The 72,089-nt window shown below is 38.1% G+C and overlaps 3 protein-coding genes across 4 annotated transcripts in view; 2 read left to right on the top strand and 1 right to left on the bottom strand.

Annotated features, from left to right (window-relative positions):
- Window positions 1-13,894, bottom strand: part of axl (AXL receptor tyrosine kinase) — a 56,307-nt gene extending 42,413 nt beyond the window's left edge. Inside the window, exons 1-4 of the mRNA XM_065281772.2 lie at window positions 13,330-13,894; window positions 8,001-8,223; window positions 7,106-7,206; window positions 4,860-5,042 (exon numbers count right to left, since the gene is read on the bottom strand). Coding sequence (XP_065137844.1) covers window positions 4,860-5,042; window positions 7,106-7,206; window positions 8,001-8,223; window positions 13,330-13,477 — 655 coding nt within the window. The 5' untranslated portion in view covers window positions 13,478-13,894. The remainder of the gene's footprint in view (window positions 1-4,859; window positions 5,043-7,105; window positions 7,207-8,000; window positions 8,224-13,329) is intronic.
- A 15,731-nt stretch (window positions 13,895-29,625) lies between these two features.
- Window positions 29,626-39,801, top strand: LOC135770547 (uncharacterized). The gene is made up of 5 exons (XM_065280207.1): window positions 29,626-29,916; window positions 33,984-34,242; window positions 34,355-34,388; window positions 34,826-34,997; window positions 38,017-39,801. Exons 1-5 carry the CDS (start codon window positions 29,874-29,876, stop codon window positions 38,370-38,372), a joined length of 864 nt encoding a protein of 287 aa, XP_065136279.1. The 5' UTR covers window positions 29,626-29,873; the 3' UTR covers window positions 38,373-39,801.
- Window positions 39,802-45,202: 5,401 nt separating this feature from the next.
- Window positions 45,203-61,792, top strand: LOC135771501 (cytochrome P450 2C20-like). Of its 2 annotated transcripts, none has more exons than XR_010542945.2 (9): window positions 45,203-45,495; window positions 45,904-46,066; window positions 46,152-46,301; window positions 46,384-46,544; window positions 47,548-47,724; window positions 47,823-47,964; window positions 52,530-52,717; window positions 59,531-59,688; window positions 60,646-60,784. XR_010542945.2 is itself a non-coding variant. In XM_065281771.2 (9 exons), the coding sequence occupies exons 1-9, from the start codon at window positions 45,325-45,327 to the stop codon at window positions 60,825-60,827; spliced, it is 1,476 nt and encodes a 491-aa protein (XP_065137843.1). In that variant the 5' UTR covers window positions 45,205-45,324; the 3' UTR covers window positions 60,828-61,792. The 2 variants fall into 2 exon arrangements, 1 of the variants encoding a protein (XP_065137843.1); XM_065281771.2 differs by having other exon boundaries at window positions 45,205-45,495; window positions 59,547-59,688; window positions 60,646-61,792.
- Window positions 61,793-72,089: the final 10,297 nt, after the last annotated feature.

Below are 72,089 nucleotides of genomic sequence, written 5' to 3'. Positions count from 1 at the left end.
AACATGAAGTGAATGAACCACATACAAGGTTTTATCCTTTACAACTCTTTGTATTTAATTGTATTTCATTATCAAACTATAAGACTACTACATCATTTCCAACATGATCTCACAAAGTTCAGTGGTATAGTCACAGAATTTTTTGCTCATTTATCCGTGTCATTGTCACGGATCTCCGCATTTTTCCCTGTCTGTCCCACGGACTTTCTTTTACGTGTCAGTTTCACGTATTGATTACTCAATTGTTTTTCCCATTTTTAAACAATTTTCGCGTGGGTCTGGGGTTAGATTTGGGCTTTGGGTTAGGATGACACTTTAACTATTGGTTTATACAATTTTTTCCATACTTTTAAACAATTGTCGCCTGACGTTAGGGTTAGGAGTTGGGTTTGGATGTCATTTTATGTTACAGAAAGTCGTTCTAACCCCAAACCCACGGGAAAATGGTAAGAAAATAGGAAAAACAATTGAGTAACCAATACGTGAAACTGACACGGAAAAGAAAGTCTGTGGTACAGACACAGAAAAATGCAGAGATCCGTGACAATGAATTTTAGTATGCAACATGCTACTCAAAATTGTAAAACCTCGAACTTAACTTAAATTTCAAGCTCTATCAAGCCTCTCACAGGAAGCCGATGCAGTTGTATTAGACATTTTTCACACTGTAAGTCCAAATCCGATTTTGGTGCATATCCAATAGGAATCCAATCACATTTAGAATGGTGAACGGCTAAAAACCACATGAAATCTGTTTTTCTAATCCGTTTCAGGCTACATCCAGAGGTGGTTTGAAATCCATTTCAGTCTTACCGTCCTGATCGCATTTGTGTAGCTTTTCGGTTAAGTCATGCTGTCATGTCACATAAAACACGTCAGACGTCGAGTCAGATTGTCATGCCAGCGCGACGTCATTGCCATAGAAACAGTGCAAATAATCCAGAAAACGGCTACAGGATGCACAGATCGGATCTGAACAGTTGTGAAACACAGTGTGGACAGTGAGTTTGTCAAATTAGATATGCACCAAAATTTGGACTGACAGTGTGAACAAGGTATTAGTCTTGATAGAGAGGCTGTTAACAGCAGGAAACGTTCAATTGGTTTGACAAAGCAAGCAAAAATAGATCTCTAAAATAGAAGTACTTTTTGACTGTAAATAAAATTGTAAGGAGTAAAAAGTACTTTTTTTCTTTAAAAAATGTAATTAAGTAAAAGTAAAAGTACTGATTTTTAATTGTACTCAAGTAAAGTAAAAATCCCCCAAAATAATACTTAAGTATAGTAATCAAGTAAAATTACTCAAGTACTTTACACCTCTGGACTTGACCCTGGGACAACATTTCAATCAACCAATCAGATTTCAGAAATACATTTCAAGTTTGTTTCAACTTTAAGCTTACAAACAGGATTAGCTGCTTCAAGACCATTGTGTTACCCTGAGAACATCTCTCACTTGGCAAAATAAGGTACTAAAACTATGTGTTTAGTAGGGGTGTCACAATTAATCGATTGTGCGATGCATCGCGATGCGGGGGTGGACGATTCTGCATCGATGCAGTAATAACCCATAATCGATTATAGCCTGCTTACATCATTCGTCGCGTACAGGTATGTGGCGGTAGAAAAAATGGCAGAGGGTTGTGAGAAACGAGTGATAAAAAATGCACCGGGTATTTTAAAAGCCGATGTCCGGGCTCATTTCGGCTTCTATGAACATGCTGGTAAGCACGAACTGGACAAGACACACGCCCGAAATGACCGGAGCCCGACATAATGCAGCCCGAATCCGAACGTACATTTAGATTGACAGCTTTTTAAAAGCCCGAACCCGTTTACAGCACGACATTATTTAAATGTGCGCGGACACACAGCTTTTGTAAAGAATGAGAAATTTACACAGGTTTTAACATTATTTATTCATTACTAATTATCTACACGCAAAGTTGAAGTTGAAACAAAGAAATAAAATAAGTCATCTGTAACATTGTAACATCTCATTCTAAATATGCCTATGCAATACACTATAAATAGGCCAATAAAAAGATTATTTCTTAACGAATTAAATTAAGATAATACATTCTGAATTAAGATGGGTATTTGGCAATAACGAAATTAAGAGAAAGGCTCCGTGGGATTTGCGTCGGCACTTCTCTCCATTACTGCCAACATTAGTCTATATCCTTTGTCTAAATTATGTATTTAAGACTCAATTAATATTTAGTTATACATTGAAAAACCTTTACTCACCAAGATTAGACTACATGTTTTTGATTAGGAAAATTATTAAATAAATGGCTTCAGCGCGGTCCTGCGCTACTGAACTTGACTGCTCATTTACCTCACAAAGCCGGAGCGGAAGCCCGAGCCCGCCCCGAGCCCGTGTAAAATGTTAGAAATAAAGCCGGGTTCCGTCGGGTTCGGGCAAAGATCTTCAGCTCTAGTGTAAAGCCTGCCATGCACAAATAAAATATGTAGGCAATACCACTAATCTAAGAAACCACGTTAACCGTTTTCACCCCGAGCTGCTAAAGAATGCAAGTGTTGATAATGCTTTAATTGACAGTAGTATTATGCACTTTTAGTTTTTCCTAATGTTTTAGTTTTAAATGCTGCTGTTGTTTGCTGTTTACAGAACAAGTTTGTCTTGTTTCCTATTAAGTAGTATACTTTAGTATACTTCTTGAAGAAAACAAAATACAAAGGAGTTCAAATACTGTATCTGACTTCTTACATTCATCAAAATAAATGTAGCAATGTGCAGTAATTAAAAAAAAGGATGCAATGCATCGTGATGCATCATGATGCATCGTAACATCGAATTGAATCGAATCGTTAACTTAATAATCGGAATCGAATTGAATCGAGGAACCAGTGAAGATTCACACCTCTAGTGTTTAGTCAAACAAAAGATATATACAAGAAGGTCATAAGTAAATGCCCTTATCAGGGTGAACTGTCCCTTTAAGCGGAAATGTCTGTGGTTTTTAACAGCTTGAAAGAAATGAACACCGAATTTAGAGATTCAAGTGTGTGGAGTTATAAAAAGAGCTGATTTGAAAAGTGCTGCTTCTGCTTTCAGGAAAAAAACATCCTGCACATGCTGACGTTCACAGAAGCTTGTCAACTAAATCCTCTCTCACATAAACACACACACATCATTCTTCACACTTTTAGTGAAAATCACGTTTATGTGTGTCATGAGGGATTACTGGGACTTCATTGTTGAAAGGCCACAGGAGTTCAATATCAAGGGTCAACAGATCAAATTCTGATGGACAAAGACTAAGTGCTCTCTCTCTCTCTCGCTCTCTGTGTGTGTGTTCAACATGAGCCACATTTAGTTTCATCTTGTTCTTTTTCCTTCCCTAAAAAACACAGTCTTTCTTCATCAGCACAGATTCACCAAAAACATCAAAGCAGACAGTGGGAAAGTAAAAACTCATGTATGGCTCAATAACAACACTTCTGCCAATCTAATATAAGATTGAAAGAGGGTCATTGTATCGTAATACACTTTCTCACAATGAAAATCACAGTAAGTCAAGAAATGTAGTCAATGAAGGAAGCCGTTTCTGTATTAAGTATTAATCTTCCCTGCATAATTAGTTCCATTCACGCTATGGACATAAATTATCATGCGGTTTGTTAAGAGATATTTTGTCGCAGTAAAGCCCATTTCACACAGATTACGGAAAATGCGTCTGTGATTTGTCCAGCATCGTTAGATTTTTTGTTCATTCACACTGCCAATGATTTTCCAGAATCTGTGCGTGCATTCACAAACATACAGTAAAGATCCTATAAAGACAAGTGACTTAAAGTCCTGCACTTGGTAGGTTTTTTCCACAGCGTCTGAAGTATGCTAATTATCTTTTGAGAAACCATGCGCAAGCATTTTAGTTTATGATAAGATGATAAAGAGTGTGTGATGCGCTGCTCTGTCATGCTGGTGAATAAACTCCATGTGCTACAATTACACGGGACACGTTAGCAACAACACTGTGATGCCCTACTAACCACTTAATAACAACAAATTAATTATCATACAAGTAAGTTTTGCATGGCAAACACCTTTCTATTGGAAATATGAAAATGTAGTTTTGCTGTGTTGCACACAATGAAAATAGCTATATATAATGATTGCAAATAAAATATGCATACTTTTATTAGGCACCTGCACACTGTGATGACTGCAGTGTGTGTGTAAGGCTGCTTAACAGAGGGAATGTTATATAAGAGCTGCCATTTTGTCTTATGAACTTCTTGAATGAGTGAGTGAATGAGTGTGAGTCAGTGTGTGTAAGCAGAAGTTGTCTCATTCCAAAGATGTGAGTGCACCACTAATGGCGAGTTATCCATGATGAGTCAAAGCCTCTGTATCTCTCTCTCTCTCTCTCTCTCTCTCTCTCTCTCTCTCTCTCTCTCTCTCTCTCTCTCTCCTCAGCTCAGTGCAGCTGGAGCAACAACACAGGCTGTATGTGGCAGGTTTTCAAAGGCCTCCAGCTCCTCCTCCTTGTTTTTTCTTCCTCTATTTCTTCCTGTCCAGTTTTGTTCTTTTCTCCTTCTCCTCTTTCAGCAGCGAGTAAAGGCCAGCATTTCGATGGATGATTCCTGCTTGAAAATCAGCCAGACAGTCTGCCTGCTGCCGAGAGCCCTGCGTGTGTGTGTCTGTGTGTATGCCGGCTGACTTTGTGTTTGTGTGTATATGAATGTGTCTAAACAGCTGCTGTGAAAACACAAAGTGGCATCCTTTGACGTAAGCCTTCATCGTTCGATTATGGCTGTTTGCAAAGCATTAGTACGGTTTCCTGAGTGCTTGAGTATATAAAGTATTGTAAGCAGCAGAGTTTCAGTACCTGCGAGGTTGAGTGTTGAAGGTGAGAGAGATATTGGGTCATTCAGGTTATTTAAAGGAGCTCCGTCCTGCAGCCAGATGACCCGGACAGGTTCAGGGGGCCCGTGAGCCACACAGTGCAAACTCAGTCCAACGTTTGCAACAACTGATATGTGCTGAGGCTCCACTGAGAAATGGGGGAGACCTGGTGGCATTGGCACAGACAGAAAGAGTGTATTACTTTATGTCAGTAGTTTATGCTCAAGTCTAAACCCAACATGGTGCCATCCTTGTAAAATACAACAGGGGATGTTAGGCAGTATGACCAAAATGTACTTATGAGCATTGCTTAAGAAACGACAAAAAGAACCACTGATGTAATATACAGCCGCAGAAACAATTAAGAGACCATTTCAATGGTCCCTTTCAGTTTTTCTAGATTTACTATTAGGTATGTGTTTAAGTAAAATTATATTTTTTGTTTCTGAACATTTCTGCCAAATTCTTACTAAATTATTAGTAATAATAAGTACTAAATATTATTTACTGAAAATTGAAATAAAAATCTACAGTGTTTTCCGACCCATACTGTAAAAACAATTCTGGCAAAAAATATTTTAAATATATGCCAAATACATTTTGTAGCAAGTAATGCTCAATTGAAAATCTTTTTGAATTTGGAGACAGTTTTAACCTTCATATATCAACATATATTTCAAAATGTATTTCAAGGGCAATCAAATAGATTTCTAATTTTGAATCCCATATGGCAAGTTTTTTTTGCCAATATATATATATTTAAAGTGCACCTATTTCAATGTTAAAAACAACATTATTATATGTATTTGGTATAAAGCAATGTTTCTGTGAGGTTTATGTTTAAAAAACACATTATTTTCCACATACTGTACATTTTTGTAACTCCAGATTTTTGTTTTGTTTCCTCAAACGCACTGATTTTGTACAAAAGCTCTGTGTCCCTGATTGGCCAGCTAATCGTTATGTTATGATTATACCTCTGACGTCAGCCTGAAATATGGCGCTCCTTACCATGTTTGAAAGATTCCCCCACAATGCTAACAGGAGTTAATTTACAGGCTGTGAGTCAGAAGCGGGAGGAATTATGATAATGTCAGTCTTGTCTACATCACCAATCCCAGGAAGTAAACTGTTGCCTACAATCCGTGTGTTTGTTGTAATCCAATAAAGATATTTACGTGGAGACGATAACTCGTGTCATTGTTTACTTTGGGGTTTGCACCTTTTGCATAGCGTTAAGATGTACTAATACACACTTGCATACCAAAAGAAAATGTAAAATCGTGACTCATAGTTGCTCTTTAAAATATATGCTTAATACAAGATAATTTTATAAACTATATTTTTGAAGCTGAAAATATATTTAATTTGAACCTTTTTAAAACTGTTATCTTTACAGGTTTGATGCATAAACAATGTTCTTTTTCCAATGCAACGTGAATATATTTCCTTGGATTAAAATATATGGAGGGCTTAATATTTTTTAATGCTTTAATTTTTAAAAAAATATATATATAAAAATGGCCAAAAAATATATCTGTGAAAAATATGTTTTGTAAACATATTCCAAAATATATTAAGCAAATATATTTTTTGGCCAGTTTTGTATATTTTGAAATATATTTAAAAATATGTATATAAAAATGCCGTATGTTGGGGATGTTCAATACTGCAGAGAAAACATGTTAAAATACATTTTTGAACAACACAATACTAATGTTTTTACGTGTATTAGGAAAAAAAAATTTTTTATTTTGGAAAAGCCTGATTTTTAGTCACATCTTCTGATGTGTCTTTTGCATTTGCTGTTTGGTGACTTTATTTCGTGTTAAAATTCAACAGAAACTGGACTGAAATGGTCTCAGTACATCTAGAAAAAATGATTAAAGTAAAAACTGGAGTGGTCTATTAATTTTTTCCACAGCTGTATAAGCAGTCCACTACTGCTAGCAGGTGCACAAGTGCTTGCATCAAACCTAGGCCACTAGCATCAGCTATACTGTTTTAGCTCCAGAAAAACTTATTATATGACTATATCATACAGTATGCCCAGTAAAGGACCATAAAAATTGTATAGTGTGCAGCCATCTTAATATCTACTTGTGGGTTTAATAAAAGAAAGAAAATATGGCGTTTGAAACAATACGGGTGAGTAAATGATTGTATTTCTGCTTATGGGATTATGAATAGAAGGATAACATATTAGACCACATGAAAAGTGAACCATACCTTCCAGCTGGATATGTCCTTCAATAGATAATACCTCATCTGAACCATAATAAACACCACATTGATAGGCACCCATGTCTGAAAGCTGTACCTCCTGAATCCTGTAGGCAGAACACAGATATTAATCTGTAATAATCTTTTAATAAAAAAGGGTGTTGTGGTCCAATCTGTGATCCGATCATCAGGAGAAAAGTACGCATGTAAACACGTGAATCATAGTATTTTCTCAATCAGATGCAAAAATATCTTGTGCACATGCGCTGAAGAATTGTGCTTAAGTTTACATCTTATGTTTACTATCACATAATTTCATCACAGAAACATGCAAGAGCAAGGCAATTGCATTATTAAGGTAATGGGGTAATAAAATAGATTTGTAATTTCGAAAAGTGTGTTTCTATATCTGAAAACTTCTTAAGAACAACCTTCTCTAACTCAACTTTGACTTTGTACATTTATCCAGACATAAAGCGTGAAGGTCAGATTTGGGGTACTTATACAATGTTTCTTTATTATTTTGTTTATCAGTTATTGGCATTCGGGCTGTGAATAGTCATTGGGATGCTTTTGGGCTAGTTTTGAATGCCCATTGGGCTGGTTTTTATATGCAAATTTGGCAACGCTGGCTATGCACTTGTGCAGACGTTTGGTTTGGATTATAAAGAATGTACATGTAAACCAATAATTTAATCAGATTGCAATGTTTAGGGTACATGGAAACTGTACTTTTGTAACCTGCAATCAGATTTAATTCAGTCAGAGTGACAAAATTTTGTGCATGTAAACATAGCCAATGAAACTGTCTTGGACAGAGCAAGCAGAGAATCTACATTTTGGTGTCAATATCCAAACAGACAATAGACAGAAATACATATAGAGAGAAACAGTTTCCTACTTGAGGTTACTGATAACCAGCCAATTGTTGTCTACATCAAGCATCTGCATCTGGTTGGTGTCGGCAAAATCCAGCTGCTCTCCATCCCTCAGCCACAACACATCCGGAGGAGATTCTTGGGGAGGATCTTGGTCAATGCCGTCCCACTGCAGGGTACACTGAAGTACCACTGGTTTACCAAGGGAGGAAGTCACATTCACTGGGCTCTTCGCAAAGTGTAGTCCTGCACAGAAAATTCATGGAAAAGTCATTAACTGTAAAGTCAAATCTTTCCATTCAGCTTCCCCTTACACATATTTATTTTACTTTTTATAACAACGCTGTATGGTAATGTTTTTTTTGCACATAGCACCGCTGCTGCTAAACATGTTTTTTATATTTCTGTCCACACAATTGAACACGTTGAAAACAACGGCAAGTATTGCATTTCATCACGATTGGCAAAAGACATAAATGATGCATAAATGGCACACACCGTCCAAAAATGTTTTATTTGCCAAAAATGGCAAGACTAGAGATTGAGTGTTGAGTCCGAGTCCACATTCAGTTTTATCTGAACTCAGACTTCATACTCGATCTCTGCTCTTGGTCTTGACTCAGACTCAACCACAACATCAACTTTAATATTTACATTTTTCAACTACTTTAAGAATCACTGTACAACAGCTTATAGAAACGTTTTGCCCATTTTCGCCAGTAATTTACAAAGAGGACAGAAAAAAAGGTGGAGAGAGAGGAACAAGACTAGTAAAGGATACTGAAACAGGACTCGAACTTGGGTCACCGAAAGTGCATCTGTGCTACATGTTGGAGCACTGCCCACTATACAAGCGACTCCAACAATGTAGAAACTTTTACTAAGTTAGACACACAACGTCTGCAGAAAAAACAACCAAACGCATTAGAAATTACTTTACAAAACTATTTCCTTTCAAAATCAGTAGGGCGGTGTAGCTTTACAGCTGACTTCGACCGGGAGGCTTTCATACCCCGCAGATCTGTTCTCTGTCAAACACTATCCTGGCCACTGTGATTCACTTTCCATTGACTTCATGCAATCCCATCTGCCTGAAGAATTGACATTTTTAACATTCCTGTGCTGGCATGGACCCGATAACAAACTCTGCAGCAAAGGCCACAGAGACACCAGATGTATGTCATTCGGTTTTAAAGGGGATCAATGTAGTTTACGCTCATTTCAGATTGCTTCATGCTTAACAATTGAAAATTGGATTTTCTCAGAGCTGTCAGATGACCCCTGAGCTTTGACCCGAGGAAGAATTTTTTCATTGCATCCAAAACACTTGTTCAAACATGAATATAAACGTCTCTTATTTATGAGGGTCTACTTTCACAAGAAAACAGTGCTCTTGAATTTATTTCCGTTTGCACTGAGCAACAAATGGTGTTGATAGGAGTATAAACTCAAAACATTTCTTTCAAAGGTTTAAACAAATTGATCAGAAGTGCGTCCAAATGTGAATGAGGTAAACAACATGTGGACTTAGTCAATCTTTAAGAGGATTAAAAGCAAACACACAAACAGTCTCAGGATGATGTTTAAAATGAGGCTCACACTAAATCCTCCAGACATGACTGCTTTCTTCTTTCTGTGGCTATAATGGCTTTTAGCTTCACTTGTTCCTTTAAACACCACTTCTTTTATGATGACATGCAAAATGGGTGGTCAACTTAACTGTCTTTGTGCATAGCTTCCTTTAGGTGGTCACAGAGAAGCGGATGAAAATGTAAAGGACTTGTTGGAGAAAAAGTAGTCTACAAAAACAAAAAGTTTTTCCCTTGAAATAACATTCGCTAACCAATCATACACAAGAAAAGAGTCTAAACTGAGGAACTCTTTAAAAGTTTGATATCTTTTTGTCCTCGTCTGTTTGAGCATAACCCTCTCTCACGGAAAAATTTGATTTATTTATTTGTTTTCATGGACACGGTTCTCTTCTTTTTTCATCTCCCCTTTTTTCGTCTCTCCACAACTATTGTCATTTGGGGTTGGGGTAAGGTATGGGTTAGGATGCCTGAAATGTGACAGTAAACAGAACCTATAAAAAACACGAAAAAGGAAGTTGTGCTCAGGGACACACGAAAAAAGAGGAAAATCAAGTTTAAGTTTCAATTTCTTTACAGTCATAGGTACAATGAGATTCTTACTTCGTTTGTTTCTCACGAGAATTACAAAATTACAGGACAATAAAATTTGTGCCTATGAATACAAATAAATAAATCAAATATTTTGTGACTATTCCACGTAAAACAGTGAGATTGGGTTGAGTGTTTTTTTTTGTGAGAAAAATAAATAAAACATATTGTCTTTGACATACAGTATCTAATGTTTTGTCCAACAGAATGATAATTTGATACAGTAAATTTTCTTGCCCTTATAGCCACTGACTACACTGCAAAAAATTATTTTCTTACTTAGTATCTTTGTCTTGTTTTCAGTACAAATATCTAAAAATTCTTAAATCAAGATGTATTTTCCTACCCAGTCTCATGTAGATGCGTATAAATAGCACGAAGTGTAAAAATCGTGCAATACATATGCCAAATTCCACTTTGGCGTGCATATGATACGCCAGTCCTTCCCATTCACTTAAACGGCACATCTTTTTTTGCCGTTTATTTATTGGTTTCTCAATTTTTCTGTTTTTTAAACCATTTTCGCTTGGGTTTAGGGTTAGATTTGAGATTTGCTTAAGGAGGTTATTTAATATACAGGTTTTTCCATGTTTTTGTCTATATTTAAGCCATGGTCGCCTGGAGTTGGGGTTAGAATTGGGGTTTGGGTTAGGATATAATTTTTATATAACAAAAAGTTGTTCTAACCTAAACCCAAGCGAAAATTGTAAAAAAATGCAAAAAATGTGAATAACCAATAAATAAAACGACAGTTTGAGTGAATGGGAAAGACTGGCGTATCATATGCATGCCCAAGTGGAATTTGGCGTATGTATTGCATGATTTTTACACTTTGTGCTATTTATACGCAACTCCGTGGGACTGGGTTTGTATTTTCTTGATGAGCAAATGACCTAAGAAAATAAGTCTAGTTCATAGACAAAAAAACATAAAATTTAAGTGAATTTGTGGTTAAAACAAGAAAAAAATCTGCCAATGAGGTAAAAACATACTTGAATTAAATGTTTAAGAAAAAGGTTTAAGATTTTCTTACACCATTGGCAGATTTTTTTTACTTGTTTTAAGCACAAATTCAAAAATCTTTTTTTTGTCTAAAAACTAGACTTTTCTTCCTCAAGCAATCTGAGATACAAATGTCCATCATCCTTTACACAAGCACACTTGAAGTTATTTTAATAAATGTCCTTGCTCTTCCAAGCTTTATAACAATAGAAAACAAAGATCAGGGAACAACTTCTGACTTTAAACCCTATTAAAAAAGTGTATTCTTCCTTTACAGTAGTAATCCACATGGCTCCAAGGGGTTAATAAATGTATTCTGTGGGTAATCATTGCAATTATATTTCAAACTTTATAAACTGTAATAACTAGCTTCCGGTAATGACACCATCTTGGACGCAAAATACTTTTTTGGCGTTTAAAGTCAGAAGTTATTCCCTGATCCCTGTTTTCTATTATAATAAAGCCTGGAAGAGCAAGACATTTACTAAAATAGCTCCAAATGTGTTTGTCTGAAAGATGATGGATGTATCTCGGATTGTTTGTGGGTGAGTAAATCATGGGGTAATTTGGCTGGAGGATCCCTTAAACACTATCACTTTTCATATAGCCTTTTTTGAATATAAGGCTTTTATATTCACCCCTACTAGTATGTCAACACAATGAAAAATAAGCTAAAAACAATTAGGATAAAAAAAGGATTTTGATTTCATGTTGCCTATACAAGCACACAGTAATAATCTTCTATAACCACTCCCATAAACCTCCATCTTAGTTTGTTAAAAACTTTTCATTTCTTGTCAAAACGATTGCTTAAATGTAGAAAAACACCCATCTTCATTATTGCCTCAGTGTACGACAACTGCGCTCTTTCCTCCTTTGTTTTCTATTCTCCACCCATCTTACCCTTCGTTCAACTTTTAATTCCATTCTTTCAAGCTCATCCCTTTGCCACAAACTCAATCCATCATTCTGTGTTTGATTCAGCAGAGTCACTGACTCACAATCTCACTCATTCTCTCTGAATCTTTCCCCCATCCCCTCGTAACACACAGACACTGCTTGAGGCTGTTTGGTCTTTAGCATCTCAGAAGATGCTTTGTTGTGAGAGTTTGATAACAGGCACACCTAAACATCAGCTCAGATCAGACAGACGTAAACAATAAGATGCTCAGCTACAGCAAACATACATTCATAGACAACTGCAAAAGTGTCTCATAAACTATACAATGAAAACCTAAAGCAAATCTGGCAACGCTTTTATAACATAAAACCTAATAGTCCCATGTTTTGACAGTAACAATTTTAACTTTATTTTGTGAATGGTATTCACAAAACATGGCTTGTATAACTGACTTTAATGCTAAATTTATGCCTTTATTTTATGCCTTTTGAAGCATAGGCATTCCTCAAAATATCTTCTCTTGTTATCTGCCGAAGAAAGAAGGAGATGAGGGTGATTAAATGATAAGGGAATCTCAGATTTTTATGCTTTTTTGCTCTTAAACCTAACTTCATTTGCCAGGGACTTTATCCAACATGTGATTTTTAATTGAATAAAGTTTTCTTATCCTTACAATTTCCCAAATTAACTATAGTTTTACTGCAGTTAATACCAAAAAACATGGTTACTGTAGTAAAACCATCTAATAGTCATCAATACACCAAAAACATTGCTACTACACTTTTACCACAAAAAAACATGGTTCATTTTCATAAGGGTAAAGTTCACACAGGTGTTTGACTCCTACAAAGTGTGTTTTTGCATTCATTTTTTTATCATTTTAATTCTAGCAAACCTTTTTGTGCAAAACCGTGTTTGTTTATGCTATAAAATGACGCTTTATAGATTTAACACACAGTCATTATTTACGCATTTTGGCAGACGCTTTTTTCAAAGCGACTTATAGTGCATAACAAGGTATACAGGATTTTTAGTTTGTGTTTCCTGGGTTCGAACCCATGACCTTTTGCGTTGCTAACGCAATGCTTCAGTCGAACACTTCATTTGCAACTTAAAGTTTTAATACTTCTACAATAATGATTCATTTATTTTAAGGTAGGGTTTGTTTGTCATGACAACTTTAATCTGGACTATGTGGCTCAGAAAAAACTAATCAAACTTGAAGTGCAGCTCGTTGTATCGTTTATTTATATTGTATAGATGTCTTACCTGACGCGTGTACCGCAGAGCTGATGCGCATCAGTATCATAAAGCACAGTGTTAATAAATGAGCGGTTCTGCTCATTGTTTGGTTCGGTTTCGGGCGGCTCCGGTTCGGTTTGTGTAAATGAGTGACAGTGGACTCGGATCGCATCATCTCATCGCTGTAATCTGCTCTTTTACTTCAGCGGAGAAGCGAAGTAAGTAAACTCCAAGATAAATGAATAATAAAAAGCAATATCCACAGACTGAAGATAAGAAACAGCAGTTGTCAATCTGTTGACAGCTACATGCAACATAAAAGTTGCAGGGTAAACTGATTTCCTTAAGTATTTCTTGCTTCTTTCTTTTCAAGATAGATTTTTGTAATCCTCAGAATGGAAAAATCGAAGTGCCTGAGGTAAAAACTATGAAGCGCTCCAGAGTTTTCCAAGTTATGTTGTTTTTGGAATCACGACGCGAATGTCAGAATTTTCTTTTGGCTTCAAAACTCTTCCATCAGGACGTCTTTATTCCGCCTTCAAACTAACTCACATTCCTTCACTAAACTTTTGTCCTCTCTCTCTATCTCTATCTCTCTCCCTCTCTCTCTCTCCTCCCCCTCCTTCGTTTGTCTCTCCTGTTCTCCCTTACTCCAAGGGCGCACTCACAGTATCCAAACTATACCGTGCCCGCGCGCGTTTGACCCCCAAAGTCTGGATCGTTTAACTAAGCACTCCCAATACACAGCAAGCCCCTTCACCTAGACATTAAGTACAAACCCACACCAATGTTCACGTATAATTTTAATGAATTATGAATAAGTAATAATAAAATAATAGTAAGAATGATATTCACTGCTCCACCAATGCTATTTGTTTGTATCTTTCTTTGGCAATATTATATGTGTTAAACAACTGAAAAAAAATCTCTAAGCAACAAATGCAAACTTGTTGAAAAAGTGATAGAGATAAAGAAATTGGTACATTGGATACAGTAAGAATGTACATATATTTGTACTATAAATGAACAGGACTCACTTCGAGCATTAATGTGGTTCACAACCACCGGCAAACACAATATCTCATGAAATCTTTGGTGCCTTAGGCTTGTTTTGTCACTGTAATGGCTATATCTGCAGGTGAGATAACCCAGCGTGTTCAAACAGGACTGAGGAGGTGATAAGTACGGCAGTGACGTATGTTTGGGTGACAGAAGAGCGAGTGTAGGATAGCCGGGAGGTGGGGTTCACCCTTCATGAATAATTGATCCCATTGTTTCCCATGAAAATGCAGAGAAATGATGTTGTTCTCTGGTGTTGCTTTGGATGGAGGGCTCTCTGGCCCTTTAAGATGAGGTTGTGAGGACCGTGCAATGTTCCCAGGGTCTATAATGGAGACAGAATCTGTCTGAGAAAGACCCCATTGTGTCCTCACTTTTCAAAAGAAACCAAGGAATCAAGCTTGCACAGCACAGAGGAGGGGGTGGAGAGATAAAGGAGACAGAAAGTATCAAGCAGGTTCTTGAAAGAATGTGGGGGACAATGTCTGGGGAGACAGGGGAGAATAAGTTAACCAGAGAGAGAAAACTTTAGGAAACAATTAAACTGCAAATCAGAACTTCCCAAACCGGTCAGACTAGTCTAATTCAAATCTCAGTGGCTTAAATAAACTAAGATCACTTTTTAAATGTTATTTTCTTCAACAACAACAGGTTTACTCTGTAAAAAGTTTATTCAACTTTTAATTTTTCAGTAAAACTAAAGGGAAATTTTAAGTTTACATTTTTTAGGTGTTACCAATTCTGCAGGTGTTTTTCAAAAGCCACCGAGTTCACTCTAGTTAACCTAGCTTCCTGACTTGAGGAGACAGATTTTATTGAAATTGCAAGAACATCAATGGGAATGGGCATAATATTATTAATAAATCAGTAATGTTTAATATGAATCAGGGTATCTTATGATCATTCTATTTCTTTTACAAATATAATAAAAAAGACTCCTGTTTTAATATCATTTCCAGACATAAAATAAAAACTAGAAAGCTGGGAATTAGTTAATTTTTCTATATTTAGTTTCTCAGTCTTACTGAGAAAAATCTTACTGTGCGTTTACACCATCACCGTAAAAAGTGTCAAAGTGCCCGGAAGTCATTCATTTTGATGAGAGCTGGTGGCTAGCTCCATTGATCAACAGTGCTTCATGCACGGTGTGAGTGTTAAGGAGAGTTAAAATCAGCTCCACAACTTTATGTTAATGAGCTATGATGCGCTTCAGAAGGCGGAAACGTTCAGCGGATTCCAGAGAATGCATTTTAAGTGTCAGAGCGTCCACTACACTTTTTCTATAAGGTCGTTGACAGGGCAGCCAGAGCTCTGGTCGGTGGGGATGTGAACACACAGTTAGTGAGGCCTGCAAAAGCAAATTGTTATTACTAATGATCTTCAGTATGGCCAGATCTAGAGGGGTACTAGGGTGGGCTATGCCCCCAAATTTTCTCTGCTACCACCCAAATCATCCCAATAATACACTTCCAGCTGAACCTTAACTATAAAAAGTACTTCTTAATAAGAGAACAGTACTGCAGTATTTAACAATAGTTATTTATAATGGATAAACATATATTAATATTATATAATATGCTACTTCATAATCAACTTCATCGATTACATTAGATACTGGTTAAATCACGTGCCTGTTGACATTGTTCAGTTCATGGGGCTTACAGCACCAAGGTTGTGGGTTTGATCCCAAGTATAACAATACTAATGAAATTACTTTTCAAAATATCGGCCACACCACTTTTGAGAGCATATTTAACCATTTACACATAAAATTAAACTCTGTAAACACAATCACATATAAAAATGCACAAAATAAATATTTTTTTCTTTAATAAATAAAAAAAAACTTAAAGCTTTGGTAAGTGGAAATGATCAAGAAAGTCTTGGAGTTCATGGTCACTATTAAAGATAATCAACTTTGTTTTTAGTGACTTGTTAAAAATAAAGTTAAAGATAAAAAATAAAAGTTGAAAAAAATTGTAAATCCAAGTTGATTATACTTAAAAAAATGTAAGTGAAATTTTTTTTACAATGTAATAAATTATTTGTTTTAATTGTTTTTATGTAAATTTTACCCTAACAATATAAATAGGGCATATATTTTTCTGACAAATAAAACATCTCCTGTCATCTGTTATTAGTTTATCTTTTGTTAACTGCCCATAAATAACAAAAATCATTATCACTACAGTATATTGCAAACTTGGTCAGTGCAGTGCAGTGAGACATAACAGGTACAGGAGCGCCCCCTTCTGGCAGATAAAACAAACTGCAATTTTAGGTTAAAAGTAGTAAAACTGTACATCTACTTGTGGCCAGGTTTCACAAGGTCAAAAGAGGGCAGTACCCAATTGAAATCGCAAACCAAATGAAAATAGTTAATTAATAAAAATGTTAAAAAATATATATTCAAAGATTTTATCTTAGGTTGGCTTTTACATCTCTCTTCAGCTATTCCTTAAGGCTTTTTTAAAAACATTATCTGTATGTCTGTGTTAAACAAAACATTTTGAGTCATCAAAGGCCTTTTATTTATCTAGTAAGTTAGGTTACTAGTTCCCCTGCGCATTCAGTCTTAATAAATAATGAACAGTGAAGAACTTATTTTATGATTGTTGAAAATTGAACTTTTTAAGAAATCAGTTTACCTGATAATCAGTAATTGTAATATTATTTGAAAATCATGCATGCTCCAAAACAATTTAGGAAATATACAGGAAGCACAGTTAAAAACACAATTTTAAGAGTGAAGGGTTCTCAGAATAATACGGTCACAGTCAAGGCCGTAGCCAGGATTTTTCAAATACTGAGGACACCCTCCCATCCCCGCAAAAAATGACACTTGAGAAATAAATTTGGCTGACAACATATTTATTTTCAATAAGAACATGTGCAAACTGTGCACCTTGTGTGTGTATGTGTGTTTTCCTGTATCTGGCTGTAAACTGTTGAACTATAACCTATAGGCAGTTGTGGCTTCTTGTACAACCTCTTAAACGGTGTAGATCCATGTGTATTTTATGCATCCTCTGAAATGGATTTGGGTTCTCACCACTAACTGTAATGGATAAAAAAATATTTCCATTATCAGTTCAGTTGACTCAGCTGTTAGTTGATATAACACATGTACTACAATGCATACGTACAGGCACGTGCACAGATAGGGCTCAACCTGTGCAGAACACATGCCCTTTTTGTCCTTACACTCCGAAGTGCCCTTTTTTGGAGGTGTTTTATTATTTTTTTTATATATATAAATTAATGCTATTGTTAATCACTTACGTCTGTCTGTCTGTGTGTTTTACAAATATATTTATCAAATAAAATTATTAAAAAACTAAATATTTTTGGATCCGCAAAAAACTGTCTGTCAAACCTCTTAACTCCGCCCCCTGAGTGCAGCGAGCTGAAGTTCCACAGCAGTCAGAGGCAGCTGAACGTCTTGCAACGGTAAATAAATATCTTGTTGTTTGAGTACAATGCTGTCTCATTACGAAAGAAACACTAGTATGTATATAACGGCGCATGTTTTATAAATTTGAGCAGAGCCGAATTATCCATAGACGGGATTGGTCGAGTGGGCAATCAGGGGGCACTTAGGGCTCCAAACTGCGACCAAATTGAGTTTTTGACAAAGCGCGAGCAGTTTTTAAACAAGTGTTCACCCATGTGAAGGGCACCCGTGACAACAATACGGAATGCACGGTCGGGTTTTTATCGCTTTTTTTGCATGACGCGTCTCAATCGTTAAACTAAAGTCAACACATCTCACGCGAAAAGACGCGCCCACGCGGGTAAATGTCTAGCCTACATTAACACCAAAAACATATCAGATTAGAAAGGTCTTAGACATCAGATGCCCAGTTGGGAAAACTGGATAGAGACGAAAAACGTGTAAAGGATACAAGTATGTACATTATATTGCCCTGTCACTCATTACAGTATGCAATCTGGATATAATTTAATTTATTGTATATGCATGTATCTTATGCATTGAATTAGTCAAGGGAGTTGTGTATGATTGTTGTATGATTATTTGGTTCATAACTTTTTATTCTGAAATCAACTGCATAGAGTTAAGTCTATTTAGTATTTAGTATATTTTTCAGTAATGCAGTTATTTGCACCTTCAAAAGACAAAGGTTCCTGGTCCTCAGCACAGTTTTTGCCAGGTAGGCAGATACATGTTGAATATGCTAATGGTATGGCTATAGTATAGTATAATCTCCTATTTTGATCTTTAATCTCCTATTTCCCCCTCTTCTCAATCACATACATAAACATGTTAACAATATAATAAAAAATAGCTTATAAAACCAAACAGAATACCTTTTTTTTCTTCAAACATATTTTTATGTAACTTTATGTATGTAAGCAGAGGAAAAAATTTAAATTAATATATTCTACAATTAAATAAGAGCGAGTACACATAAGCACTTCACAAACACATGACAACAAATAGGCCTAATACAGACAAACACCCAGGATGTAAATTGTTAAAGCCAACTTACAAGGGCAGATATCCTTTGCACTGTATAATGCCAAGCTATCATAAAATGTCATTTTTCATTCATTAATAGTGATTTTTTTCAATCATTAATAGCGAACAAATATAAAGCTATTAAGATGATTATTAAGTGATATTTATTTGGAGGGGGTGCCCTTTTTCAGTTTCAGCACATGCCCCTCAAAAGGTCTGTGCACGGCCCTGCATACGTACATACAATACATAAAATAATAAAGAATACATTTAGCTTTCAGTCATTCAGTCTCACCTTTTATCAAAACAAGTAACTATTCTTCTGTGGCCAGAAGCATCCCACCTCTGCAGGACCCTTTTGGGATCCACTTCCATGTTTCTGTGGACATTCATGAGTGCAAGACCAGACAGCCTCTCATCACCTGTAGTAGATCGAAGCCAGGTTTTGAGACGACGTAATGCTGAAAAAGACCTTTCACAAGAGCAAGTGGTGACTGGCAACGTCAGGAAGATGCAAAGGATGCATTGGATGTTAGGATAGAAATCCATGTCTATGTTCTGCAATGTTTCCTGTGCAGTTTCCGGGAGAGGATCAGTGTAGTTCTGGAAACGATGCTTCCATCTGTGTATTTCCTGCTCTGCAGCATCAGGTTGAGGCAGGTCCTCTTTGTACCATGACAAGAGAAGGTCCTCTTTCTCTTCACTCAGCTGTGGCAGAGCTTTGGGCACTAAGAAGGCTGCAAGCAGGGCCGGTTCATTGGATTCGGCAAATCGGGTCCTCAGTTCTGTGGTGACATGGTCAATGAAGGGAAGAAATAAATTCAGCCTAAAATGCTCTCCAACTGATTCTGCAGATACATTGCCTCTCTGTTGTTGTTTTACTGCTATTCTCTTCTTCACAGAGACAACATCAATGGTACTGGCCAGCTGCACTGCTTTTTGATACATTGTGTTGTATCTCTCCTCACTGCGTAGGATTTCTATGACTTCAGCCACTTCTCTTCCTTCTTTATATGCACTTACTATGTCCACATTTGGAGATTGCAGTCTTGTGGTCAATGGCAATATATATCCAAGAACGTTGTGCATTACTACTGCTGTAACAATTGTATCATATGACTCAATGCTGTTCCTCAATGTAGTGGCTTTTTGAGAATTGTGATGTGTCCCTTCACTTTCTATGTCTTGAAGTGCAGAGTGTATAGGACCAAGCTTTGAAAGGAAAGCACCCACTGTCTTTATTCTGGACCCCCATCTGGTATCCGACATCAATGGAATTTCTCCCCTGGTCCCTTCACTTCCCTGCTCTTGCAAAACATGCTCTTGGAGCATGTTCTTCTTTGGGGCTGAGGCAGAGAAGAAAACGGCTATCTTCTCAATGATGCCCATGGTGTTCCTCACTATTGGGACATCTGTACACCCATGGACCACCACGAGGTTCAAGGCATGGCTACGGCAATGAGTGAACAGTGCCCGCGGCTGCTGCTCCCTTATCTTCTGCTGCACTCCACCCAACCTACCACTCATGGTGCTGGCACCATCATACCCTTGGCCCCGTAGAAAAGACACATGAAGTCCCCACCTCCCTAACTGTGGCGTGAGAGATGGATGCAGCATCCTGCTTTTCAAGTGGACAGAATCCCAAAAAATCTTCTTTAATATCAAACTCATCTGATACATAGCGGATGCAGATAGATAACTGCTCCGTCCCACTAATGTCTAATGACTCATCAGCTAAAACCGAGAAGTACTTAGCTTTGTGAATTTTCTGAACAATTTTGTCTTGAATTTCAGCCCCACAACATGCAATCATCTCATTTTGTATTTGGGGTGAAAGGTATTTTGCATTTCCAGGGGCATTCTCAAGGTGTTTTTTCAGTGCTTCATCAAATGAGGATTTCCAGTTAACAAAGTGGCTAAAGTTTCCATCCTCTTCACGATTTTCCAAATTATAATTGCCTCGAAATGCAATGTTTCTTGAACCCAGATTTATCACTATATCAAGAATTGATAACAAAACTTTATGGTTGGTCTCAACTTTGTCTGAGTATGTCTTACTGATTACCGAATGTATATCTTTCTTCTGTCCTTTTATTACACTTAGGAAATTTTCTGCCAACTCAGAAGCTGCCATATGTCCTGGAGTGTTGCCATGATTTGAGATGATTCCCCTTTTCTCACCTAGAGCATTTTTCCAGTCCCTAAATCCATCCCTGAATCATTCAAGGTGAAAACCAGAGTGAAGCAAGGTTGTATCCTCTCGCCAATCCTCTTCTCACTGGCCATTGACTGGATCATGTGCTGCACCACAGAGGGCAGGAAACAAGGAATTCAGTGGACGCTGACTTCAGTGCTGGAGGACCTGGATTATGCTGATGACATTGGATTGCTGGCAAGCAGACACCAGGATATCCAACAGAAGACACAACAGTTGGCACAGACAGCAAGCAGTATAGGTCTACGAGTCAACACGGGGAAGACTCAAGTGTTGAAGAAGAATATCAGAGTAGGAGACTCAATCAACATTAATGACCAGCCTCTGCAAGAAGTGGATGAGTACATATATCTGGGTAGTATGGTTGCTACAGATGGAGAATGCACGAGGGAAATCATTATAAGAATCAGCAAGGCCAATCAGGCTTTTGCAATGCTAAAGCCTATCTGGAGGACAACTAACCTCAGCATCCACACGAAAATCCGTATCTTTAAGAGCAACGTGTTAAGCGTCCTTTTGTATGGGGCAGAGTGCTGGAAGACCACTGTTACCATCGAACACAAGCTTGAAGTTTTCCAAACCAAGTGCCTGCAACGAATCATGAGGATCTTCTGGCCTAACATTATCTCAAATGAGGAACTCCGGCACAGATCTGGCACAAACACCATCACTGAAACCATAGCAACACGTCGATGGAGATGGCTTGGCCATGTCTGCAGAATGCCCCCTGACTCACTACCAAGGGTGGCACTGAGATGGACTCCTCAGGGTAAAAGGAAACGGGGCCGACCCAAAGAGACCTGGCGTCGAACTGTGGAGCGAGAACTCAAGTCCAGAGGGCTCACCCTGCAGACCGCTCCCGCAACAGCAACCGACAGAATAAAATGGTGTTCCCTTGTAGTCGCCTCAAGCACCAGACGGCGCAAAGAGGATTGAATGAAAAAAAAATCCATCCCTCTGGAATGTGTTGTTTGACCCTTTCTGACTGTTGAACAGTATACACACACAACAATATGCTGCATCCTCAGATGGAGAGTACCGAGGGGTATTTATTTTCCCACTCAACACTATACCTCAACAGCCTTTTCCCAAATTGCCTTTGGGGATATATATACTGGTCCCTACTCCATTTGTTTTGAAGGATGCTCTGCCTCTCTTCATCAGAGTAGTGGCTTCTGCATTTATATAATGCAGGGTCATTGGCTGCAAAGATTGAGCCTTTGGACACAGTGAGTGCCACATCTTCACTGTCTTGGGAGGGCCCTTCACCTATTATTTCCCTCTCTTCTCCTTCTAAATCTTTCTCCTCCTCAACTGCCTGACTTCTCTCTCCTGTCTCCTCTGTTGAATTTAACATAATAATAATAATAATAATAATAATGTAATGTCTCACAACAGGCCAGAGTTCAGTTAACAGGTACATTAACACACTAGCACAACCTGCAGGCCATGCTTATTAAAGCTCACGTAACACACGCTGTTTCTGCATTTCTGATACTAATCTGGAGTACCTATGGAGTAGTATGACATCCTTTATATCTCTGAAGAGTCTTTAGTTTAATCAGATTTATAAAAGAAAGATTAGCTTTACCGAATCTTTCCGATAACGTACGAAAAAATGAAGAAGGAGGAGTTATAACACGGGAGGAGCGAGTACGAGTCATGCAACACTATACAACACTGTTTTAACTTATGATTCACTACATGTTCGTGTCATTTATATAATATACACACGCGCCTATTTCCAACATAAGACAGAAGTCTTACTTACCACGTGTAACTCGTCATGAAAATGCACCGCATCAAACACACACGCAAAACTCCGCTGCTAATCCGGATAATAAACTATATCCATTGTTTCCATAAGGCTGGATGTCTTCTCCTTACATCCAAAAACACACTTCTTGTTGTGCCATTGTTGACTTTTGAAATTAAACAAAGCTGAGTGGCGTGATAAGCTGTTAGCAAGCTCTAGCGTCTCCCGCTGACTGACGGCTGGGCGGGGTTTTCCGGGGGAAGTTTTCCGGCGGAAGCCCATATAAAGAAGTGATACGTATCGAAAACCCCTGAAACGTCAGTTAGAACCGTAATCGAAAAAAATTAGCCGAAACTTGTACGAACCCTGGCGAAGTGCATTCGGCACAGAAATACTCTGAAACACGCCCAACTGCATTTTTGACACTTTGCCTACGTTTAGCATGAGGAAACAACTCTATAACTGTGTTAATAAGTCAGAATGCTTGAAATACCATTAAACCCCCCCTTTAAAAGGTAATAGGCTATCCATCACTTCACAACACATTCATCATCCATCTAATATTTATGATTAATTGTCAGTGCAGATTAGCTAGCCACTGGATTTCAGTATTCCAGTAGGATATACACTACCAGTCAAACGTTTGGGGTCACTCACTCGTTCTTTATTTATATATTTTTTCATATTACAGAATAATAATAAACCCCTCCAAACTACAGCATAGCACAAATGTAACTATGTCTGAGAGAATTATGTTGGTGACTAAAAGCATCCAAAATAAATCAAAACTCTGTTACATTTCATCATCTGAAGTGCAGTCATCCTTTGCTTAGAAAATGCAAAACCGTACATGTCATTTTGTCAAGAAGCTTCTTAAATTTTCAATTTAGGATGAATTTTAAAGAGTATAGAAAGAGTTCATATATAATCTGGGCTCTTATTGGCTGCTTTATCTTCAATATGAAGTCATCTATTTCAAATATAAAAGTTTTGTTTTCTAATAATCTGTTTGGCACAGTATTTTTGTCTACAAAAGTAATTTCAATCATTTAACCATACAACTTAAGATTAAATGATTTTTAAGATCATAGATAATATTTTAGTGAAGTGACCCTAAACTTTTGAACAGTAGGCTAGTGTAGGTTTGAATCTCATTTTATTGCATCTCATATTGTAGGCTATTTGATGCATATCCATTAACTTTCTCACCTTCCCTCCTTCTCTTTGTCTGCTCATTTTCTGCTGGCTTTCCAAATGATAATTTAGTTTGTTGCAACCTTTTCATTTTCGGTCATCATTTGAATGAAAACAACAGTCAGAAATCACATCGCGTGGCGTGACGCGTCAACTTTATTTTGAACAATGGATTTGTGGGTATTGAAGTTTATGTGAGATGCGCGAGCGGGAGTGACACTGCGTTCCGTTCTTTAATTGGTTTAGGAAACACTCCGATAAAAGCCGACAACTTAGGTTTCGTTTTGAGATGGCAGCGGTATTTGCAAGTACGTGTGTCACGTGATGTCTGTAGATGCGAGGATAACTGTTTTCACGGCTATTTTTCGGCTATTTTCACATCAAAATGAAACGAAACTTAAAGAAAAACTACCGAGGACATGACCTCGGTGTCCTCAATGGTAGCTACGGCCATGGTCACAGTCCTGTCCTTTGGACTTTTAGTTTATGTTGCGTCTTTGTTCTGTGCTCCCCAGTCTTGTACCCTTATTTTGAAGTTCTGTATTCTGTCTTCCATGTTTGTAGTTTGTTTGTTCATTGGTCCTTGTGTGATTGTTTCCCAGTTGTATCAGGTTAGCCCATGTATATATATAGCCCCAGTGTTTCAAATGTCTTTTGTCAATTGTTTTATGTTAAATAAAGTCACTTGCACATGGATCCGCTGACTCTGCCTGCCTAGGGATGTGCGGAGCGATGCTTTTGAAGCAGTGATGCTTCTACAGCCAAACTGGTTTAAAGCTTCAAAGCTTTTGACACTTTCCTCCACATCGCCATCTGGTGGTCAATAAAAAATCATACACAACCAGCATCATCCAGATGTTTTGTATGGCCACATAATTTTAAGATACATAGCAGTATATTACATTATGTGTCATTTTATTGACATCAAATTTGTTGAGGTTTCATTGCACTGATGCTTGGCTATTCTTAATTTTTAAAATTATTCAATATTAGTTCTTGACTACACCACATTATAGACATACATTGTTTGGAAACAGAAATTCACAAACCTCTAGAGTGGCGTTTGCATTGCAGCTCTGGGTCTTCTGGGTCTCACTGACCTGGCTGTCCAAGAGCTCCCAAGGTTTCCTGGAGAAGCTGGATTCAGGGTTCCATGAGAGGTTGATGACACTGCTTGTGATGTAGACTGTCTGGTTGATCGGATTATTGTAGTACATTAACCTTCATGGGGATTCAGCTTCACGGGCATTGTCCTGATTGCCAAGCTCAAGGGTCTTAAAGCGGGGGTCCAGCAACGTCGCTACAGCTAATATACAGATTGACTCGACATTCCGACATTGTCTGGTGGTGTATTGCTGCAGAGCCAACCCTAAGAATACAGCTGCTGGGTTGGTTGCAGGCCTGTTTTTTTCATCCTGATTATTGGAATCACCTTCGAAGCTGACACGCTCTTCTCCTCAGAGAGCTCTCTTGTGGCATGTATAAAGGGTGCCAGCACTTCCAGGCTTTGCAAGATGTCCTCAAAGTCAACACTTGAAAGTGGCATGATGTCACTAGACAGACTGGCCAAGGCAGCACCAACAGGCTCTCGGAGGTCGAGGAGTTTTTTACAGCATGTCATGGGTGCTATTGCATCTGGTTTCAACTTCCTGCACAAGCTCCAGGGGCTTCTTACCCAATCTTTCCTATGCAAGGATAAGTTTATCGTTGGCCTTTGCACTACTTCGAAAATAAGTTACCATTCTACTTGATCTGGTTTGAATATCTGTCAATGCCTCATGTTGCTCACTGCCTTTTTGACAATGAGGTTAAGAGTATGGGCAAAGCATGGTAGATGGCAAAGCCCCAGCTTTTCAGTGGCTGCTACCATGTTGGCCGCATTGGCGGTCACAATTGTAGTCACCATTCCAGTGAGGCTCCAGTCAGTAATGAGGTCGGACAAAGCCTCTTTGATGTTGTCAGAGGTGTGGGTTTTAGAAAATTTTGCCACTCCCAGGAGAACTGATCCCAGATGTGTGTTGGCATCTGTGTAGTGGCAGGTGACTCCCTGATATGAGTCTATCGTCAGAGAAGTCCACATGTCTGCAGTGAGACAGACAGCAGGGATGTTGTGTAATTGTGCCACTGCCTTTTCTTTCTCCACTGCATACTTCTCACTCATCATTGCCTTTAGTGTTTTTCTGTATTGCAGAGTGTAGGTAGGATCCAGCTTCTTCACTAAAGCTCTGAAATCCTCATCTTCCACAATAGAGAAAAGCTGAAGATCTTTAACTATCATGTTGAGGAGGGCGTCATCAAGCTCTTTCTTCTGTCCTAAAGATACACAATACAATGACCACATTAGCAGAACCCACAAGGAGTTCAGATAGGTAGACTATAATAGGCAATAGCCAGCTAAATTGTTTGTTTGGGGTCAGTCCAAAAAAACACACTTTTTTTAGAACAGTAACTACTTATTTGTCTTTTATTAAGAGCGTTTCACTTATTTTGTGTAATTATCATCATTAATAACTTTAACTGAATAATACGGATAAAGAAATGTTACCTTCAGTTGGCACAGACTGGGCCTTTGAATTTAAAGTATTGTCTGCCACAGTTAGTGGATGTTTTGCACGTAGATGGCGAAGCATTGAAGAGGTGTTGTTGGAATTAAACAAACTTTGATCACATATACCACATACTACGTCTGTGGGACTCTCCCGACTGAAGTGATCCCACACCTGAGAACAGGGTCTGTTCCGTGCATTTTCCATAATTAATTATTAGCGTGAATGATCTAGTCAGACAGCGTCTACAAACAGCAAAAAGTACTGTGATTGAGGAAGGACTTTTATTCTTTATTGAGTGATGGATGAGCCGGAAAAGGGTTAATTGACACTCAAACAACATGGTCAAAATGGTTTTATTATTATTATTTAATGAACAACGATACACATGCACATACAATGTTATAAACTAATCATTTAATGCATTAACTAGATAGACCACAGCACGCGCTGTGTTTTTAAACCTGCAAAACATGTCAGTGAGGGAACAAACCTTTGTTTCCATAGGTCACATGACAGCCTCATTTCAAGATAGGCTCCAGAGCACTGTTTCGAAACAATAGTGTGACTGACCAAACTATGGAGCCAGCAGTGACTCTCACCTGTCTCCAGCAGGGTGAGGGGTCCCTTGATTCAAGATTCAAAGCGTTTATTGTCATGTACCCAGTAAGGAAACAGGTTTCCCTGAGCAATGAAATTCTTAATTTGCCGTCCACAGAGAATGCCAGGACTGTACATACATACACAAACTCAAACGGATACATACACATATACAATGTATGAACATATAGGAGAAAAAAATATATATATTTGTATAATTAATTAGTTCAATATGGCTGGTGAGTTCTCTTCTTCTTTTTCCGCAGGTCCACTATCATCTCCTTTGTCTTGTCTGTGTTGAGGGTGAGATTGTTGTCCTCACACCATGCCACAAGACTGGCCACCTCCTTCCTGTAGGCCGCTTCGTCATTGCCTGTGATGCATCCTATCACTTCGTGAAGGATTAAATCAACCCGTCAGTGACATCTTCATCCGTGTTGGTCTTCGAGGGTCATTGGCACAATTTCTGGATTTCACCTTGTAGCTGGTCAGGTGAGTCAGGCTGAGGAGGAAGCTTCACCTAAACAGTTTTGTGGACAAGACAGCCACCACGCCCGAGCCAGCAGACAAGATGGCCACCACGCCCAAAGCAGTGGACAAGACTGCAGATTGCAACGGTGCAATCTGCACTCTGTTCTTCTGTTCCCAAAGAAGTCTCTGCAGCCCATGAACCTGAATCTCCTGAACCTCCTGTCACGGTCAAAGAGGATGAACCAGAGTCCCCAGAGCTTCCTGTCATGGCAGAGAAGGCTGAACCTAAGTACCTTGAGTTTCCTATCCCGACCAAGTTGGCTGAGCCTGTGTTCACCAAGTTTTCTGTCATAACCATGTGGGCTGAATCCGTGTTTCTTGAGTGTCTTGTCACAGCCACAATGGTTGCTCCTGAATCCTCTGTGTTCTGTAGGTCAGCCAAGATAGTTGCTCCCGAACTCCCTTAACTCTCTATCCTCTCCATGATGGCCGTGTCCGAGCTCCATAGACTCTCTGCCTGTCGAAGATGTCCGTTCCCAAACTCCAATCTCTCTGCCATGACCAAGATGGCCATCCCTGAATTCTCTAACCTGTCCAAGCTGGCCTCTCTTCCTCTTTTTCCAGGTTATGAACACCACCAGCGCCACCATGGTTTCCAGTTCTGCCCTGGTTCCTGTCGCCACCGGTGCCACCTTAGCTTTCCTCTCTTCCTGGGTTTCTGTTGCCTCTTTGTCCTTTGTGTTTACCCAGGTTCCTGTTGATATTGACGCCGCTTAGGGTTAAGTTCCTTCCTGGTTTCTGATCCGGCCTGGCCCTCTTTTCCATTTAGGAGGGCCTTGAAGCCGCCCCTAGGGAGAGGGCTATGTCATGGTCATGGCCTTGTGTCTTTGGACTTTTAGTTTATGTGGCACCCTGTTCGGTGCTCCCCAGTCTTCTACCCATATTTTAAAGTTCTGTATTCTGCCGTCCATAAAAATTATTTATTCTGTAAACACATTTGTGACCCTGCCTGTGAAAACTAGGCTAAAGTCCATAACAAACATCACAAATTGATTTCACTAATATTTTAACAGAGTGTTCTTAACATTATGTAGGATGATTTTATGTAGTAAACAATACATTTTTCAAAATATGCCTTTAGCTGGGTTTTCACAGGCAGGGTCACATTAGTCAGAAGGCTGTGGGCTTAACATAACAACTTTTATCTTACTGTTGCAGGACTGTTACATAACACAATCATGATAGGACGCCTAAGATTTAATGACATCAATCCACGTTTTCTCATTATTTCCCACACGTTATTTTCAAAAACAATCAATATTACATAGAGAACAGGGCTGAGAAGCGTATGCCTGGTCTGAGTGAGATTACCAGTGACCGCTGATACACAGAACAGCTGCAGGAAAAAACAATCCCACGTCTGATAATCCAGTCAACGCTGATGGAGGACATAAACTATGATTTCAGGCCAGAGAGAGACGGCTTACCGCAAACATCAGAGAGAATTTAATGACTCTAAAGAGATGACCTCACACAAACCATACTTTATAACAGCTGTATAATTACAATTTTCTCTTCTTACTTTCTTTTAAAGGATATTATTCATACCTGCATGTACATACATTTTTAAAATACACAAAAGTTTAGCTGATTGTAAGTGGTAAACAATGAAACTTTATTCAACATTTCTTATATCTGAAAGTAAATTATTAGCATTATTGCGCTATAAGCCATGATATCACACCAGGTGGGTAATATTGGCACAATGGGATTGAGGTAAAGTTTAGATGTTTCATAAATAAGTATTGTAAACAAATTAAAGCAATTATCCTACAAAACGCATTGTACACTTTAATAATAAAACACATGTCATTTAAATATAAATTTTTTTTAGATTACCTGATAAAACATTTCAGTGATTGATTAAAGATCATACACATATCACAGACATTCTGCATTCAGCTTCTGTAAGTTTAGTTTCTGACTGGTGGCTTATGTTTGCATGTGATGTTTTTGAGCACTGGTGTGTTTTCTCTTTCAGAAGCAGTTTTTACAATCCCATAATGCCTTGCTCAGCATCCAGAGATTGGGCACTGTTGAGGGAAATGTCCTAAATGAGTAGGGATTATTGCTCTCTCTCTCTCTCTCTCTCTCTCTCTCTCTCTCTCTCTTTCTCTCTCATTTGAGAGCAAAGCCACAGCTTCAATGCTTTGAATGCTTTGTATCTTTGCTGCTTGACTGAGCACAGGAATGAACACAGCAGTGGTACACAGAGGATTCCTCAGGAAATACGGTAAAGCTTCAGGTTTCCTCTCTTTTCTTTAGTTTACTTTGCACACTACAGCTCTCCTGGACTGTTTAATGTTTTAGTCACATTTATCTATACATACCATATATCAGTCAGTTTTAAAGGAGTAATGATACGCTATTGCAGTAAAACAATTGTTATTATGTATTGGTGTGTATGTAGTAATTAATTTTTCATGAAACTGTACATCTATTATTTTATATTTATTATGTTTTATTTAACTTTTTAAGCATTGCACCACAGATACTTTAACGATGTTATTATTATGACCCAGAATATAATATTACTTGAAATGCATACAACATTTTTGTGTCGATACAAAATTCGATTAAATAGAATGAATCTACCGATACAACATTCGACTAAACAGAATGAATCTACCGATACTGATAGATAGTTTTAGCTTTTACTCAAATTACTTTACAATTATTATGTTATGATATCCTAGAAGTCCAGAGCACACAATCTGCAGTACTGTTGACATTGTGACCCAAATCCAAATAATTACACAGCATGAGTTCTTATATGTGTTTTTTACCATTTTGATTGTCAGGATATAATCTGCCCTGATCATCTGCTATTTTTAAACAATCAGCCAATGTCCTATAGTGGGAAAAATGCTTTTATCTGCCGATACCAAATATATAGGCCGATATGTGCTTTACATAAAGTGTGGTTGTACATTTACTTACGTTTTCATACACACTGAAACGTATAGCCTAATATCAATGTTTTGACAGGACTAATACGTTAATTATTTACATATTAACAGCTTTACAGACTTATAGATTTGTGTGTATTCCTATTTATAATTATTAAAATCGAGGGTATTGGTGTTTCTTACTCATATTAATGACATGTTTTCAGTCGTATTTTCTTATTTATTTAAAACCGTTTACTCATTTACCTCATGACTTTCAGGGAATCAAACAAGACTACACTTTAAAGCCTTATAATAAATACAATTTCTGTAATCATTTAACCATTTTGCAATATTTAGTTTGTTTGCCATGACACACAAAAGGCGTTTTCTCCTATGCAGTCTTCTCTTATGCCACAATAATTACACCGAAACACAACATAAAATCACAAAAGATGTTAATTTTATTCATTTTGTTTTTCATATTTTAAATATAATTGTTGCAAAATGTTGCAAATATGTCTTAATTGTAGGCTTTTGCATGTATTTAAACATACAAAAATATGTTTGTGTTTTTGAAAGTTACGTATTAATATTACTATTAACAGTGAGACCAGGCTGATATTTCAGTGTATCCCTAAAATTAACCCAGTATATCCTACTGTATAGCTGTTATACTGTATAGCTGTTTGCACAGATTATGATCTGTCCTGCATAGTCTGTATAACAAAGACCTTATACTGTAGAAAGCATTGTATAATATACAGTACAACCGTTTCAGAATGTGCAGATATAATCAAGTTTCAATAGTACCACTGTAAATCTGTTTACATGTTTTATAGCAGTGGTTCTGGTTTGGCTTCATAATACAGATTTTTACATTGAACACCAAAACTAATGTTATTATCTTATATGCAGTTAATTATGTTCATGTAGCATTGAATTTTCCCGACTTTCCTTAATCTAATTTGTAGGGCATCAAGGATCTTGAACATTGTAGTATTATAGTACTCGTTCTGTCACACAATTGGTGAGGTTCTTCAGTATTCTTTGACATTAATCCATCAGAGGTTTATATAATCTCTAATCTAATCTAAACTCTTTATCAACTGCTTTCTGGCTTTCACAGGATAACATGTGTCACACACCTCTGTCTGGTTTGTCTCTCTGTGTTTTTCTTGTAATTAGGTCAAATGATGGTGATGGTCCCAAGTTGTCACTGGAGCAGTACACTTTAAAAAATGTCCTAATATTTACCATTCATATGCAGATATGTATACATTTGGTACCATGTAGCTTTGAGGTACTAGTATAAACTCTTTGGGGCGATTTCCCGGACAGGGATTAGACTAGTCCTAGACTAAAACATTTTGAAGAGCTGTCCAAACTGAAAAAAACTTGCACTGTCATATCTTAAAATACATCAGGGCCCTTTGTTTTGCCTCAAAATGCACACAGGTAATATTTTTAGTAAGGCATGTTTGTTAAAACTAGTTATATTTCCTAATTAAACTAAGGCCTAGTCCTGGATTAAGCTAATCCCTGTCCGGGAAACCGCCCCTTTAGGTGTGAAATTGTACTTTTTGAAAGGTACCACCCCAGTGACAGCTAGGGACCATTTGTGACCTTTCTATTTTCTGACAGTAGCTGCGTTTCCATTAGAGCCGATTCACACCGGATGCGTGGCGTGTCCGTTTTTATTTAGGCTCCAATGTTAACAGGTTTGACCGTGCACACCGCCGGCATGACACGCACGTCTCAGAAAAAACACATGCATAATAGGAATAGGACCGAGTGACGCCTATTTTTCACGCCACACGCAAGCGTCTTGGAAGCGTCAGGTCAGTTTATCAATAGGAAACATACATGTATACAGAATAGGCTAGCAGTAGCGCTGGGTCAGAAACGCTTCTGGTAAGCAATGGCATAGAAAACGCCACGCAGCTGCCATGCGAAAGACAAGCAACAGACTCGCCACGCATCCGGTGTGAATCGGCCCTTACCCTTTAAATTGCGCAAATTGACATTGCAAATTGAAAATACGGCTAATGGAAACTCATCAATTTCGCAAAAACTCCTGTATATCGCAAAAACTTTTAAATGCTCATGTGGTTTTTCATGCAAACGCGAAAAGGCTTATTTCTCTAAACTGCAAAAAGAAACACTTTATTGGCATTTTCAGGTTACCTGATGTAAGTAAGTCACATAATTATTATTAAAAGATGAAGCAGTATGTACTAAAACCTACAAGAAACACCTCGATACGTGTCTGCTCCCAGATATATGAAGCTTTCCTTGCCAGTAATGTTTGAATAACACTCCTTCATCTCTTATGATTAAAAATAATGCACTATGAGGCTACCTCCAACAAACACCTACAGATTGCTGCTCCTAAGTATAAGAGGCTTTCCTTGGCATTAATGTTTGGATAAAACTCTTACAACTCCTTCGGTTAAAAATAATGCCTAGTGCGGTGGATGTGATAATAGTAAACCTACCAACATCAGTCGATGTGATGTTTGGAATGACTTATCGCGAGAAAAAAAAACTATGCCTCAGTTCAAAATATAATTGATTAATGGAAGGAATGGAATGGTCCGTGAGGACCAATCAAAAACAGAACTACAGTACAACGGATTACAAACATGGATGAGATGGGAAGAAGTTAAACTAACTTAAAATTATAAGGCAACTTACAAAGATCACATTTCTGATTTTACTTAATTAAGTCTATAAAATCCACTAAACTTATTTAAATAAATAAACCTATAGTCTTTATTTATTATTGTTATGTAAGGGATAATGTATAGGCACCCGGTTTGTTATCACAGAAATAAGCCCTGACAGTGTGATCAGGTAATATTTCACGATAACAATCATAAGAAGGTCAAAATATTGATTTGAAAAATTCTATTAGCTAATTTTTAATGCAGACCTTCTGTGAGAAAAAACCTGTTTACTTTCGATATTAAGATAAGTCAAGACGCTCAGATGTCACGAGTACTAACTATGTCAGTACATTTTTCTTCTGGAAAGATTAAAACATTGTACAAAACATGTTTTAAAGAAAAATTTAGCAGCTTAGGGATTAAGTATTGGTTAACAACTATTGCTTATTGGCGAACCACGAATTTAGGATGAGGATAGTTTAAGAATTGGTGATATGATAATGGCCCACTAACAAATACAGTAAACTAATTACATTCATGAGCTCAACTGCAACAAATATTTAAATAATACATAAAAAAATCCCTTTATTGTTGTTCTAAGGGTATTATCAAATTTTTTTTAACCGAAGAGGTTTATGATTTCTTGGTTATATTTCTATCACGTGGAGGCACTAATTCAAGTAACAGCTACATTGTTTTCTGACCCGGTGTTATTTTTTTCTTTTCTATTCTTTTCTTTTAAGGAGGCTTTATGTTCAAGCAATGGAAGGAAAAATATCTGGTGTTAACTGTAGAAGGAAATCTGATGGTGTGCCGAGATGCAGACTCACCGCCTGACCAGGTTGTGGCGCTGCAGAGCAATTGTGAGTCCATAGTGGAGGGAAAAGAAATTCTGGATTTGCCCCGTTTACCCGCTGGAGGACGCAGAGACAGCTGCTTTGCCATCATATTACCCCAAGACAAATTTCTTCTTTTGCTCTCAGACAATCCTGATGAGTGCAGGTAAAGTCTGATTCAAGAAATTCAAATCATTTCACATAGATATTTGTGGTTTAGGACAGAAGATATTCTTAAAATGAGAGGAATTGCAACTAATGGTTTTTATTCCCAACAGTCAATGGCTGAAGGTACTCAGGAAGGTGAAAGAGGTAAATAATTATTTGTTAAAACAACACTTTACCATGCTTCCTTATCATAAGATTGCAATTATCAGATACTTAAAACATAACAGGTTTTCTTTTCCCATTAAAACCTGGAAATAAGAGTATAAACAATTAAGAGGTTAAAATTGCAACAAAATATTTAAGATTCTGCATTTGGATCAAAGCAAATGAATAATGCCTTTTGATGTTGAGCAGTGTGGTTTCATGAATGTAGTCCAAATGCTTACAGACTCGAACATCTGGATTATTCTCAGTGAATGTTATATAATATGTCAACGCCAGATCCTATATCAATGATAAGTGTTTTAATCTCACATGAGAGATAAGCAGATATATGGATTAGAAAGCTGTTTCAGTACATGTTTCTGTACTCTCTCTCTCTCTCTCTCTCTCTCTCTCTCTCTCTCTCTCTCTTTACTCAGGGTGTGACCTCACCACTTGCACTAAAGAGACAGCAGAGCATCACACCCTGCATCACAGACAGAGAACTGCTTTCGGACATCTCCAGTGACAAAGACTCGTCTCCCCTCTTTAGTGACATGACCCTGAACTCCCCATGTGTCCGCTCCAGAGAAAACTCCTTCAGACAGAGAGGTGTGGATTCAAACCAGTCTTCCTTCACATACAAAAGTGCAATTTACCATGGGGGGGGTCTGGGGTGGTCCAGAACCTCCTATTAGCATTGAGGGACCCACTATAAAGCACAACAATATGAATTTAAGGCGTCCACCCTTTTTTTAATATAATTAAAATACTACATGAATATAAAATTCTCGTGCTGTGGTGCCACAAAGCAATCCTCTCCATTATTTGTAAATAATGTAAATGCTCAAGTGCGCCTCACGCTGGTTTCTGGAGGAATTGACAGATTGTTAAATTTGGGTTAGGTTAGGGGATTCTAAAAAACTCTTGTCAAACTATTATTTCACGATAAATGATTGATTATTGGTCGTTTCATTTGGCAATATTAATTTACTTTCTGCTATTTAATTGCAAAGCGTTGTTTGGAAAAGCAGAATTAGGTCAATTCAGTAGTTGGTTTTGTTCCTCTACTTGAAAGGCAAGGCAAGTTTATTTTTATAGCACATTTCATACACAGAGGTCATTCAAAGTCCTTTACATAGAAATGAGAAAACAATATGTAAATAAAGAAGTACGGCCCACAAACTGAAGGAGAACAATCTTTAATTTTAAAGTGCAGTTGTTTTGTGGTAATCCTCCTGGCATCTCTCGCAGGTTATGATTTTGTATGCAATCTGTGTGTCTTTCATATTACTCACTTTAAGACTACTAATTAATTTGTAGTCTATTTTATTTTAAATTGCATACATCACAATTTTACAAAAAAAAAAATATGCAGCATGAAGTTGAATTAACTTGGGTTTGCAGGTAAATTTAACATACTATTTTGTGATAGTTTGTGATAAATTTACGAAACTTATAAAAACAAGTTGAGTACCTACACTCAAAAAAGCCTCATCAGTGGAAAGTGTTTTAATTGCGTGGCAATTTCCACGTAAAATTATTACATTGAACCAATGTGATTTTCTAAATATGACTTTATAACATTGACCTAATGTAACTTTTATAAAAAAAAACATATCAGATAAATGTAATTTAATTACATGGACATTAATTACATCACATTCATCTGATGTTTTTTTTTTAAATAAGAATTTCATTAGGTCAGTGTAATAAAGTCATATTTAGAAAACCACATACCTAAACAATAATACAATTAAGAGACTTAATATTTATAGAAGAAACAAATAATAGACTTAAGACCAAAGACTGTTTGTTAGATACCCAAAACAAAACTCATCTGTGACCATCAGACACAGATATCAAAAGCAGGGTTTTTAAGGAGTGGCCGAGATGAGCCTAGATGAGCGCTGACACCTGCTGGTCGTGCCTAGAACTCACACTTTCAATATTGTCAGATCAAAAACATTAAATAGGCGCTATCTTTACTAATCGACTGCAGATTTTACATATATAATCTCACCTAAAATAATCTTAAAAGTACACTTTCTTACCCAGAGAAAGAGAAATATTGAGAAACTGCTTTGGCTTGCGCTATGTACAACCGATTTCATGTACAACCTGGACAATTGACATTTCTCCAAAGAAAAAATGCATCTGTTTATAAATGTTTAATATTAAAACTTGATCTAAAATAGATGATTTACGGTCATTAAATGAATGCCAGTGAGGTTCAGGACACCAACTCAAATTTCACTTGTTTATCAAAGTAGCTTTATTCTTATTATATGTACAACATGAACATTTACATATACATTTACATATATGTCAAATACTCCAATACTCTTCTAGTTTACTACAACTATTCCTTTATGCCAAAGGCCAGATGTATATTGATATCTCTCTGCAGACGCTCAGTTAAAATGCTGCTTTATGACCTCCACTTCACTTTTGCCTTCACCTCTGCCACAAATCACTCAGATAAGAGTATAAGATAACTCCTACCGTGTTTACAGCAACAAATTATTCAGTAGGTTATACTACAACAATTACAGGCACAGGAGTCAACCCGGGTAAAGTGGGACATCTTACTTTCACACAGCGACAACATTGCTCATATTAGGTCTGCCAGGTGTATATATTCTTACAATTCATTAAATGATTTGTAAGAATGAGGACAAAATGAATATTTTTATTTTTGTTGTTTTAAAAATTGTTGCCAAAAATTGGCATATATATTGTAGATGACGTCTGTAATTGTAGCAATAAGGATGTATTTGTTAACATTTACCTCAAATGGACATTTCACCCAAAATGTCAATTATCCCATGATTTACTCACCCTCATGCCATCCTGGGTGTATATGAATATCATCTTTCAGATCAACACTATCTGAGTTATATTAGAAAATGTCCTGGCCCTCCATGCTTTATAATGGAAGTAAATTGTGCTCCTGATTTTGAAGCTTTATAAACTATAATAACTAGCTTAATAATGTGGCTAACGGCCAATGTGCGTTCTCGAGAGAGAGTGTTTTTTTTCTGCATGTGATGTAGGACGTAGCGTACAAGTCATAAGATCCGGTGAGAATAGCTCAATATCCTATTGTCCTATATCGAAATACTCAATAATTTGTTTTAAAATCTTTGTTTTAGACTTTTAACTTGTAACAGACATTTTATTTTTCTCTTCCCTTTGCACATGAATGTTCACCACTACACCCTGCGTCATTCACTGGAAAACTACTCTCTCGCTTTCTAGAATGTGCATAGGCCTTTATCGAGGCAAGTTATAGTTTATAAAGTTTTAAATATGGATATTTTTCTAACAAAATCTCATCGATTCCAATATCCAATGGTAACCAATAGTAACAAATACAACCTTATTGTAAACCTTTTTAACTTTTATAATGATACTATTTACAGTGTGAGTTTTGTTCTTTATTTTGGTTTGATGATTTGATGTTAAGCATTTTACTGCTTTGGGATCAACATGGCAAACATCATCAATCTTCATTAGATTTAAATACATTGAACACTTTGTTTTGTTGTCACTGTTTTTTATGAACACAGCAGAAACTATTGCCGAGATCATTGACATGTTTATGTGCCATATCTGTTTTGAACTTTAGGCAGCATAAACCAGCGGTCTCCCCGCAGTCCCACCGTAGCTCCGCCCCTTCGATCTGCAGACTGTCTGCGGCATGGAAACAGCAGCGACGCGCGGGCCGTAAGAGCCGTCTGTCTGCTGATGGGGGGAGCAGCCGCGTCCTCGGCTCTGGCCTACTTGAACACCTGTCCACCGTCCTCCTCTAACGTGTCAGTCCGTGCTCCTGATATGACCCACTCCACAGCTTTCTCTGAGATAGGAGGAAGTGGTTCATATCACGCCTGCAGTCAGGCCATAGAGTCGCCACATTTTAACAGCTTTGACTTTGAAGGAGATTCTGATTTTGATGCTTTTGACTGTGGAGGGTTTGCATTTTAAGTTTATTCAGGGAAATATGTTTTACCTTATCTGCAGGGTTCCCACGGTCATAACCAACCTGCGAGTGTTTCCAGCCCAGGAAGATTGTGAAAATGTAATTTATAATAAACCTTTCTATAGTAGTTAATATAAATTATTTTAAATTATGCTTAGATAAAACTTTTTATGAATTAGTATTGTAATAGTTGTTTGTAGGTGCAAACTCTGTTAGATTATCAAAAAAGATATTTCATTAATAACAAGGGTCTTTAAAAAAATCATGTTCTGATAAATTAATTGGTCAAAAGGTATAGGAACTTGTTTTTTCTATAAAAAAGTAATTTTATAGAAGTTAAAATTAATGCTGTTTTGTTCTACTACTATTAATTTGGTTTGATGATCCTCTTTAGACATTCTGTTAAATATAAGTAACACAACACCTGCATGTAAACAGATTCTCATAAAATTAGTTAAGTATAAAAATGTTTTGTGTAATAAGTAATTAATAATACGACAATTTACATGACAGTATAAGAATTCAATGAGAAACAATATTTTGCGGAATAAAAAACAATTAAAAATGTCCACACAATTACACTAAAAAAAAAATGCTGGGTTATTTTCAACCAACCCATTCGCACGAAGTTCATATAAATAGCAATCAGTGTGAAAAGTTGTGCATTACAAATGGCAAATTCCAATTTTGTGTGCATATGATTTTTGGCGTTTAAATTATTGTCGCTTGTGTTTGGGGTTAGACTCTGGATTTGCTTTAAATGTCATTAAATAGATGGGTTTCTCAATGTTTTTGTCTATTTTTAAACCATGGTTTGCTTGGAGTTGAGGGGAAAAATGGAGTTTGGATGTCATTTTATGCATAAAAAACCTTTGTTCTAACCCCAAACCCAAGGGATAATGGTAAAATAAACAGAAAAGGGTTAAACCAATACATGAAACGACAAGAAAAGATGTGCTGTATAAGTAAATGGTAAGAACTTGTGTATCATATGCAAGCAAAATTACAATTTGGGGTATGTTTTGCACGAGTCCAATGATAACCTCAATGATCTTTTAAAATAGGATTTAAAAAAAATGCTAAATGTAATTTATTTTTACTTTTGTGTCCATTGATTTTAAACAATAGGTTCCCATGTTAAGATATCTACACTTATTTTGATGCTTGTTTGCTTAGTTCAACAGCTTTGTTTCTCAGATACCTGCAGCATTTCACAAATACAGTTTATGACTGAAAACAGTTCTTATCACTATCACATTGTATAAAAGGACAAGAGGAATTTGTTGAATAAGCATTTTAGATAATCTTTTTTGTGTTACTTGTGATTTCAGTAGCTTTGCATTTTAATGTGCAATAATTCTGTTTTTGTTATATTTATTTTTCCCTTCCTTATTGTCCCTCTTTTTCCTTAGTCTTTGACATTACATGTGTGTGAGTCTACACTCTTAAAACGAATGTGTTAAATTAACACATCTTGTGTCTAGTTAAGGACAACACACCTAGTGTGTTGTCCTTAATTTAACACATCTCTGTGTTATTTTTAGAACAACACACTTTGTGTTGTTTTAACACATCTTGTGTTGTCCCTTTTATTTATATGAACTCTAAATCAGCACGAAATAACACATAATGTGTTAAAAACAACACATAATGTGTTAAATAGTTTAACACAAAGCAATGTGTTAAAATTAACACATCCATGGTGTGTTAATTTTAACACATTGTTTTGTGTTAAACTATTTAACACATTATGTGTTAATTTTAACACATTATGTGTCATTTCGTGCTGATTTAGAGTTCATATAAATAAAAGGGACAACACAAGATGTGTTAAAACAACACAAAGTGTGTTGTTCTAAAAATAACACAGAGATGTGTTAAATTAAGGACAACACACTAGGTGTGTTGTCCTTAACTAGACACAAGATGTGTTAATTTAACACATTCGTTTTAAGAGTGTATGTAAGTGAGCACAAAGGTGGGTGATCTTTAAACTAAAATAAAGTGTCATGTCATAGTGAATATGAGTCAATTCATCTGTCATTCACCAGCGTGACCATGCAAGAACAGAGAAACTTGTTTATAGTGTGTTTAATGACAAGGCAAAATCACAGGATGATGAAGCAGATTTGCTGTGGAAACTATCAATAGCTATTTACATGCAACCAAATAATCAGTTTGTAATCGTATTGATGGCTGAGTCAGATAGAAAATCCTTCATGTTAACACCTTTATCAATACAATTGAGGTCAATCGGATGCAAATTTTATGCATATTGAAAAGGATGGTGTGGTCCGATCTGTGATCCAATCATCAGGAGAAAAGCATGTAAATGCATGAATCGTAGTATTTTCTCAATCAGATGCAAAAATACATTGTGCTTACGTTCACATCTTAGCAATGTGAACGTAAGCATAGCAAGGCAATGGGAACATTCTGCAGCGTTCATGTCTTTTATAACTTTACATAAAGCAATAAAATATTGTTGTGCCTTTTGAAAAGTGTGTTTTCATTGTCTACATTTGAAAATTTCTTAAGAACAACAGACTATGACACTCATATTGCACTGCAGTTTTATTTGCACATTTAAGGAATAGTTCATCCCAAAATAAACATTTGGTCTTCTAGAAGCCCAGAAGAGTATATGTCACATCCCTCTTCAGCTCTTTATTGGCTAGCGGTTGCTCTATTATGGATTAAGGCATTGCTGCTTATATAGAAAATGTCCATCTTCACTCCCTCATGTCAATGAATGGTGCCTTGTAGTATCTTAACAAAAGAGCACAAAATCACTCTCCCATTCATTCACCTTCACTGCCCATCGCCAGTGAAACAATCTTCAAAACACAATTTATAATCACTCCTCATGATATAAAAAACAGCATAACAAAAACCTTACAGTACTTTTTCTGTGAACACTTAACAGGAACATTTCTGAATGCTCACTCTATAGTTAAAGAGCACCTATTATGTCCCTTTTACAAGATGTAATATAAGTCCCAGGTGTGCCTAGAATGTGTTTGTGAAATACCCCACAGATCATTTATTATAGCATGTCCAATATGCACCTATTTGGGTGGGAGCAAGCAAAAACACAGTGTTTGTGTTTAAAGTAGCACCTTTAAATGCTAAATATGTTCATTTATTTTTTTATAGTGAACGCTTTCTGTTAAACGTAGTGACACAGATCTGATTTCAGTGCAGTCCGGAGTGAAATAATTGACACCAGCGGTTCCCAAACTTTTTTTCCTGTGCACCCCCTTTATATGTTCCAACCGGGTTGGCGCACCCCCAATCCCAACCCCCCCCCCCCCCCAAAAAAAAAAAAACACGCACCAAAGCTTTGTTTTCTTGCCATAAAGACTCATGTTTAATCATGCGCAAATAACCAGGGATGTAAAAAGTTGGACCAGACCACCATTACATTTTTCCTCTCGCGTACCCCTGGGGGTTGCGCGTTACACACTTTGGGAATCCCTGATTTACATGATTGACTAAAGCCTGGTATACACTATGTGATTTTAAAAAGTCCTTTAGGATTGTTGCTTGCCACACTGTGCGATCAAGATCGTAGTTAAGTCCATGTCACACTGTATGATCTCAGTTCCCATCAATGTCAGACTGTACGAGTTTAAAGACTTTTAAAAATCGGACGCACGCAAACAAACGCGTCCGCAGTTTGGGCGAACACACGCTAAAGCGAAGGCTAGCAAACCGAAACAACATCTAGCGTTCATTTTAATCATGACTTGTCTCAAGCATAAAACAGGCATGTGATTGGCTAAGGACAAAAAAGCAGGAAAATATATCAAGACCCCCCCCACACACACACACGCTAATCAAACTGGTGGCGGATCTATACGGATAGTAAAGTAGGACCCATAACAACTTATTTGAACAAAAAAACACATTTTAATTTATTTTACAGCTAGATGTGCAACATGCAACTTTTTTGTACAGTATGACACATAACAACTTATTTGGTGGATGTGTAACAGTGGGAATCAAAAGCAAGTGTCTTGTCCACTGCTCCATCACCACCTCTCTCTACAACAACAACCACGACAAAAAAAAATGTTTTAACTTATTTTTGTTTTACATTTTTACACAACTTTAACAGCTAAATGTGCCACATGCAAATGTTCATGTCAAAAGAAGGCCTATTTTGCAGACATCCAAACAAAATGTAGGCAATGGCTTATAAAGAACTAAAGGCATGGCTACTTTTAATTTGATACTTTAAGTAAATTTCCAAGCCTGTACTTTGATACTTTTACTTGAGTAAAGAAGTTAAATCAGTACTTCTATTTTTACCAGAGTATTTTTTTAATACAAATATCTGTCAAATGTGCTACACAGGACCTTTAGTTATGATAAAGTGTCTTAAAGGTCTCTTTTTCTAATTTTAGACCCCTGTAGATGAGTAACTTTGTTAAACATAAACAATAGAAAGTTGACACTAATAAATAAAAGCAATTGTACAAAAAAGTACAGGAGCTATTTATTTTAATCAAACTGGTCAACCTTAAAACTTTAAAAACACGAAACCTTTGAAACAAACTATGATACAGATGCCGTTTCTCAATCCTAAGGCTGCAGTCTTCCGGAGGTCGCATTTCTAAGCTGCATACGTCATCAAGACTCATCAAGAGTCACAATATTAACAATAATGAAGTTTACTATTATTCTTAGTTAATCGTAAATTGTTGTAATATGTTTATGACATCCGAATGTAATGCTCAGTTAGGTCAAACCAGGCTCGATGACGTATGCAACCTGCATGAGACCTCCGGAGGCTGCAGCCTTCCGATTGAGAAACGTTCAGAGGTAACTTATTTCCTTGCCTTTTTTTCGGAACCAATATTGTTGCATCGTCCCTCTCTCAGTCCCCACCAGGATTTTCTGCAATGGTGCTCGTTTTTCCTCTCATTTCTGTGAAAATTGACGCTCCAAATCCACCAAGTAAACCGACGTGTATATGTTTGCCGCTTTGTTTCGCGTCACGCGAGTGACAGCCAAACGTCGCAAATGAGGAGAAGAGAGGAGAGAAACGATCGGGTCTGATTGGTGAATGGTGAATACAATCATACTTCGCCATCCGCCATTTGCGAATGGTCGGAAACACGTCCTTGTTGATACTTGGAAAGGAAGGAAAATGCATCTCTTTGTCATCTGACGTGCTGCCCGGTGTGGCCCTGTTGCGCGGGGACGGCGATTGTGGTTCCGTCCAGGGTTATTATGGCGACGGCTGTAAGATACCCCCCTCCCCCCTATTTAATTTTTTTTTTACATATCTGCATGATTCACGTAGGTCACATTTTCAGGTCGGAAAATCCGGAATTCCGGATTAATCCGGAAAAATCACATCCCTGATAAAACAAGAAAAAACGAAGGAGACGAGTACCTGGCATTTGTATTTCCAGCGCGATTTCTCTCCAGGCTGCTTCATTTTTATCCTATACAGTGGCGATGACACATTGTACAAACACATTTATGTTTCCATAACTCCACAAGTTTCTCTTTCTGCAGTACAGTCTATCTGGCTCATTTTGACATTTGTCTGCGTTGATATGTTGTTGTCGCCGCACTATTTGCGTCATCTGGTTCTGTGCTTCTAATGGGTTTTGATTTGCCGGTTGTCGTAGGGAGATGTCACATAGCAGGATTGTCTCACTACATTTCTGACACTGCCAGAACTTTGTCAGAGGATAATTTTGATCGCAACGGTCATTAATCGGCTGTCTGTGAACATGTCAAACTAGCGATCAAAGACGGCAGATTTTAGCCTAGGATTCCAGAAATCTTTTAGGATTTCAAAATTTGTCCCGGACAGCTAAATCGTGGCTAAAATCTCACCGTGTGCACAGGGCTTAATACTGCTTATACAGCACAGTCTGTCAGAAGTTGTGGGCGGGTCTTAGCAATGTGATGTCACAATGACACGACATGCAGTCTTTACTGGTAATTTACTGGTAAATTGCAGTTAACAAGTCATGTGTAAACAGAACCTTTCTATTAAATCAGTGCTGCTAATTTACCAGTAAGAGAGGTTGTAAGATTACCAGTAATTTACCAGTAAGTGCTAAGTTTGAACCAAAAATACAGATTACCGGCATTTAGAACGGATGACGTCAGACTGCCTTAATCATGACTTTTTGATCCAAAAATACGGACAGTGGATATGAAGTCATAACCCGCCATTGTTTACAAATACAACACTGAGCTTGCTGCGCTACAGGTATTGGTAGCTTCCGCATTCTCTCCAAGTTTACCGGTATTTTAATAACTTACTGATGTGTGAGTGATATCTTACTGGTAAAAAGACCAGTATTACTGTGTGAAAGAGGCCAATGACACAAAACACTGACATAATGATGGACAAGTACAAAAAAATGCAATACCATATAGTTTTACTGAATAATTAATAAATATAATTTCTTCATTTATCTTTGTAAAGAAACATCATTGCTTGACTAGGTTAGGGTTTAGAATTTAGATTAAAAGTGAAATTTAAAGCGGTTTTCTTACCGGTTTTTTTGTGAACATTTTAGATTTTTTTTTTATTTTGAAGCATATTTTAAAAGATATATTGACCAAAGCCATATCTAGAAATGGCCAGTTAACAATCAATCAATAATTAATTATTAATCATAATCAAATTCATGTGCTCTCATGGCTGTGTAATGTTTGTGCTGAATGATATCAGTCGAGTCCATCTTCTGGTTCTGTGTATAAAATGATGAAAAAAAAGGTCAGAGTGCACTTTGGTTAATGTGTAAATGCAGGTATTTGGTCACACAATTCACCTCTGTCCCATTCACACTGGAACCACCCCCTTATTGCTCTGCACCCTCCTTACAAATATAAACACTAAAGGCAACACAAAACAAACCGTTTTGAACGTAAGGAATATTGAACAAAAATAATAAACTGCATTGTAAGTGAGCTTTTTAAGAAATGGAAATCTCTAGCTCATTGCTGTTGGTCATAGTCTTGGCCGTATTGATGTTGGTGATGTGGTGGAGGAAGACAAGTGGACTTTCTTTACCACCAGGGCCGATGGCACTGCCACTGATTGGTAACATACTTTTGATGGACAACAGGGCACCCTTCAAAAGCTTTACAAAGGTAAGAGAGAAGACTATGTGTGTCCTGTTACATTTATTGTATATTTAAGACATCAGAAATTACATGAACTACAGAGTTAACTGTCATGTCAGTGCAATGTTTATCTGTGATACCCACAGTCTTCTGCACTGCTGGATTAAGTAAACAGACAGCTCTAATTTTGCTAACCTGACTTCACCCATATCAGAATGTTCAGTGTGAACTTTTGTTATGCTGAAGAAAAGTTAATTTCTCCGAACTGATGTCAAAATGTTAACAATGATCTTGTGAACAGTCTCATGATGCTACAGAGATTTGATTGTTGTTTGTGAAACATCGGTTTACATACAAACTGAAATGAGTGAATGTTACAGTACAAACATTTACCCACCTGTTGTGTGTGTTAGTAAAGTCTGTTCTGTCAAACAGTGGAGTAAAACTTATGGTCCTGTGATGACGGTGTACCTCGGGCCACGGAGAACCGTGGTTCTGGTCGGTTATGACACTGTGAAAGAGGCTCTAGTGGATCATGCAGATGACTTTGCATCCAGGGCTCCAATTCCTTTCCTCTACAGAGTTTTAAATGGCTATGGTATGAGTTATGTTTGGGTGAGTCTCGATTTCATAAACAAATGAGTTAAATGCAAGTCAGTCTAAATGTTTTTACATGTTTGTAGGTCTGGTTATTAGTAACGGAGAACGTTGGCGTCAGCTGAGGCGTTTCACTCTCACCACACTTAGAGATTTTGGGATGGGGCGAAAGAGAATGGAACAGTGGATTCAAGAAGAGAGCAGACACTTTCTGAAAAGTTTTGAAGAAACCAAATGTGAGTGCAATAATGTAAAAGAGTGTGCTTTATTCAAATCTGTCAGAAATAAAAGATTATAATAAGTTTTGTTTTCTCACAGCTGAACCAGTTGACCCAGCGTTCTTTGTGAGTCGGGCCGTGTCCAATGTGATTTGTTCCTTGGTGTTTGGACAGCGATTTGAATATAAAGACAAAAACTTTCTGCATTTGCTCCAGATCCTCTCCAGAATTCTGCGCTTTATTAGCAGCTCTTCCGGTCAGGTGAGCAGTTTTCCCAGTATATTTATGACAGGGATCTCCAACCCTGCTCCTGGAACTCTACTGTTCCAACCCTGCTCCAGTACACCTGTGTATAATTATCCAGTAACCCTGAACAACTTGGTTAGCTGTTTCAGCTGTGTTTGATTGGGGTTGGAGCTAAAATCTCCAGGAAATTGGAGCAGGGGCAGGGATCAGAGATCCCTGGTTTATGATCCAAAAACATGGTTGCAGTGCAGGGCTAATGCATTTCAGGGGCTTTACCAGTTTCAGGAAATATATTCGTTTCAATTTAGTGATCCACTATTAAAACTTACAAACATGCACAAACAATGAGAAATATATAAATAGCTGCCTAGTAGGTCAATTCAATGCTGTCTGTATACTTGCAAACCAAAATTGAACTGCTTCCAACTAACACTTTCCATTACATGCAACATTTTTGTTAAGATGCAAGTGTGACGACCCCTGCTGTTGGCTTTTGGAAGTGCAGTTCACTCGATTGCTTGTAATTGCAGATCAACGACACCTGCACTGGGCCAGCTACTCCTTTAAAAGGAGATCGCCAACTAAGCCAGATGGGACTTGGGTTTTTGGACTTTTCATGGCTGATATTGATTTGTTTGTTAGTTCACCTTCTTGTAAATCTTTGTATAAGTGTACTAAAGAGCAATTATTAAAAGTTGCAGATTATTATCAAGTGGTGATTTCGGATAAAAGGCTCAAAGAAAACATTAAAGTAATCCTAAAAGCTAGATTAATTGAAAAAGGCATTTTGAAAGCAAAAATGGATAAGTCTGTACCAGTTGATTCCCAGTTACAATCTAATCTGTCTTTTGAACAGCAGAAAGAATTGCTGCTTTTACAAATGGAACATGAAAAATTAAAACAGCGTTTTTACTTACCAAGAACTTACCAAGCATGGTAAAACATCCTACCAGAAGTGATGGACTAAATAATTATTGTATGGAAACTCACCAAGATAGCATCTTCTTAACCCCAACAGATGTACAATGTCTTCCCTCGTCTAATGGACCTTTTACCTGGCCGTCATCATGTCATGTTTAAAGAGGTTGAAGACATCAAAAACTTTGTTCTGGGTAAGATCAGTGAGCATGAACTCAACTTAGACCTCCAAGACCCACAAGACTTTATCGACTGCTTTCTTATCAAACTTAAACAGGTATACTGAATTCTCTCTCTGCTTTATCTACCTATTGTTAATCTACTTTGAATAAGTAAACAAAGTTTGGTATTCTGTATCTTTGTGTGTTATGATAGGAGAAGGACAATCTTGACACAGAATTCCACAAAAATAACTTGTGGGCGACTGTTGCTAATCTGTTTCTAGCCGGTACAGAGACCACCAGCACAACGATCAGATACACCCTAATGCTGCTTATTAAGCACCCACACATACAGGGTAAGATACTTATGATGTGAATGCCTAATATGCATTTTTTCTAAGATGGAAGAATGCTGTGAGGCAGATGTTAGAAATATGCAAATTGAATGATTGGTTGCTATCAAACATCACACATCGGTTCTTGACAGCGAATGACTGTACTACAGTGCACCCTTACGAAAAAGAAGTTTATTGAAGTGTGCTATAAGTATTCTTCTTTTAAACTTAAAATAAGAAAGTATACTTTTAGTTTACTTTTTATGTACTTCTCTAAAATGTACTTTAGGTACTTCTCAGAAATATACTTAAATTGTACTAAAGTTTACTTGACCTATACTGACCGAAATGTCTAAGTATATTTGGCCTATACTTGTTTACTGACATATACTTAAAAGTATAAAGTAAAAATGCAACAACGAAAGCTACATCAAGAAAGCTGCAAAAAGCCATATGAATAGCCCTGGTGAAAAATAAATATACATTATTGTATTTCAAGTATATTTAACTTTGCAATAGTACATTACAAATATACTTTGATAGAAATGTACCATATTTGAATATATTGAAAGTATGCTTACAACATATTTGCTTACAATTAAACTTTTAACATATTTCAAAATAATTATAATTTAGTATATTTTCTAAAAGTATACTTTAAAAAATATACTTGGAGTTAAAGTTATGTGCAATTTTTTAAAGTATACTAATTTGAACTTATTTTCAAAGTTTATTTTAGGTATACGTTATCTGTTAAAGTTATCATTATAATAATGCACTGACAGCATATTTATAAAATACATCATTTAGCATCCTTTAGAAACAGTATATTTTAAGTAAATTTTGAAAGTATATGTAGTGTACAAATGTATATTATCTTTATGGAGACTCTTTAGTGTTAGTAAAGTAGTAAGTTATTAATTTTGTGCTGCAGGTATACTTGCAAGTATTCTTTTACTGTACTTTTAGTTAACTAGTGTACTCATACTGAAAGTGTACATGCAAGTGTTCTGTTGGTGTACTTTTAGTAAACTAGTAAGTTACTAATTGTGTGCTGCAGGTATACTTGCAAGTTTTCTTTTACTATACTTTTAGTTAACTAGTAGTTTACTACTCAACTTTACTTTAAGTGAACTAAACATCATACTATAAATATAAATATATTGCACTTAAAGTACAATACAATGTTCCTGTGTATTAATTTTTTTACTTGTACCTTTTAATTGTACTTTCAGTTTGAAGCTAAATCTTTCGTATGCTATCAGTGAGCTAATCAAACAAAAATAATAAATACAAAAATTATATATATATATATATAATGGGACACTACAGTGGGACACTGTAGAAATTGTGAGTAAAAAAGGAATGGAATAATTTACAAATCTCATAAACTTATATTTTATTCACAATAGAATATAGACTATCTCTGCCCATCTTGACTTCTGAGAGACACAAGCGCACTTTTTATACCCAATCATGTTGCCAATTAAGTTGCAAATTGGTCCTTTAGTTGTTCCTTATATGTACATTTAACTTTTATACTCTTATTGCTACCTGTCCCAACTTTTTGGGAATGTGTAGCTCTCATAAAATCCAAAATGAGCCAATATTTGGCATGACATTTCAAAATGTCTCACTTTCAACATTTGATATGTTATCTATATTCTATTGTGAATAAAATATAAGTTTATGAGATTTGTAAATTATTCCATTCCTTTTTTACTCACAATTTCTACAGTGTCCCAACTTTTTCTGATTTGAGGTTGTATATATATCTATATATATGGCTGAACCCCCTGAATATTAACTTTCGTTCTGGACTCCATTTCCCATAATCCCGCATGCCTGGACTGATTAGTCTGCCACCTGAAACTCATTGGACAGCCTATATAAACTCTCTGGAAACATTCAGTCAGTGCAAAGTCTTGATTTGTACCGGCTGTCATTGCTGAGCAGTTTGCCTGCCTGCTTATCTATCTGTATTTATTAATCTTGATCTGGTTTATGAGTACTGTATGTTTGTTGCCTGCCCTGACCCTTTTGCCTGTTTCATGACTACGAGATTTGCCTGCCTTACATTGCTGTGTTTGCTGTTGTTTGACCTTGCCTGTTGGAATATGAGTGTGTTTAATAAAAACCTGCAGATGGATCCTCAGTGTCAAAGTGCTTTGTTACACAAGCAGTATACAATAAGTAACCTACTAGTTTACTAAGAGTACACTAACAGAACACTTGCATGTACACTTTCAGTATATGACTAGTAAACTACTAGTTAACTGAAAGTATATTAAAAGAACATTTGGAAGTATACCTGCAGCACACAATAAGTAACCTACTAGTTTACTAAGAGTACACTAACAGAACACTTGCATGTACACTTTCAGTATATGACTAGTAAACTACTAGTTAACTGAAAGTATATTAAAAGAACACTTGGAAGTATACCTGCAGCACACAATAAGTAACCTACTAGTTTACTAAGAGTACACTAACAGAACATTTGCATGTACACTTTCAGTATATGACTAGTAAACTACTAGTTAACTGAAAGTATATTAAAAGAACACTTGGAAGTATACCTGCAGCACACAATAAGTAACCTACTAGTTTACTAAGAGTACACTAACAGAACATTTGCATGTACACTTTCAGTATATGACTAGTAAACTACTAGTTAACTGAAAGTATATTAAAAGAACACTTGGAAGTATACCTGCAGCACACAATAAGTAACCTACTAGTTTACTAAGAGTACATTAACAGAACATTTGCATGCACACTTGAAGTATAAGTCTAGAAAACTACTAGTATACTCATGAGTTCACTTGCAGTACAAATGAAAAACTAATTGTGCACTAGTTGTACACTTAAAGTTGACTACTCTTACACTTATAGTACACTTGAAAGTATACTTCTATATACTAAAAGTGGGCCAATTTAGTCCCAAGCGGTATTCAAGCAGTACACTTACAAGTATACTACTAGAACATAAATGTTAGTACACTTACTACATAAAGTATACTTAAAACTATACTCCAACATTACTTAAGTATACTTAATAAAATGAACTTGAAGTATACTTCTTTTTCGTAAGGGCAACCATCAATGGACAAGTTGTAATCTGACATGTTTTGTTTGGAGCTATTTGCTTCCATAATAAGTACCTCTGTTTAATTGGAATTATGCATAAGGAAATTAATTGCCATTCACTTACTAATGTCATTGACACAGTCTGCTATCCTAGAAAACTGGTTGGTTTTGCCAAGTTCTGATGTAAAGCTGTTGTCAGCATAACAGTGAAAAATGATGTTATGTTTCCTGATAATGTCTTCGAGAAGCAGCATGTATAACAGAAAGAGGATAGGGCCTAGAACTTATTCCTGTGGTACGCCATATTTAACCTGAGATTAACATACTTTTTCCTCATTTATGTAAACAAAGTGATAGCAGCCGGTTAAAGCTGCCATCGGCAACTCTGGAGGATTGAGCAGTTTCCAAATGTTTACAATTTCATGTCCCTCCCCCACTACCTCTGCGCAACCTCCCTCAGAGCGCGTTCTCGTCAGCGCGTGTGCAAAAGTATTATTGTGAACACATACTTAGCAAGAATACTTAGATTACTTACATAACACTCCGAAATACAATCAATGGTTGATAAAGCACAATTACCTGTTGAGAAGAAATGTGGCAAGCTCTGCATCCAGCTTGAAATCTCGTAGATTCCTTTCAAATGCCGGTCCGATATTGATCCTAGTTTTATTACGGTCACAGTCGCTTTCTATCTTTGTTTCCTTCTTTTCATTGGTTGTTTTCCTAGCTCTACTTGTCAACCGAGAAATCGGATGTTACTGAAAGTTCTCTCCGCCATCACGCTGTTCAAACCAAAACACCTATGAGTTCAGGCGGATGCACGTGATATTGTAACGCGCGCGAGGGGGACGGGGATCTGTGGCGCGTGCAGGTACTGTGATTGACAGGCAGATTTTACACAGCCCTGCGCTGATTGGACCAAATGAACCAGCCTGCGCTGATTGGAACAAATGAACCGGGAGCGGTGGATTTTTGCAAAACAAATAACAGGCTCCAGGTGGAGCTAGAACCGCGGGGTTTTTTCTTAAACAGTCTAATTTATGTTGTTCTATCGGAGCATAGTGTTGGTTTCAGTGAATATGAACAAAAAATATGATCAAATAAGTTGCCGACCGCAGCTTTAAATATGATCCAAACCAGGCTAATGCATATCCACTAAGGCGACATCATTTTCTAGTTTCTAGTAGGTTTGTAAGAAATATTGTGTCGAAAACTGCACTAAGGTCTAGTAATATGGGGAGCGTGATTACACCACAATCGAATGTTAATAGGAGGTAATTTGTTATTCTAAGCATCGCTGGCTGTAAGTCAGTTGTTGTTATCATGTTTCTGCTAGTCTGTTCTCTTTCCTCCAGTGTTTTTGCTGTTTTTAAAAACACCAGGTTTTCATTACTAATATCACTTTATTAATGGCATAATTATCTAATTAACGCTAATTGGAATAATATTTATTCACAGAGAGTAATATTTACTAATACCACAATGATTTGATGTAGGGGAAATGCAGAAGGAGATTGATCAAGTTATTGGACGGGACAGAATCCCTACAATGGAGGACAGGAAGTCCCTCCCCTTCACTGATGCTGTGATTCATGAAGTTCAGCGATATCTGGACATTGTTCCCCTCAGTGTTCCCCATTATGCTACACGTGACATCACATTCAGAGGTTATGTGATTCCAAAGGTAAAAATCAACAGCTCGTACGGTGACCTTTACTCACTATCACCAGAGTATTTGGACCTTGAAACTAAAGCTGCACAAAACCAAGTCTGGCCTCTAATGAAACAAAACCACACAGACCAGTTATGCAAGCAGCTAAATACGACCTATTGCCCCAATTTCACAGACAAGGCTTAGTCCTAGGCCCTGTTTACATTAGAGCATTTGCGTTTTAAAATAGTCCATTTGAAAATGTTCGTACGAACTGACTGTATTCTTCACAAAATCACCAAATAACTTATCTTCCCTTACCTGTCGCTGTTCAGTGCGTGTGTGTGTGTTCTCTCACACGCGTTCTCTGACAAAAAAGCGTGACCGACTAAAGTATTAAAAATTAATATGACGTTAATTTTTAAAAGTGTGCGAGGTCCGTGCACGTCCTCCTCTAGCAACACAGAAATAGCAAAAAGCGCAATCGGCTAAACAAGCATAAAATATTAATATGACGTTGATTTTATTGTTTTTATTCATTTATATTCAACAAAACATCGATTAAAATTAAGAGACAAATTATATGAAACGAAATTAATACTAAAGTAGCTAACTAAATTTAAATTAAACTCGAAAATAATGTCTGACCCATTACAATTCTCCCTTCATATTGGCCTTTACAACCCCCTATATGGTGTTTAAAATTACAGTCTATCTTTCGTAATAAGCTAACTAAATTTAAACAAAACATAAACAACATTACAACAATATTCAAACCCAACAATACTCAAACATAAATATAAAACAGACATTATCTATAAGGATACATGTTAAAACAATCTGATATAGCGTTCATAATAGCTGGCTGGTAGATGTTTACTATTTTTGGCAAAACCTCCTTGCAAACCTCCATTTACCTGAATAAAAATTATTTTTACTTTGAAAATGATGCGCTTTCACATTAACATCAGCTGTTTGTTTACATAAGACTCCGTCTACTTCATTTACACTGCAGCGCAACCCCGGAGTTCTCAAACTAACACAGGGTCTTCAGCGTTTACGAACGACTCCGTTTATGAGGGTCGAAAATGGTGGTGTAGTGTAAATGAAATGCGTAAACGTGGCAAAAGTAATGCATTTTAAAAGGTAAATTCATTAAAGTTAACATAGCCCTAGACTAAAACACATGTTTGGGCTGTCTCAACTGACAATAACTTGCAGTGTTATTTAAGTTTAACTTAAGTATTACGTTTTATAGTTAAGTGCTCTCTACAGCTGGTGTAAAATGACAGTAGTTGATGCCAAAACTTTTTTACATACAAACATTTACAGTGTGCAATGTATTTAACATTTAATATGTATTTTATATGTGTTCCCTGGGATTGAAATCTTGATTTTTGCTCTGCTAACACCGGGCCTCACCAGCTGAGCTATGGGAATTTTAAATTACAGTTCAGTTGAATAACAATGTAGCATTAAACCAATAGTTCGTCCAATATGAAAATTTCCACATGGTTTACTCCCCTTTAAGCCAGCCAAGATACATATGTCCATTATCTTTCAGATGAACCAATTTTCAGTTATTTTAGAAAATGTCCTTGCTCTTCAAAGCTTTATAATGGTTAGAAATGGGGTCCACAAACACAAAGAATGTGCTTCCATCCAGTGGTGTAGCCTACGTGATACGCAAGTATGCGCCGTATACCCACTAGGAAAAGTCAAGGATTTCCGTATACCCACTTAAAATAGCGTGAAGATGCGTAACAGCTTCGTTTTGTATCACCTTTCTACCTTTCATTCATACATTTAGATGTGAAGCACTGACCATTAACATGTTCCACTTGCTACTTTGGCTATATATTTGGTGTTTTTGACTCCATGCCGAACTACGCGATCCGATGGGCGTATGAAATCAAATTACCGCAGTGGCACAAAAGTGACTGGAGAGCAGACTGGTGTGGTACCACAAGAACCAAAAGGTGAATGACATCAAAACGATCTGCAAGAGCTATTTGAAAAAATCACACAGATAAGTCTGCTTGGTGCTCTCGCTGTACTTTAGAGATCATGATGCGATGGCCTATCAAATCAAAAAATGTGGAGTTATTGTTTACAGATACAGAAGCGGGACCACGAGCTACAAACTACAGAGCTAGTGCGCGACTGTGCGATGGGGAAAGAGCAACACACGATGTAAATAACTTAACCAGTGCTCGTGTCACAAGGTGACGATCTTTCCAAGGGCGGAACCAAAGTTAGGGAAGTTTTTGGTTCCGCCCGGAAGGTTTCCCCACCGGGCCACATACAAAGACGGACCTTTGTACTTCCTGGTTTCCAGGGAAACGCTATCAGGGCTTTACGAGCCACAGGTGTGAAGCATCAATGAAACGAAGTGTGATTGGAGGTTGCGGGAAGATGAAGCATTTAAATAGCCTGTGGGAACACAAAGAGGGTGCCATTCACACGAGCGCGATGGACACGAGAAGCGATTGACACGGGGAAAGCTCCTTTGCCGAAGGCAGGAAAGAGACACGCACCCTTTGAAGAGCCCGAAGGCTCTGTTGATCCGGGCTGCGCTAGGAGCGTGCGGAAAGAAGACGGAGCCACAGGAGGTGAAAGAAGGGCGAGCTGTGGATCTCTTAAAGGAGCACCCCGTGTGCTTTTTGGAGAAGTCGTAGTGTGTGCTGAGGAACGGAGCTGTGCTCATTTCTAGACGTGGTGGCTGTCTGTATTTCTCTCTCCCTCTCTCTCTCTCGTTGTAGTCTGCGGTGGACCTGCTGGAGTGAAAGGAAAATCCTATGGGTAAAAAGGAACTTTGGTCTAACCAGCACTCTTGAAGGAGTAAAGCAGGAAGAAAATTGACCTTGTTGTACAACGTAAACAAAGGCTATCCGCTGTGAGTATACCTTTTTGGTGTGGAGTAACTTGCAGAAATTAACCTGTGTAATCGTTGGAAACCTCCAGGAGAAGGAGGGCGGCCCTACCCCTAAAATAGCGTGGTGGGCGAGCCGTTAGAAGCGTAAATCCAAGCAGCCACAGCAACGAAACTCTATTCTGGTCGTATTTCCATCGCCCTTATCTCAGCCCAAGCGAAGTGGAGGACACCGGGCGTTTCCTTTGTTGTGTACACTTATAGTGTGGTGAGTGAGACTTTGCAATTAATAAGCTTTTCACGTTGGAGTGGTGCTGTGTATTTGCTGTGGGTTGCTGTGTGTCTTGTCAGACGAAGCCCCGCATCATCCATTTCTTCTACTGGGCAGAGGACGGAGAGGCTAACGACCTCAGAATTTACAGCTACCATCACCGTGTGCTGTTTTGGAGTGTGAAGGGACGCAGATCAAAAGCTGTCAGCGACTGTGAGTACAATATTGGAATTATTCGTAGTGGGAACTTACCTGTGTCTGTCCTTGTCGCAGAGTCAGAGGCGAAAGGGTCCGCCGCCCCCGTGGTCTCTACAAAGGGGCGCCCCTGTCCAGGATTCGATCGCCCTACGGGCAGTGGAGATAGGGCAGCGCTCGACCCGGTGAGGTGGCGTGTGATCTTCGCCCCTCTGCTGACCTACGGAGGGAACCGTACTTACCAAGAGCTGTGAAAAGCAGAGTAGCGGCCACCTGTGGAGAGAAAGGAGAACGAGAGTGAATAATTGGAGAACAGACTGTGTAACGTGATACCTACCCAGAGAGCTGTAAACAGCAGAGCCGGTGAGAAATACTCGAAGTCCAAGTAACAGTGTTTTTGTGTCCTAGTGGCCACCTGTGGAGAGAAAGGAGAACGAGAGTGAATAATTGGAGAACAGACTGTGTAACGTGATACCTACCCAGAGAGCTGTAAACAGCAGAGCCGGTGAGAAATACTCGAAGTCCAAGTAACAGTGTTTTTGTGTCCTAGCGACCACCTGTGGAGAGAAAGGAGAACGAGAGTGAACATTAGGAGAATGGACTGTGTGGAGATCCAGTTGGTGGTGAAGGAGGAGAGCCGAGAGTGGCCATTATTTTAACTTCCCCGTTTTCCCTTCCCTATTTATCTTTTTTTAAGTAAATTAAATAAAGTACATTTTTAATTTATGCTTACCTTGTGTGTCTGGTCATTGGGGTGGCTTTGGGAATCTCCTCGAGGTGGAGAAAGGGGCGTGACCTTATTTACATCTGGGTCCACCCCTACCTGTGACACTCGCAGTACTTACACTTTTATATTTTAGCATACCTTCACCTTCTTTTGCGTGCCACCACTTCTAATGTTGCTGTTACTTTGCTGCAAAGAGTCAAAGGCCGTTTCATTTTAAGTGGCACTGCGAAGAAAGTTCGGCAGTGAGGACATCAGAGTACCGCAAAATCAGAATACATTAAAATCACAATACACCAGAAATACAAGAAGTAAAAATTAACAAAAACAAAAGCAATAACATTAAAAAAACTAGCTATAAAACAATCACATCAGCAATCAAATGCAAGTTTAAAAAGATGTGTCTTAAGAAGGGCCTTAAAAATTTCAAGAGTCTGTGCTTTCCTAAGTTCAAGAGGGAGAGAGTTCCAAAGTGTAGGAGCATAAACACAAAAGCCCTATCACCCACAGATTTTAGATGTGTTTGTGGGACAGTTAACAGTTTGCATTGTGTGGAGCACAGGCTGTGAGTTGGAGAACAAGGGGTTACTAGACTAAATAAGTACTGATGAGCTAGGCCATGTAATGCCTTGTAAGTTAACATAATTACATTAAAATCAACATGAAACCTGACCAGGAACCAGTGTAAAGATTTCAAAACTGGAGTAATATGTTCAAATCTCCTAGTTCCCTCAAGATCCGAGCAGCAAAATTCTGAACATATTGCAATTTAATAATTGTAGTTTTAGAAACTCCAGCTAAAACTGCATTACAATAGTCAAGGCGTGAGACCACAAATAAATTAATCAGTTTTTCAGCGAGAGATAAGTTTAGCATTGGGTTTAGTTTGTGTCAAAAAATACACCAAGATTCCTCATTTTACTTTGAGTCTCTAAGACAGAGCCATCAACAAACCAAATCAGTGGAGCCGCTTTGCGAATTCAATGACGGGAACCTATGAGCATAACCTCTGTTTACCCGCCATTTAAGCAAAGAACATTATTATTTATCCATATTTTAATCTCAGAAATACAGCTAGAAAGATAAAAAGCATCAATGTCTTCTCCAGATTTAGAATGGATGTAAATTTGGGTATCAACATAAAAATTATAATTAAGGCCAAGCGATCGCAGTAGATGCCCAAATGGAGACAAATAGATGTTAAAAAGTAGTGGGCCTAAAACTGATCCCTGAGGGACACCAGTGAGCACCGAGCAAGTGTCAGAACAAAAGTCACCCATCGAAACAACAAAATGAGAAAGGTCAGTGAAATAGGATTTAAACCAGTCCAAAACTGTCCCAGACACCCCAAATGCAGTTTCTAGACGTGTACGTAATAGACTGCGTCCACAGTATCAAAAGCTGCTTTAAGGTCCAAAGAATAAGAAGTGAGATAGCACCAGAATCAGCAGCCATTATCAAGTCATTGGTTATTTTGACCAATGCCGTTTCAGTGCTGTGATATTTTCGAAAACCTGACTGAAGGGGTTCAAAGAGGTTATTAGTTATAAGATGATTTCAGAGTTGAGAGGCCACAACACGTTCAAGTACTTTTGCCAAACAAGGAAGATTAGAAATGGGTCGAAAATTGTTAAAATCACCCACAGGAACATTGTATTTCTTTGTTACAGGCATAACAGCAGCAGTCTCTAGTACTGCTGGTACGACTCCAGTTTCCAGTGATTTATTGATAATACTAAGGATAGTAGGGCACCAGACGGAGAAGCATGCTTTAAATAAATTAGTAGGAATTGGATCCAGCAAACAAGTGGTTGATTTCATGTTGGATACCTCCCTTGTGAGAGCCTCAGAATCAAGTAGTGAAAAATTTGAAAAAGAAACACAAGTGAACCCAGATGTATAAAGAAATTAAGTAACAGAGTTAACATAATTTTCTTTGCGGGTATTAGCAATCTTCGAATTAAAAAACTGCAAAAATGAATCACAGAGCTGCTGAGAGCAAGGCAAATGATAACAGAATTTATTTATGGTTTGAAACAGGTGTCTGGGATTATTTTGATTATTTACAATAGTCTGAGAAAAATAAGATGATCTTTCAGTCTCCATAAGAGTACGATAACCCCCCAAAAGATCCTTCCACTCTTGGTAGTAGACACTCTGACCAGTAAGGCGCCATTTATGCTCCATTTTCCAACAAGCAGCTTTTTTAGAGGGCAGATTGTCATCTTTATTGATTGTCAGCTGCCATCAGTTCCTCTTTCAGCATGTTTGCCTGTGGTTGTTAACAAAAGCTAGTTATTTTTGTTTGTAAAGTTTTAAATATGGATATTTATATATCTTACAAAATGGCACCGTTTACCCTCAGAAGGCCTTTATTTATTCCCCTGGAGCTGTGTGGATTACTGTTGTAAAGGATAGATGCACAGTCTTTGGGCTTGAAAGAAGTATACCCTTTTTTTTAAAGCTTGTTAAAAAAGCTTATTAGAGCTAGGACACTTTCTAAAAAAACAGAAAAATTATAGACATATGTATCTCAGATGGCTTAAGGGTGAGAAAATCATAAGAACATTTTATTTTTTTGGCTGAACTTTCCCTTTAAGGTGAACGTTTCTGTGGCATCGCCTGTTGCCATTAGGGGTGCTAATTTAGTTAACACTATGGGTTGTATTTTTAGGAAAGTGACCTATATGAATATATTAGTTGGATTATAGGTTGACTAATTCATATTCCAAAAATTCACTTGATCGTATTGTGTTGAATTTGGAATTTCTATCATTTTAACAGATTTTAATTTCTCCAGGACACAGTGATTATTCCCTTGTTGCACTCTGTCCTAAGGGATGAGGGACATTGGGAAACACCTTGGACATTTAACCCTGAGCACTTCCTGGATGCCAATGGCAATTTTAAAAAGAGTCCAGCATTTTTGCCATTTTCTGCAGGTAAATGTTTTGGAAGGAACAACAGTTTCTATTTTTGTAAAGTTTTTCCCAAGTTGTATGGGAGGACTAAAAGTACTTATTTTGCATATATCAGGACAATGTTAAAATGATCTTTAAACAGTGTAATCTGTCATAATACAGTAGTTTAACTCTTAAAGGCTCTATTAATGTTGCCTTTTGAAAATGATACAACAAAGTTTACCTCATTCCTTGCCAGCCTTTTTTTGAAAAGTTGCACACCAGAATTTTTATGATTTTCACAAAAGTTTCACAAACTGCCTTCCAGGGAAATTTTCTTCTAAAAATGAATAAACATACAAATATATCAAACAAACATCAAACAAACAAACAAAATGGGAAAAAAGCGTTTCATCCTATCTATATATTTTTTCTTTGTTTATTAACGCTTTAATTTGGATATTTTTCTTATAAATAATTAATTTTTAGCAAAAAGCTGAAATAATTGCATTTTTATGTAGGAATTTTGTTAGAGATCAGATTCAGAACGATTATCAAAACATACATGGAGTGTAATTTTTTTGGCTTTAGTTTTTATAAATTGGGTAAGTAGTGGTATTACAGATAACAAAAAAAAAAAAATCATCAGGAACACACTTTTTTTAATGCAAATGTTTTCTCTTAATTGACGAGATAACTCACCAATGGCGGGTAAAAGAGTTAATCAAACCTCTAAAACAGGGATGGGCAACTTCGGTCCTGGAGGGCCGGTGTCCTGCAGAGTTTAGCTCCATCTTGCCTCAACAAACCTGCCTAAAAGTTTCTAGTATACCTAGTGAGACCTTAACTGTCTGCTTCAGGTGTGTTTAATTAGGAGCTAAACTCTGCAAGACACTGGCCCTTAAGGATCGAAGTTGCCCATCCCTGCTCTAGAACTACCAAGTCTTACTAGTAATGATATTACTGATTAGTCATTTCATGTGTGTTTTATCTACACAGGTAAACGCTCTTGTGTGGGAGAGTCTCTGGCTCGTATGGAGCTATTTCTGTTTATTGTGTCTCTACTTCAGAAGTTCAGCTTCAGTAGTCCAGAAGGTCCAGATGGCGTAGACCCAAGTCCTGAACTCAGCGGCTTCGCCAACATGCCTCGATACTATAAGTTAATTGCCTCCCCACGCTGACCAACATCGATATTGGAGCTTGCCTAACTATGTCTTTTGTAAAAAGAGCCTAATCACAATCAACACTGAACACAAGTTGTTTATCTTTTAAAGCTTTTCATCTTTTTCACAGCCCATTTTTACCAATATTGGTTTAAATGTTAATTAAAGCTGATGTAAACAGTCTGTCAATAGAGATGTACACTCACCGGCCACTTTATTAGGTACACCTGTCCAACTGCTCGTTTATGCAAATTTTTAATCAGCCAATCACATGGCACCAACTCAATGCATTTAGGTCAATGCAATCTGTTGCAGTTCAAACCGAGCGTCAGAATGGGGAAGAAAGGTGATTTAAGTGACTTTGAAAGTGGCATGGTTGTTGGTGCTAGACGGGCTGGTCTGAGTATTTCAGAAACTGCTGATCTACTGGGATTTTCACACACAACCATCTCAAGGGTTTACAGAGAATGGTCCGAAAAAGAGAAAATATCCAGTGAGTGGCAGTTCTGTGGGCGCAAATGCCTTGTTGATGCCAAAGGTCAGAGAAAAATGGCCAGCCTGGTTTGAGCTGATAGAAAGGCAACAGTAACTCAAATAACCACTCGTTACAACCCAGATTTGCAGAAGAGCATCGCTGAACGCACAACACGTCGAACCCTGAGGTGGATGGGCTACAGCAGAAGAAGACCACACCGGGTGCCACTGACTAGGGATGGGTATTGTTATGGGTTTTTTCGATACCGGTGCCAAATTGATACTTTTAAAATGGTTCCGGTGCCTAAAGCGATACTTTGAAAAAAGGAGTCACAAAAAGACGGTGGATGAAAGTACATCATAAAACAATGAAAATTCTTCTCTGTTTGTCATAATTTGTTTATTAATGATTTTCCTAAAGCACCATCATCTTTTAAGACTTGCATTCTTGATTTCTTCTTTATGAGATTTTTGATTTGTGAATTAAATAAAATCTTCTCAACACTCCACTTTGAGCTCAGAAAAATTTTCTATGATTGGTTGTTAATAATCTGTTCAATGATTGGTTAAAGCCTACGCGGCTGCCACTCAAAAAAAGATAAAGGGTGAGTTCTAATCGAAAGTGATCCTCCCTATGCCCTATTCCCTTCGACGATCAGATCTCTTGATGTATAAATCAAGACTCTAGAGAAAGTTGCGCAATTGTGTCTCATAGTGTGGCTAATTTAACACATTTGGCAAATAGAGCAATAAAATACAGCGTCTTTTTCTCTTTATTTGGATCGACTGTTCATGTGACATCCTCTTCGTGAAGTGCCCTTCAATGGCGCAAAACAGCATTTGGAATTCACCCCAAATATTTTGTTAACGGCTTGTGAAACCATTCACGTTTTGACGCTTTCTGCATGTCTCCAATGAACTTGACACTTGTGACTGCCGCGGCCCATCTGAGAGGCCAATAACAGCCGCAGTACTAATAAAAACATTAGTGAAGTAATACGTTTTAGCAAATTCTCTGAAGAAATGTTACCATATTAGCAAAATAAGCTGCCGTCAGATCAATTGCGGCATTCACGCGCTCATCTGAGGATCTCATCTTCCAAATTGTTCTTTTAAGTCAGAATATAAAAATTACCTGGACATATGTGACCCGTCACAGAAACCAGTGACACAAGTCGGCAGCACAAGTTTCACGAAAATGAGAAACAACAGTTTTTTTATTTTTTTTTATTTGTGATTTTCGTTTTATTGCAGAATCTGTTAGTTGAGATCACGAAGAAGCCTCTCCATGTTTGAGATAGCAGTTTTTGTATATTAAAAAGCGTGCATTTTGTAGTAAAATAGGCTTGTTTTTCAGGAGATTCTAGCGTGCAGCGGGGGGTGTCATTGTCTGTGTGTATATTTACATACTGTATAAGCTTGTGTTTTCGCCTCCGCCCCCAAAGGGAACAGCGTGACTACTAAATAAGAATAGTTCGCCGAAAACTGAAAATAATGTCATTAATGACTTACCCGTATGTCGTTCTAAACTCGGAAGACCTCCGTTCATCTTCGGAACACAGTTTAAGATGTTTTAACGTTAGATTTAGTCAGAGAGCTTTCTGTCCACTTCATTGAAAATCTATGTATGGTTTCCATGTCCAGAAAGGTAATAAAAACATCATCAAAGTAGTCCATGTGACATGAGTGGGTCAGTAAGAATGTGTTGAAGCATCAAAAATACAGTTTGGTCTAAAAATAGCAAGAATTACGACTTTATTCAGCATTGTCTTCTCTTTCAGCTCGAGCGTGAAGTCACGTGACTGTAGTGACGCGGCTGCCCTGTTCCTCAGACATGTTTGCTAAGTTTTTTTTTTTTCAAACTTATAGCGTGCGTCTCCCCAGACTGTAAAGCTCGGGCGCACAAATCAAAAGAAAAATAAAACAAGCTGTGGCGGAACAAATAACAGTCAGCCGCATTGTACGTCAGCCACGTCACTGACTTTATGCGGCGCCGTCGGATGACGTCAAAGTACCGCGAGAGCTCTTCAAGAAATCTTACGGAGTACACTGTAAAAAATCCAATTAATGAAATGTTGGACGGGCAACAATATATAAGTTAAACCAATTTTCTTGTTTGAGCTTAGTTGAGAAGACATATTATTTTAAGTCTAGATTAATCTGTGTTTAAAACATTAAATAAATGGTTATTTTCAAATCCAGTCAACATTCAGAATGGCTAGTGTTGACTGAACTAATAAAGACAAATCTGGTAAATATGTGGACTTATGACAGCTATGTTTCCTGACCACAAAATGCTCATTATATTACTGTTATTTGGTCACAAAATGTAATTGTAAGAGTTGTTTAGGCATGAATGTATGTGCTTAAAGTTTAAATATGCGGTCGTTTAATAAAGATAGCATCTGTTTAAAAATATGCTTGCACACTTTCGGACGGAGATGAGCTCCAGATGAGCTCCAGAAAATCACAGGCGCTTAAGCGCTCACACCCCGCCCAGCACATCAAAATTCGACTGCTGGCTCTGATATCTCTGTGGCGTTTAAACGTGATTTAATTCATTTTAATTTCTCATACTTAATACTGAAAGGGTTATGTTTTAAATCATATTTTAGGATTGCACTTAATTGATATCGCTGTTGAGTGATGTTTCATATCTTTTACATTTGTTATAACTGGGCTGCCTGCGAATTTGAACTTCAGAGCTGAAGGAGCAAGTGGAGAAATAGTCCCAATATCATAACAATCTTAAATAAAGCTTCTAAATATTCCCGTGTGTGTACCCGTGTACGCGGTCGCGCGCACATGTGTGTGTGTGTATGTGCGTGTGTTTTGAATTTAAAATGTCTTAACTTGGAAGGATGTGGATCACAGATCATTTCATCTGAGATCAATACGCACGTAACAACACCGGAATCATTCACTGTCTCCCACAACGACACAAGTCATCAGCCGTTTCCTCAAGTTCACGTCAGGTAAGTGTTTGTAAATAAATGTTAATTTTAGACTATGTTAATTGGCAAAGACCCAAATACTCGACGTTTTTGTAAAGATATAAGTTATATAAAGGTGTGTTATGTTATGTGTCAAAGTGGAGCTATTTTAGTTAAGAAAGCCTGGATATAGGGTTGGTTTGCCGGACAGGGTTTAGGACTCGGTCTTAATTATAATTGGGACATTTTTACAAACAAACCTTATAAAATACAAAACTGGCGTGCATTTTGAGACAAAACAATAGCACTCATATGTTAAGAGATGTCAGTATTTTAGGCAGTGATAAGCCCTGTCCGAGAAAACCGCCCAATAGTGTTTAATTCAATTACGTGTGATGTCTGAGGGAAAATTGCCAATTTTAGGGAATAAAGTCTTTCACTGTCAAGCTTTATTATATTAAACATGTATTTATGTATGTGTGTGTATTTATATTCCTCTGTTTATCTAACCAGAGCGGTGATGATGTGGAGAGGCAGACCAGAGGGATACATGGCAAGACTGTCTCCTCAAAGTTCTCCTAAATGGCCCTGCAGATGCTCTGACTGACTTTGGAGTGCTTTTTGGACTGTTTTATGCCTTCTATTTAGAGAAGACTTAATTTTGTATGTTCAGTCTGTATGATAAGTGAATAAAGCTTTTGTTTTTATGTGACTGAAGTTAATTATTTTGTTAACAACACCAGCATTAATTATTTGATAAATAATTTTAAAAAGTTTATAAAAAATTCCCAAATAATAAATATTAATTGAAGTAACACATAAAACATTGAGTAAATACTTAAATTTTAATTGACCGAGTCTTTGCTGTAAGTTTTTAAAGATTCAACTGATTAAAACATTTTAGTTGAATGAACTATAAAGCTAGTTGAGCAAACATACTTATTATATTTGAGTCAAGTTTGGGCCAAATAAAAAACAACAATCCAGCTAACACTTTGGAGTCAGAAATTGAGTAAACGTAAAATTTCTGTGGAACTAGTTACTAAAAAATAATTCATTGAGCCAACAATTTATTTTTTACACTGTAGTTTAATTTTGACTCGCTCTTGCGGTACTTTGTCGTCATCTCTTTGTCAGTTCTTGCAGCGCAGCATGAGTCCAAACACACAGAAGTTACACAGAGATCGATGAACTCTTTAATTGGCTACATGTTTTGTCTATCAATATTTTCCATGAAGTCATTGGCTGATGGAGGAACGAGCGAGCGATTGGTAACATCTCTAAAGGAGGTCACATTTTCGACGCCGCTGTTTGGATGATCTATTATACTACCTCCTTATTTTAAATACAAACTTTGAAGGTGGGTTCATGTGTTTAAAGGAGTGTAATCTCATACCCTTACATGTTACAATGTAAATAGTCCTCAGATTGTATATTACATTGTATTACCAGACGTTCATGCGAACTCTGATGTAAACAATAGACAATATCTATATTTCACGGATTATACGCATTTGTGGACAAAAATGGTCATTGGATAATCTGAAACAGACTGGATTCGACTTGTGATCCCCACAAAGGTAAAAAGAGTCATGTTTATTTTTGCATGTTGTCATTTGGACTTCTGTCATAAAATACTACATATGATGCTAGAACATCTGTATCTCAAAACGGCTTTACAGGGGGTATGGTTTAGCTAAATGAGATGTAAATGAGCCCTATTGCCTCCCCCAGTTGGAAAGAAGAGTCCCTTCGTCTCGATTTTCTCGGTTTGAGTATTTCTGAGTTCATATATTCAAATGGCCACAACTTCTCCAAATCTTATCAGATTTCCATGTGTTACACATTGTTGAAAAGCTTAGAAACACTTTCAGAATCTGTGAATAACTCAAAATGGTCCAGATCCGACTTGTGTCACTACTTTCCGTGACTAGTCAGATATGTTCTTACAAAAATTTGTTTGATTTGTATTATTAGGGAAGTGCAGATGAGGATTTTTTTTTCACATTTGAAACTTATTAAACACAGGGCATATTTTACATGAAAATGTATTTGGCAAAGAAGTTCAAAAGTTGGCTACATTTCATCTTTAACATTAGATTATTTAATAATTCTGTTTTTTAACTCTTTCGCCACCAGCATTTTTTTTTTAAACTTGCCAGCCAGCGCCAGCGTTTTTCATGATTTTCACCAAAGTTTAATGCCTTCCAGAAAACCCTCTGCTTTCAAACAAAAAAAACCTTCAGTAGTTCTTTTGTAATCAGCTTTTGAAATATGGGTAAGTTTCTGCAAAAACACCACATTTTGAGCAAAAAGCAGAGATAATTCCATTTTTTTTGCCGGACTTTTCATAGTGATCCCATTCAGAGCGATCTTTAAAACAGACACGGACATGCAGCCGCTTGCCATAGGGCAATACTTCCGGGTTTAAAAAGTTGTAAAACCCACCACCTGGTGGATAATAGCGGTATTGCGGAAAGTCGGAAATACTCGTCATTGGCAGGGAGGCGTTTTTTCTTGATCAGTGCTTTAAGTGGGCCGGAACGCCCCGGTACTCAGTACCGCCACTTCCAAAATTAGCTAATGAGTGTACCACCACCTCTCCATGCGCCCAGAACGTGCTTTTAGCATACCAGAACGCTCATTTGCGCATCTGTTTAAAAACAGAGGTTTAATTTAATCCTTTGGCTGCGCTGCTGCTTTTCAGAGCGCCCTTAATGTACGCTTCCTCGTCCCACCGAGAGCAGAGACTGAGACTACATTACCCATACACCCTTGCGTTTAAAAGTTAAAAGCGCATGCATCGCTCAGTCAGCGTCGCTAAGTCAGCGTCAACGTGCTCTGGACTGGAGAGGTGTGTGTTTGTGTGTGAAACGCGCAACCATATCTGCTCGGTTAAAATGAAAATACAATGAACACTTAATATCCTATGCCCTCCTTGTTTTAGACTCTGAGTAGTAAAAGAACCAGGTCAGAATCAGAGGACTCGCTGACTGACATCCCACCAAGCCAGAATGATAGCTGCAGGTCAGACGCAAAGCTTTCTCCAATACAATACCCTTTTGTAGGTACGTGATATTCTCCGCTGTCGCGGCTGTCAGTTTGGTTCCCCTCGACGCAACTTCGGATTTCCTCAGGGGATGTGCAGAAAACATTCTTGAAATTGTAATATACATTAAGTTTAATTGCTAAACTACAAGTGAACGAAATTTCAATGAATTTGAACGACGTGCACAGTAGTTTTACCACCCGCAAAATGGAAAACAATGGGACAAAAAAAATGACTTTCGAGTTTCAAATGGCCAGTATTTTGTTATTCTTGAACCCATAGACATGGTCTTGGTGTCATTTTAAAGTTTTTTTTTCAAGCTCTTTCTATCTGAACAACTAGTTTTAGCATTTAACCATGCCAAATTTTACTCACATATCTACCTTTTCCACATTTTATTTTTGTTAAAAGCTCTACAGTAGCTCTTTCCTTTCTAATGGTATTTTTTCAAAATCCTTTTGCACATTTTATTTATGTTCAGTAGCTATTTCTAGCTCAAGCAAATCTACAAACTTATAAAAGTATTTATTATTTTTTACAAGGTCGTCTGTTGACTGCTGAATATAAAACCCCTTCAAAAAAGGAGTCGAGTCAGCAAAAAAAATAAAAATAAAAATAAATAGAGTACCGGCACCTCTTTTGGGCCACTTAAAGCACTGCTCTTGATTGACGAGATATCTCGTCAATGGCGGCGAAAGAGTTAATAAAATTAATTCTCATGTGTGTTCATTATTATTCTAACAAAAAACTCAACTCCAATAAAATAGTAGCTCCAATGACAAACTTGCTTATATCAAACAGCTTGATTAATAAAATGAATTCAACGGATGGTACCTGCGTTAAAACACAAATAAATGAAAGACATCATTTTTCATTATTATGAATGCTTATTTTACTCGCCCTATAACACAAATAAATCTAAAGATCCTTAGAAGTATGAACAAACTCACCTAAGTTAAGCGAAGACATCAAACTTATGTCACAGGTCGAAGCGGACCACCACTATCGTGAGTCGCGCTCCTCCCTCTGTTTCCACCCCGAGGAGGTCCCAAAACACCCCAAAGACCAGGCAGATGAGAGATATAAAATTAAAAAATAAAAAGTTTTATTAAATATTAAAAAGAAAGTGAAAGGGGAATTTAAATATTAAAAAGAGTTTCCAGCAGGCGTCTCCTCGCCTCGCACATGGGCCGACAGTCCAGTCCTCTGGCCTTCGTCTTTTAGGCTCACACAGGGGGCATTCAGGTAGGTATACAGGTGAGTACACTGGGCTCTTAGCTTTGGGCGTACGGGAGATATACAGGTGAGTATGTCACACCCAGGGGCTGGCTATGTTTAGCTAGAGCCACGCCCCTTCTCAACTTCCACCTCGAGGAGGTCCCCAAAGCCAACCCAATGACCAAACAACACGAGAACAGGTAAGTAATAAAACAATCTTTATTTAAATAGTTAAAATAACTTGGGGAATGGGGGAGGGGCAATTAAAACTAGGCTCCTACTCTGCCTTCCAGGCAGGTCACGACACAGGGAGGTGACAGGAAGGGAAAAGGGGCAACAGGGGTCCAGGGGGCTGGGGACCAAGGGGGGAGACGTGGAAAACAGGCTCCTGCCTGTCCCCGCTATCCGTGGCGCCCTCCTCTTCCTTCCTGGAGGCAAAGGTAAAATAGTGTGAGTATTTAGGGGTTGACTCTCTCCACCTGCGTACCTGAGTTTCACTCTGCAGAGGCTTCACTGCTCGGGCTCATACAATTCTTTATGTTCAGCTCACTCTCCTTCCTTCCTCTTTCCACGGGCGGCAGCTGGGACGCAAAGACACAGTTATCTGGACTTGGATAGCTTCTCACCTCGTCACTGTTTACAGCTCGTGGTACGTGCAATTTCCCACAGTTCGTTCTCCTAATGTTCACTCTTGTTCTCTTTTTCTCCACAGGCAGCAGCTGGGACACAAAGACGCAGTTAATTTGGACTTGGATGGTTCGCACCTCTCCGCTGTTCACACTTCTCGGTAAGTATAATGTTCTCACGGCTCGTTTTCCCGATGCTCACTCTCGTTCTCTTTTTCTCCACAGGCAGTAGCTGGGACACAAAGACACGGTTACTTTGGACTTGGATGATTCTCACCTCTCCGCTGTTTACAGCTCTTGGTAAGTGCAATTTTTCCACGGCTCGTTTTCCTGGTGCTCACTCTCGTTCTCTTTTCTCCACAGGCAGCAGCTGAGACACAAAGACACGGTTATTTTGGACTTGACTGTTTCTCACCTCTCCGCTGTTTACAGCTCTTGGTAAGTGCAATTTTTCCACGGCTCGTTTTCCTGGTGCTCACTCTCGTTCTCTTTTCTCCACAGGCAGCAGCTGAGACACAAAGACATGGTTATTTTGGACTTGACTGTTTCTCACCTCTCCGCTGTTTACAGCTCTTGGTAAGTGCAATTTTTCCACGGCTCGTTTTCCTGGTGCTCACTCTCGTTCTCTTTTCTCCACAGGCAGCAGCTGAGACACAAAGACACGGTTATTTTGGACTTGACTGTTTCTCACCTCTCCGCTGTTTACAGCTCTTGGTAAGTGCAATTTTTCCACAGCTCGTTCTCCTGATGCTCACTCTTGTTCTCGTTTTCTCTATCGACAGGGATGGATCGACAATGTGCGAGGTGGCGGACTTACGACGGTTGGCATACACAGGATCTGGAACGGACAGTAATTTTCTAGATGGCGCCGGGGGCAAGACCCGCTCGGCGAATTCGCTGGTCGGCAGAGGGCGAAATGTCACACCGTCTCACCGGGTCGAGCGCTGCCCTATCCTCGCTACCCGTAGGGCGATCGAACACTGGACAGGGGCGCCCCTTTGTAGAGACCACGGGGCGGCGGAGCTCCTTCGCCTCTAACTCTGCAACAAGGGAATATACACAGGTAAGGTATCAATGCAAATGGCCCGTATTTGTACTCACACACACTGCCAACTTCCGAATCTTCACCGCCGTTCTCCAAAATCTGTCGGTGTACAGACGGGGGCGACTTCCAGAGGCCCACGCCGTCACTTTACACTCGAAACCGCACACAGCGTATGATAGATAGTTCCTTCTAAGACCGTTTGCCTCTCCGTCTCTTCCTCGACGAAATGGATGATGCGGGGTTACGTCTGACAAGACACACAGCACTTGCACAGCAACCCACAGCAAATACACAGCACCACTTCAATGTGAAAGGTTTTCAAGATACAAGGACTCACCCACCACACTACAGGTGTACACAAAGAGACCCCCGTCGTCTTCCACTTCGCTTGGGTTGGATGGGGACGATGATAATACGGCCTGAATATTTATTCCGCTGCTGTGACTGCTTAAATGGAAAGTCCCATCGGGTCACCTACCACGCTGGTTCAGGGGTAGGGCCGCCCTCCTTCTCCTGAAGGTACTCAGTAAGTTCACAGGTTAGTCTTCCACTTCGTTTTAATACAGGAGTTAATACTCACAGCGGTCCGCCTTTGTTTACGTTGCAAAACACGATACGTTTCCTTACTCCTTTGTTCCTCTAAAAGTGTCTCTTAGACCGATCTTTCTTCCACCCGTAGGGTTTTCCTATCACTCCAGCATTTCCACTGCAGACTACGAAAGAGAGAGAGAGAATATAGACAGCCACCAATGCATACCGGACGAGCACAACTCCGCACCTCAACTCACACTAAGCACACCAAACTGTGATTTAAACTGCTCTTAAATACTCCTCTGTATGCTCCGGTCTTTCAATCACCCGGCGCTCCTCTTAACAACGCACAGCTGTGCTTGATTTGCTGATTACAGCCCTCGATTACAGTGCGAAAGATCGTCACCTTGTGACAAGTACACTGGGCTCTTAGCTTTGGACGTACAGGAGGTTTACTGGTGAGCATACTGGGCTTTTAGCTTTGGGGCGTACAGGAGGTATACAGGTGAGTACACTGGGCTCTTAGCTTTTGGGCATACAGGTGAGTACACTGGCTTTCAGCTCTTGTGGCGTACAGGAGGAGTATACACGTGCACACAGGCCTTGCCAGGCGTTGAGTCCCCAAAACTCAGTGGAGCAGTCCAACGCCGAAACGGAGCCCTTAGCTCAGGACCTGCAGGCTGGTAGCAGAGAACACACAATTTCATTCACCATTATTACTCCAATGGACATATGGTGAGAGATAAGACACCTCTTTACACAGGCAGAAGGGAACTGGGCATAGGTTGACATTCTCCACAGCCACAGCGCCACCACCAGATGGTGGGGAAGGTTAGACGGGTCCCTCTGTCGTGTACGTGTATGAAACGGCTGTACAATGCCACCACTCGGCTCTTCTCAAACAGTGCTCTTTCCTCGGCCTAGAATATGATCACTGACATACAATGACAAGAGCACAGCACTAGTGCAAACACTTCAAAGGAGTCACACACTGCACTCCACACACTCACAGTGAGATAGGATCAGTGTCACAGCTTCGGCCCGGGCTTGGAGTCCTGGCTAGTCGAACGACGGAGGCAGAGGGCAAGCACATAAAAGCATCGAGACCACGATCCCAGGGCTCCTCCTTCCTCTTTTCAGCCAGCTCCAACACGTCAACAGGGCCTCAAAGCAAACTGGGTGGTAAGTAAACACTTAATCTGGTAGGCAGAAATAAACTGGGACGATAGTATTAGCAACAATGCAAATGGCAAAACAGTAACGGGTGGGGGGGTCCAAACGTGTCGCACTGTTCCTTTAACTGCTCAATACCTCACTCTTCATTACAGATGTCCCATATATGCGAAGCATTGTTCAAACAGAATACTCCATTCTCTTCCGTCACCAATTTCTCCCCTTAGATCC

This window comes from Paramisgurnus dabryanus, chromosome 8, assembly GCF_030506205.2.
Source record: "Paramisgurnus dabryanus chromosome 8, PD_genome_1.1, whole genome shotgun sequence".
Classification (NCBI taxonomy): Eukaryota; Metazoa; Chordata; class Actinopteri; order Cypriniformes; family Cobitidae; genus Paramisgurnus; species Paramisgurnus dabryanus.
This window is presented reverse-complemented; position numbering and strand designations above follow the sequence as displayed.

What these genes read in the sequence shown, in the direction of transcription:
- LOC135770547 (XM_065280207.1), top strand. Translation starts at nt 29,874, where the DNA reads ATGAACACAGCAGTGGTACACAGAGGATTCCTCAGGAAATACG. An exon ending in GACAATCCTGATGAGTGCAG is followed by an intron (nt 34,243 to 34,354) that starts GTAAAGTCTGAT and finishes TATTCCCAACAG; the next exon opens with TCAATGGCTGAAGGTACTCA. An exon ending in TACTCAGGAAGGTGAAAGAG is followed by an intron (nt 34,389 to 34,825) that starts GTAAATAATTAT and finishes CTCTTTACTCAG; the next exon opens with GGTGTGACCTCACCACTTGC.
- LOC135771501 (XM_065281771.2), top strand. Translation starts at nt 45,325, where the DNA reads ATGGAAATCTCTAGCTCATTGCTGTTGGTCATAGTCTTGGCCGTATTG. An exon ending in TTCTTATCAAACTTAAACAG is followed by an intron (nt 47,725 to 47,822) that starts GTATACTGAATT and finishes GTGTTATGATAG; the next exon opens with GAGAAGGACAATCTTGACAC. An exon ending in GAGGTTATGTGATTCCAAAG is followed by an intron (nt 52,718 to 59,546) that starts GTAAAAATCAAC and finishes TAATTTCTCCAG; the next exon opens with GACACAGTGATTATTCCCTT.